The sequence below is a fragment of the Elaeis guineensis genome, chromosome 13, assembly GCF_000442705.2.
Source record: "Elaeis guineensis isolate ETL-2024a chromosome 13, EG11, whole genome shotgun sequence".
NCBI classification, from domain to species: Eukaryota; Viridiplantae; Streptophyta; class Magnoliopsida; order Arecales; family Arecaceae; genus Elaeis; species Elaeis guineensis.
Window position 1 is genome coordinate 13,321,898 of NC_026005.2, and position 71,607 is coordinate 13,393,504.

At 38.1% G+C, this 71,607-nt stretch overlaps 5 protein-coding genes and 1 long non-coding RNA gene across 14 annotated transcripts in view; 3 read left to right on the forward strand and 3 right to left on the reverse strand.

Annotated features, from left to right (window-relative positions):
* The window catches only part of LOC105056721 (subtilisin-like protease SBT1.8), a 5,595-nt gene extending 206 nt beyond the window's left edge, over window positions 1–5,389 (forward strand). Inside the window, exons 1-2 of the mRNA XM_010939028.4 lie at window positions 1–1,962; window positions 4,239–5,389. The exon at window positions 1–1,962 is cut by the window's left edge and continues 206 nt beyond it. Coding sequence (XP_010937330.2) covers window positions 306–1,962; window positions 4,239–4,903 — 2,322 coding nt within the window. The 5' untranslated portion in view covers window positions 1–305 and the 3' untranslated portion in view covers window positions 4,904–5,389. The remainder of the gene's footprint in view (window positions 1,963–4,238) is intronic.
* Window positions 5,390–6,873: 1,484 nt separating this feature from the next.
* LOC105056722 (guanine nucleotide-binding protein subunit gamma 3) lies at window positions 6,874–11,874 on the reverse strand. The gene is made up of 5 exons (XM_010939030.4): window positions 11,398–11,874; window positions 10,315–10,367; window positions 9,727–9,771; window positions 9,606–9,650; window positions 6,874–7,297 (listed from the first exon to the last, which is right to left on the reverse strand). The coding sequence occupies exons 1-5, from the start codon at window positions 11,536–11,538 to the stop codon at window positions 6,994–6,996; spliced, it is 588 nt and encodes a 195-aa protein (XP_010937332.1). The 5' UTR covers window positions 11,539–11,874; the 3' UTR covers window positions 6,874–6,993.
* A 6,974-nt stretch (window positions 11,875–18,848) lies between these two features.
* On the forward strand, window positions 18,849–20,158 carry LOC105056723 (protein LURP-one-related 6). The gene is made up of 3 exons (XM_010939033.4): window positions 18,849–19,214; window positions 19,281–19,523; window positions 19,608–20,158. Exons 1-3 carry the CDS (start codon window positions 18,981–18,983, stop codon window positions 19,737–19,739), a joined length of 609 nt encoding a protein of 202 aa, XP_010937335.1. The 5' UTR covers window positions 18,849–18,980; the 3' UTR covers window positions 19,740–20,158.
* A 1,960-nt stretch (window positions 20,159–22,118) lies between these two features.
* On the forward strand, window positions 22,119–25,929 carry LOC109506558 (uncharacterized). Of its 4 annotated transcripts, none has more exons than XR_012136254.1 (4): window positions 22,124–22,190; window positions 22,294–23,306; window positions 23,480–23,633; window positions 24,584–25,929. It is a non-coding gene; the product is annotated as an uncharacterized lncRNA (long non-coding RNA). The 4 variants fall into 4 exon arrangements; XR_012136255.1 differs by having other exon boundaries at window positions 22,294–22,381; XR_002165954.2 differs by lacking the exon at window positions 22,294–23,306 and having other exon boundaries at window positions 22,119–22,190.
* On the reverse strand, window positions 24,588–29,203 carry LOC105056724 (serine/threonine-protein kinase RIPK). Its single transcript, XM_010939034.3, has 5 exons — window positions 28,541–29,203; window positions 28,264–28,399; window positions 26,706–26,842; window positions 25,319–25,442; window positions 24,588–25,228 (listed from the first exon to the last, which is right to left on the reverse strand). The coding sequence occupies exons 1-5, from the start codon at window positions 28,934–28,936 to the stop codon at window positions 24,669–24,671; spliced, it is 1,353 nt and encodes a 450-aa protein (XP_010937336.1). The 5' UTR covers window positions 28,937–29,203; the 3' UTR covers window positions 24,588–24,668.
* A 7,193-nt stretch (window positions 29,204–36,396) lies between these two features.
* Window positions 36,397–57,161, reverse strand: LOC105056725 (exportin-T-like). Of its 6 annotated transcripts, none has more exons than XM_073247523.1 (15): window positions 55,055–57,161; window positions 54,867–54,962; window positions 54,667–54,756; window positions 54,439–54,510; window positions 53,926–53,985; window positions 53,598–53,660; window positions 53,393–53,488; window positions 49,018–49,182; window positions 43,670–43,843; window positions 43,480–43,545; window positions 43,271–43,369; window positions 39,738–39,884; window positions 39,175–39,370; window positions 39,031–39,079; window positions 36,397–36,882 (listed from the first exon to the last, which is right to left on the reverse strand). In XM_073247523.1, exons 1-13 carry the CDS (start codon window positions 56,732–56,734, stop codon window positions 39,269–39,271), a joined length of 2,910 nt encoding a protein of 969 aa, XP_073103624.1. In that variant the 5' UTR covers window positions 56,735–57,161; the 3' UTR covers window positions 36,397–36,882; window positions 39,031–39,079; window positions 39,175–39,268. The 6 variants fall into 6 exon arrangements, with proteins under 6 accessions (XP_073103624.1, XP_010937337.1, XP_073103623.1 ...); XM_010939035.4 differs by having other exon boundaries at window positions 39,175–39,358; window positions 54,439–54,543; window positions 55,055–57,160; XM_073247522.1 differs by having other exon boundaries at window positions 54,439–54,543; window positions 55,055–57,160.
* Window positions 57,162–71,607: the final 14,446 nt, after the last annotated feature.

Consider the following 71,607-nt stretch of genomic DNA (forward strand, 5'->3'; position numbering starts at 1 on the left):
ACCAGAATAAGTTTAATCTCATCTTTTACACACTACTCATCGTGCACCCTAAGGATCCCATGCTCTTCTTTTTTAAGTTCTAAAGACCCATCCTCACTCCAAGAAACACTCATTTCATCTCCACCTTCTCTCTCTCTCTCTCTCTTAACAAAAAGCCACCATCTCTCTCTTTAAAACCCATACCACTCCCTCTCATCTTCTTCTATTACTACTACCACTCAAGATCTCACAGCCTTTCCAGTGAGGACTATGGTTCTTCTTTAACTAGACCTTCTGATACTCTCTCTTCTCCTCCTCTTCCAACCATGGCCTTCTCTATTTTGAAGTCTGTTCTTCTGGATCTAATCCCACTAGTGTTGGTCTTGTTGTTGTTCTCTTCTTCGGCTGCACATGTGGAAGGTAACCAGACATACATCGTGTACATGGACCCGGCTCACAGGCCGGCGGTGCACCCGACCCACGCCCACTGGTATCGGGCCCACCTCCAGTCCCTCGCCATCGACCCCGACCGCCACCTCCTCTACTCCTACTCCGCTGCTGCCCACGGCTTCGCCGCCCATCTCCTACCCGACCACCTACCCCTCCTCCGCCACCACCCCGCCGTCCTCCACCTCCACCCCGACCCCCGCCTCCCCCTCACCACCACACGTTCCCCCCAGTTCCTCGGACTCGCACCCCCCGCCGCCCGCCCCATCCAGGACGTCGAGACCGCCTCCCAGGATGTCGTCGTCGGCGTCCTCGACACCGGCGTCTGGCCCGAGAGCCCCAGCTTCTCCTCCTCCGCCGTCGCTTCCCTCCCCCCCGTCCCCTCCCGCTGGCGCGGTGCCTGCGAGGCCGGCGTCGACTTCTCCCCTTCCGTCTGCAACCGCAAGCTTGTCGGCGCCCGGAGCTTCTCCAGGGGATTCCATGCCGGCGTCGCAGCAGAGGACGGCCGCTCCCGCGGGCGGCTTATAGAGTATGCCTCCGCCCGCGACCGCGACGGCCACGGGACCCACACGGCCTCCACCGCCGCCGGCTTCCCCGTGGCCAACGCCAGCCTCTTCGGCTACGCCGCCGGCACTGCTCGAGGGATGGCCACCGGCGCCCGCGTTGCCGCCTACAAGGTCTGCTGGGCCTCCGGGTGCTTCGGCTCCGACATCCTCGCCGGCATCGACGCCGCCCTTAATGATGGCGTCGACATCCTCTCCCTCTCCATCGGCGGAGGCGCCTCCCCCTACTTCCGCGACACCATCGCCGTCGGTGCCTTCGCCGCCGTCCAGCGCGGTGTCTTCGTCGCATGCTCCGCCGGCAACAGCGGCCCCGACGCCGCCACCCTGGCGAACGCCGCCCCCTGGATAGCCACCGTCGGCGCCGGAACCCTGGACCGCGACTTCCCGGCGTTCGCCCGCCTCGGCTCCGGGGCACGGTACACCGGCGTATCGCTGTACAGCGGCAAGGGCATGGGAAAGAGATTGACTCCTATAATCTACGGCGGGGGGAAGGACAACTCGAGCAAGCTCTGCCTAGCGGGCACACTGGACTCGTCGCACGTGCGAGGGAAGTTGGTCTTCTGTGACCGGGGGATAACCGCACGTGTGGAGAAGGGGGAGGTGGTGAAGGCGGCAGGAGGTGCGGGGATGATACTGGCCAACACGGCCGCGAACGGGGAGGAGTTGGTAGCGGACAGCCACCTACTGCCGGCGGTGGCGGTGGGGAAAACGGTGGGGGATAAGATAAGGGACTACGTGAAGAGTGATCCTCGGCCGAGAGGGGTGCTGAGCTTCGGCGGGACGGTGCTCGGGGTGCGGCCGTCACCGGTGGTGGCGGCATTCAGCTCCCGTGGCCCGAACACGGTGGTGCCGGAGATACTGAAGCCGGACTTCATTGGGCCAGGGGTCAACATCTTGGCCGGCTGGTCCGGGGCGGTTGGGCCGACCGGCTTGGGCAAGGATGGCCGTAGAACAGCCTTCAACATTATGTCTGGTATATTCACTCACTTTCAGAATCTGTGCTCTTTGATTTTGGACGTTATCAATTCGATTATTATTAAAAAAAAAAAAAAAAAAACTATCGATTAGCATACGTGATGTTTTCTCTTCAATCTTTGTTAATTTCATTATAATTTGTTTCAATTCAATATTTCTAGTTTTGATTGGTTCCAGTCTATTTTGTTCGGTCATATCAAATAAATTAGGCTTCTTGGCTACCAACCAATCTAAGGCTGATGACATGGTCTCTTTGTTATGGATGTAACTGTGGTTTAAAACTTAGCCATGATTGTATGGAGTGAATTTTGTCTTAGAAAATTGTCATAAGAATCTATGCTCAGTCCCTGATCATCTTCTCAACTTCTAGTTGTGTTTATAATCGACTCCATCTTAATGCAAAGTTCCGGTCAATCAATATATAAAGTAAGATTCTCCTGACCAACTTTACTCACGGTTATGGGTATCAAAGAAAGTTGTTTAAAAAGAGAGTTGTTTAATGTCAAAAAGAAAGTTGTTTAAAGTATGTAAATCTCATAATACCTTAACTTTAAAATATCAGAAAGCTAGAGCTTTTGGGATCTTGGGAAAATTTCTCATCTTTCTTCGAAGCCAGATTGAAGAACTAGTATGCACTTTCTTTGTGTATAAAAATATTCCAGTTACTTTTTTAGTATTGTCCAATGCTTTTGTTTGCCACTTTTACCTTCTGTCTATTTATTATTCTTGTACCATTCACCGATTTCACTGTGTCATACAATATGAGAAATGCTGCTTATATTGTGTGATTCAGAGAAGAAGAGATAATGGAAGAGTAGTAGGCAATGCTTCGAACGCAAGCAACTGTAAATATCAGAATCTTGTGGCTTTTGACCTGTTATCCTCAAAGTCCTCTCTTCATCGTCATCTGTAGAAAAATGTTATTGTCCTTTAGGTCTTCTAATAGATATGTCCATTGCTTGATGGAAATCTCCTCTTTACCTTTAAGTAACATCAACTGTGGCTTGGACATTTTTTTTTTTTTAAAAGCTTTGCTATTCCAGCCCATATAGGAATTTTTACAAGCCTATGATTTGGAAATGAGTGAAGCTATGACATTCCCACCTATATCGGAACGTCACAAGCCTATCACTTGTTAATTGGCTTTGCAGATAACTCTCGTCCCCTTACATTCTAGTATGAGCCAATCACTCTTTAAAGATCCTTCCAACATCTTATATTAGCAGGTTGCCATTCAGTTAAACTGTGAATGCTTCTTTCCTTAAATAGCAAGCAGTATTGCTCCTTATTGTTTTTATCCATCATAGATTGGGGATCATCAAGGTTGAGAGGTTTGAATTAAACCATCTGCTAGCCTGGTGTAAAGTTGTGCAAGGCTGAAAAATAGATGAGTAATGGTGTGGCAGAAATAAATGAATGAGTAGTTTGGATCCACAGCGGTATGCGTTCTGCACCGCAGAGGACCCTGGATGATTACCACGTCATCCATCTTGGAGATGGATGGCTGTCGTTCATCTGGAGAATCCAAACAGGGTCACATTTGATGCCAAACATAGCAAGTCTAGAGATTAATGACAGTCATCCCTCTCTGAGATGGATGATGTAGCAGCTATTCACAACCTTCTGTGGTGCAAAACGTGCATCACGGAATTTAACATCCGTTTCTGAAGTTTACTTGACTTTTTAATCTTATAATTGTTTCAAAATCTGTTACAATTAGTCTTGATTACTGTAATTGGCTAACAACTTCCTCCTGTATGCTAATCCTCAGAAAATGACTTCTGATATCCTTGACAGATTCAGTTCAAACTCTCTTCCTCCATATTCATCTTCATTGATCCCAACCTGCTATCTACTTAGATCATTACTGGTCTATATCCAAACTAGATCGAATAAAAAATCCTTAGCCTAAGATACGAACTCAAAATTTAAATGTGAATGAGAACAGGATGTATCAGGACCAGAGGACGGATAAGGGATAACCCTACTAAATTACAGATGTTATGAGACACTGCATATTCTATCAGTGCCTCACATAATGATGAAAGAAGCTACCTGTCAAGGGAGCTTCCAGCAGTAGACTAAGCAAGAAGAATACTGAAGCCCTCTCATGAAGAGAGGCACATTAAGCAAATATCAATTCAAGTTAGAAGCTATCGAGTCCGGTATGCAATGTACTTTTAAATATGAAATATACAATGCCATCCTGATAAATGCGACCCTTTTCAAACTTTTGTCTGTGTTATGACTTGTGATCAATTGTAATGCATATAGGGACTTCTATGTCATGCCCACACATTAGTGGGGTTGCTGCGCTGCTTAAAGGTAAACACCCTGAGTGGAGTCCGGCTGCCATCAGGTCTGCTCTCATGACTACTGCTTACAATATTGACGACACCAATTCCCCCCTCCGTGATTCTGCTGGAGGTTCAGTTGCCACCCCTTTCGCCTTTGGTGCCGGACATGTGGATCCCCGGAAGGCTCTCTCTCCAGGCCTTATCTATGACATCACAACTGAGGACTACATTGCTTTCCTTTGCTCCTTAGACTACACCATCCAACACATCCAAGTGATTGTGAAGAGACCCAACGTCACCTGCTCGAGGAGCTTCTCGAACCCAGGCGAGCTCAACTATCCATCTTTCTCAGTGGTCTTCAAGAAGAAATCAAGGAATGTTGTGAAGTACATCCGGGAGTTAACAAATGTTGGCTCCGCTGGGTCTGTGTACAATGTGAGGATAAGGGGCCCTGAAAATGTTAGTGTGACAGTGAAGCCTGCAAAACTAATATTCAAACACGTAGGCCAGAAGCTGAAGTACAGCATTATATTTGCATCGAAGAATGGAGGACACCTGAAGACTACAGCATTTGGCTGGATTACTTGGAGTAACAAGCAGCACGAAGTGCGGAGTCCTGTTGCCTATACTTGGAAGATGTGAAAAACGTTTGTTTTTTCGAATTTTCCTCACGCTTACTGTTCAAAGATTCTACCTAATCTCCGTTTGAAGAGTGTGATGCAGGAATAGACGTTATTCTGCTTCATTTGCTGTTAATCCTGGTTATAGGATGATGTTTTCTTTTAGTTGCTTCACAAAGAGAATCTTTCGAAGTATCAGGCATTGCTGGAAAGCATTAAAACTGATAGCCTAATGGAGTTGTATCCAACTGCAAACATAGGGGACCCATATTTGTTTTAAGCCATTTGGAAAGCCTTTTTCTCATGTAGACACAGAAGAGTGTATGCTTTTTAACAGGTACTGCTTAAAGAGTGGTGAACTGTGTTCATATGCAAGCATGCAAACATGCATTGATGAATGAAACTGATCATAAATGCCCTTTTCATTTGCATTACTGCTGGCTTGTCTCTAATGGACTTGCTTAAATTTGTATAGATCACGAAACGAAACAACCGTGATTATGAGTTGGAGTTTGCTACTAATTAAAATTCTCATCTAAAAGTTGGTGGACTGCATGTTAAGCATGAAAGCACTCTAGTGATTTGTTTATTACTATTGTTGTTGCTGTCATTGTTCATGGAATTTATTTTACATGATACACTAATCTACAGGGATGTATCTTTCTTTAGATTCTGTGATTTGAGTACGCATCTAATGATTTTGTGCTGTGTTTAAAGCTGTATTTCTGTATGAAGTGAGTCTCTTTTATTTGATTCTGAAACACTGAATTCACTTGCGGGGAAAACATTGGCCTGCAGGTCATGAACACCGTTTAGGACTGGTCAATGTGCATCCAAATTGATGAATCATGGCCAGGCGGTGCAGTGTACAGACTCCATGCATCGAAGTGATTTTTGGAATCCCAAAGTTCTTGGAGTTGATGGATCATAGCTTCGTCCTGTTCCTCCAGCTTCTTCGTCCCAGTCCCTAGCTGTGTGTGTCCAGAGTCCAACGATACAATATCCAAAGAAAGTCCTGTCCATACTGACATACCTTCGTTACTTCATGTCAGATGCTACTGTTTCAATGTAAGCTTGCGACCGGGGAATAGGATGCCTACAGGACATTGAAGCATGCAAATGGGCAATAAATAAATAAATAAATTTTGATATCTACCGGCAAAATCAGGAAAAAGTAAATCACCATTGATCATAGTACAAGGAATATGGGCTGCATATGGATTACTTTGGTTATTACAGATAAATCTGAATGCATCTGGATATGAAATCCACCATATTGGAAAATAGAATCACATGACTTTTGGAGGCACTGTCTTGCCTGCCTGATGACCACTGAGCTGCCTTTTTAATCAGGTAAATAGTGATTGGAGCTCTAAATGGTTCGGTGCATCTAGTGAGACCATGGTCAAATTCCATTATTTGGATTCTAAAATGGACCGTCAAAACAAAAATATTTTCTAGAAAATTTTTAGCCGGGCATATCTTTTAATTCGAGAAGAGTTAGATAATATAGTTGAAAATAAAGTGGACATAGTTATGCTTTTAGCTTCTAATTGTTGTTTTCACCAATTATATATATATATATATATCTTAGAAAAGCTGCCGTCTATTTTAATTAGATGCGGAATTCAATCAGCATCGTGCATGGACGAACCTTACTGGTATAAATAAAGGTCTAATAACTTAGATTTATCTTTTTAATATTTTTTCAAAAAATTCGAGTTGAGCAAGAAATTCCTTCTTTCTTCCTATCGAAACGGCTACTATACTGCCAAAATACCATTCCAGTGGCGCAGTGTCATTGTTTCTCGTGGCCAAATGAACATGCCCTTAGGAGTGGTATTGACCAGGCCCAAGTAGATGATCCAACGGTGGTTTCGCAAAAAGGAAGGTGAAACCTCCTTTCGCACGAAAGATACAATCCAAGTCCATCTCTCATACAAGTTCTGGAGTAGAAAAAACTCATCTAACTCTGGCAAAATGCGATGAGACTGGAGAATAGACGATATTTATGATTCCATATCATTATTCAGAATTCCAGTAGAACTATATTGTAAGTAGATAAATTAGTTGAGAAAGAAGTACAAGAAGGAGCCTCTATTCACATAGACATCAGCTCATGCAACACGTACTGCTGCATTTAGGGCAAAGGCATATCTCTGTGAATTTTGAGCAAGACCAAACACAGCCACAAGAACATTCAGGGCATGAGAGGTTTCGAAGCCTGCAACGTGGTCTGCAACAAGTGGCCTTCGAACAATTTCTGTTCGGGCATCCACATCGGCAGCAGTGGCAGCGGCAGCGGCGGCAGCAGCAGCAGTTTTTTAAATGCTTACAAGTGCAAATTGGTCTTCTCTGCCGGCATGGGCACCCACAGCAGCAGCAAATCCATGAAATGTTGAAACAAAGTTTTGCCCTGCTCATAATGAACCTTTGTTATTTAGATCTCAGCATATAAGAGACAACAAGGAACCTACAAACCCGAAAGATAATACTAAATAAAAAAGAATATGAAGGAAACCCAACTAAAATCAATGATATCATGTTGGCAGATTGGATAGCAATATTACTCAAAATTTTCAAATTAAACAAAAATAATTTAATAAGGTAGCAGTTCAGGGATCATCTGAGAAGAAAATGGTAACTATATGATCCAGCATCTGGTCCTTCAGTTCCGGTCAATACCTGATGTGCTTAGCTGAAACTAGATTTTTATCGAGTAGGAATGGAGATTACATCAACTGCTAATTATCAAAGCAAACGATTCAATAGTTCAACAACAAAAAAGAGCACCATGATGCATCAAAACAGACATATCATCAAGCTTTATGCTTGAACCTGATTATATAGTTCTTCCATATCCTTATTTCAGTCAGTAGGCACTAACTTTTCTTGGCTAACTATAGTTCTTAACATGTTCATCAAATTGAAACATTCAAAGATCATCCCCAAGTTAGAGAGACTGAATTTTTTGTTTGCAGATGTGGCAAATAACAATTAGAAGTCATGAATTTAATTAACTTACTATGCTAGCAGTTAGTCCATAACGAACTTTCTGCGAGTCTTACTGCAAGATTTCAAAAATAATATTTGATGATCCATCCTTCCAAACATATTCCTTGTTGTCTTAGATAACCATGGGGTGAAGTATAATTTTAATTTTAGTCAAGTTTGTTAAGAAACTTACTTAAAATCCCTTACAATGGAGAGAATAATTTATGGATTAAATATGTAGACTATAAATGTGCGACATAAGTGAACCAATACTCATTTATCAGCTGCATTCTGGCACAGAGTGAGGATGCATGCAGAGCAAAAATAAAAGCCAAAAATATTGGTAAAGACTTGGCTTTTTATTTTGTCTTTTTTTTCTTTTTTCTTTTTTTTTTTTGAGGGGAAGGTATTATTTTGTCAATAACAGACCCCAATGATGCTTTCTTTTGTTTTAACTAGTTTTTGCATTCCCATTGTTGTCTGGGGTCTATTATTGACAAAATAATGAACCAATTATTGGTTCATTATTTTGTCAACAATTATTGGTTCATTATTTTGTCGATAATAGGCCCCAGACAACCATGGGAATGCAAAAACTAGTTAAAACAAAAGACATATATGGGATCGAGTGGTACAGCAAGATTAGTAGGGCCAACACCACATAGAAAGAACAAGCCCTAAATGTAACTATTCTGGCTATTATTCTTATCACATAAGCACATATACGTGCATCACACATCTACACCCGGGCGCACACAAGTATGTTCTATTTCAATTTAATGGTTTAAATTAAATTCTTATTTGCGCAGGAACTATTATTGATTTGTTATGGTGTCAGAGCTCAACTTAAATCAACAAACTGATATTTCGTATTAGTTAACACACAAGAACACCAGCTGCGTATATTCTGAACTCTTGAAATGGTCAATGTAGATTAAATAAATGATTTTTTTGATAAATGACTGCGTATCCATACTAGACAGGTAAAAATTTGTTCTTGCATCTTTGCATAAAAAACCTAACTTCATCTTGACAATATTTCATTCCTAATGAAACGATAGCATGCTTGCATTTGATGTTCTGTCAGCCTGCTAGTCAGAGAGCACTTGCATATTATTTGAAGACACAATTTTCCATCTAGATTCTTAACAAAAAGTCTAGGTACGATCATTCATAAAATATAGAAAACTGAACCCAGACACTGAATAACATCTCTTATAACTATAATACCCTCTATACTTATAATCATTAAACCTACATCAATTACCACATACACTGAGTGTATGATCTAATTTTAACCACTATTAAATAACTTTGACAGGCCAAGAAAGCATGTGACCCACAAAAAAAATAATTTGAGCATAAATTTCATCCAATATGGTAGTAAAAAGCAGCAAGACACAACTTGCCTTTCCAGTCTGATGAGGATTACCATCCATGTTTAGGCAGGACAGGAACTACAGAAAGATACTGACACATAAATGTTACATGAGAATTTTAAAAATGCTAGAATTAGTTTTACTTCCAAGATTCCTTCATAATAGACTAAATGATATTCTTCATGTTTTCCTTAGTGGTTAAGCTGTGTTTGATCTCATACCATTGATGTTTGTTTTATACATTTTTATTTAGACACTAGGGAAATAATTATTTGACCGCATGAGATTAGTGAAGAATTTCAGAAGCCTAGACAGAAATAGAGCAAAAGCCCAAGAAGATCCAGAAAGTACCAGAGCCACCTCCAAATGCAGCAGGATTTGCGTCTCTTCTTAGTTCTGGTTAACAATAAAATAAATAAATATGATAACCATAAACCTTCAAAGATAAAAAGTGTGAGTTAGAGTACCATACAGGGGAATTAATGGATCCGGTTGAGAACCCACATATTCATTGACCCTGCCAAAATATCATAGCACATAATATGCCGATCAATAAACAATTTTTGCACTTTTTTATAGACAGAAAAATAGAAAGTCATATTGCCTAACAAAATTTGATTTCCATGGCAGACTTTTAGAGGCTGTCAGTTTAACTTTGTTTTGAGTTGATCCTTTGCCAGAAATTCCAAAATTGCTTTATCTTAAGAAATTTACTTTACAGATGTGGTGCATTCTTGTTTTATAAATTGACTTTGAGTTGTATAAATGTTTCATTAACAAAAAATTCAGAAAATGTTCAAATCATTCATTTGCAAGAGATAATAAGCCAACACAGACCCTGCACCAAAAAGCAAGCAAGAGATTAATGGTAGGTTGGCAGCTATTTTTCATTAAGGCCCATATATGTGCAGTAAGCTTGCCAAGGATAATACATTTATAATATTAGCTCATTAAGTATTGAATTGGAACTTAATTGGCTCATCAAATTGAGTTTTATATTTTTTTTGAATTACAAAATGCAGGAAACGACAATAGAAAGGAAACAAATTATAAAACATACTCTTTGCAGCATCCAGAGACAGACTGAAGTCCTTCAAGTGATTGCAACTCCTCCTGCTTATAACAAATTTTCTATGAGATGTTTTCTCTTGTTGCAAAGGATACAAAATATTATGCTGCATAAATAGACTTTGACTTTAGCTGAATGATCTAATTTGTGAAAAAAAGAAGAGCAAAGCACTTCTTTGTGTGTAATATGTATGAGACGCTTACTGCACCACGGTCACAAATAAGGCATCCTCCTCTGAAACAAGCCAATGATTTCCACAAAAGTTTGCTTGATCTTTTCCAAAAGAAAAAAGAAATATTATTTCAATTGCTACCAACAATCCAACACCTGCGTATGCAAATTATAAGGTGCAAAATTAAGTAAAAGGACCTCTATAGACATTAAGAATGATGATGGAATTTTTTTGCAAATTTCTTGATGCCTCACAATGTCACAGAAGCTAATTGTCTGCAATCTTCTAAACTATAAGCAAAGAACCTTATATCCTTTGAGTGAAATCACAACACATGACCTTAACAAGAATTAATCTACCAAAACAAATCAGCAATCCATATTATGAACCATTCTAGCAATCTTCATCACTCTATAGAAGACTAATACAGCCAAAACAGAATGCCTTTTCTCCTCCACCTTCCTTTCAATACCAAGCTGCTAAACAACTTCCATGCATCAAAACCCTTAAATTATAAAACTACAGATATGACTTTAATTGTCTGAAGCTTTTCAAGAACATTTAGAAGGAACAAAACCAATTTTTAGTAGATTACAAAGGTGAACCGCACAAAGGAAAATGAAAAATGAAATAAAAAACAAACTATTTACCTTCCTAAAGCTAATCTTGGTCAGTAATTTGTTTACAAAACCTACATTTTTAGGTTATAAATTGGAAATTTTCTTCAGACTCAACAATACGTATTGGGTGCTCCATTTAACTATAAGATATCAAAAGAACTTGAGAACAAGTACAAAAGGAGTATATCGGACAACAAGTGGAATCACATTTCCTCCCAGTAACAAATAAACAAAGAAACTAACAAGCTCACCACTACAACAATAATATCGGAGCCACATTACCTCCAGAAATCCGATCTCCCGGTTCAATATCTGGACCTCCACCTGCAACCGGTGCCGCCCGCACAGGTCCGGGTAACCCGGCGGCGACCGCGGAGCCGGTGGAGGCGGAGCATCCGTTACCACCACCGCCGCCGTCTCCATTGGCCAGTGCCGGGCCACCAAGAAACCCAGACCAAAAACGAGAAGGAGCGTGGATAATATAAGAGATGGGGTCTAAATATCAAGTCAAGAGAAGCGCTCGACGCCAGGGGCGGTGTCTCGGGCACCGGGGTAAGTCGCACCCGCGAGGCAGCGAACTGTGGCAGCGTCAGCAGGTACAGTATCGGAGCAGAGTGGCATGAGATGGAAGGCGAGGAAATGGTGTTGGAAATAAAAGCGGGGAGCTGCGGAGGACGGGAACCCTCGCGATAGGCTCACCTCCCGTTCCCCAGCCTTCCTCCCGTTCTCCTCCCTTTCACTCCCCTCGCCTCGAGGGCCTTTATTGCCTCGCTTCGGTCGCAGTAATAATAGCGTGGGAAGTAGAGGAAAATGGAGGGTGGGTGAGAATATCATGGTTTCTCAAAATGGGCCTGTTATTTCGTACAAAAAGCGTGACCGAGGAACAGAAGAGATGCAGAGCTCGGCGTCACTTTCACTTTCTCTCTCCAATCTAATAAGTTTGTGAGAGCGAGAGAGAGAGAGAGAGAGTGCGTGTTTTCTTTTTTTTTTTTTTTTTTTGTTTTTTTTGGTAAATGAGAGAGAGTGTGTTCAAAAAAGAGGTGGATGGAGGGAAGTGGGCCGCCGTACTGGCAGACCGCACGTGGATGTCGCGGAGGAGCTGTCGGTTGCGGTTGGCTGGCTGTTCCAATAGCGACCACGACGCCTGGGAGATTAACGCCCGGACCACCGTGCATAGGGGTTGTATGTTCCGCGTGCAAGAAGGATTCACCTACGCGAATCGCCATTGGATAGCTCAATATTCGCTTCGAGATCTGTGCAGACGTATGAATTAAAAATTCGGATCGCTTTGAGATATGTGTGGGATGCGATCGAATGTTCGGTTTGGGTTATCCCTGGTTCCATCCCATAGTTCCCTTGTTCTTCTCTTTCCTGCTCTTGTGAAGCACCTTTAGTCTTTACCTTGTTTTATCCATCCATTTCGAATTATGGTGAACGGAATAATTCACATCAATGGCCATTGGCTTGAATAAGAAAAGGGGGAGGTGACGAAGGAAGAGCTCAAAGCATGTTTTGAGACCATGAAGTGTTGCAAATGGTTTCATGGTTGAACAAGGTCAAGGGGAGATGAGAGGGGTTTAACCTGGTCATCATTGTCGCTCCCTCCCTCTCAGATCAAGTGAAAGTGTCAATGTGAGGATTAACATTGGATAGACTAAAACTTACCATCACTCTCGCAAGAGAAAGATATTCTAAATACTTCTTATCTATGACCGTGCCAAAGATATTCCAAGTAGTTCGTATCTATGGCAATGCTACTAGCATATTCATTATTTATTTTATGAGGGAAAGGGAGGGGAACTCATATGCACCGTAATTACGAGGACATTTGAGATGCATCATGGAAGAACTGAACATAGGACCTTTGATTGATTGCTAAGTAAAAAGATGACGACTGCTAGAGCAAATTCTACCTTTTCTAGTATATATTAATATTGTACTATCAAAAAACCCAACATCCACGACGTTCCATTATCCTTTTTACCACAGAGAATGGCAGATGAGTAGGAACTATTAGAGCACAGTTTGTGAATAGACCGCATGTAGTCTAAATGTCGTCCAAGAAGTCTAATAAAATTTATTCTTTATTTTATATAAAATCAAATAAATTAATTTATAAAATTAAAATAAAATTAAAAATAATTAAAAATAAATATAGTATTGTTCCAAGACGTATTTTCATTTCTCATGCATGAAACATCCGAAAATACCATCCAAGATATGATTGGTATCCTTCGTCTGCGAATACAGCCATAGAGAAGGTTAATGAAAACTCTTTCAATACTCAAAAAAATAAAAATAAAATTATAATAAAAAGGTGAAGAATGAGAGAAAGCTTAGAAAGAAAAAAAATAAAAGACTTTTAGATGGCTTGCTAAGTTAAAACCCATGAAGGGCTTTTTATAGTCAACAAATTCTGACCGTTTGGACTGATCCAGCATTCCAAAATTAAAAGCCTAACAATATTCAGAAAATTGAAAACCTAACGTTCCAAAAAAATTAAAATAATAATTAAAAATTTAAACAATCAAAGAAAAAATCAAAATTAAAGATTTCGGATTGATATGGATGCTAAGCCTACGTCCGTATTTTGTCCCGATCCATACATATTAAAATTTTTTCTTCAAATCTCCTCAAATACTCCTAAGAGTTTAGTCGAACTCTTTTCTGATATAAAAGGCTCAAAAAATCTTTTCACTTCTGATGTAAGGCCAAAAAATTCCAATCAAAGTGGCTATAAAAAAAATCTTTGAAGAAAAATTTATTTAAAAAATTTTAAGTTTTTAAATTTCAAATTTCTCTCAAATAAGAACATGACATAGATCATAAGAGGCAGAGACCAAGATTGAGGGCATTGCAGGACAAGAGAAGAGAACTAACAGCGCACAAAACGGAGTTCATGGAGAAGTCTACAAAGGTGTTGGTTTGCCAAGTTGGTTGGTATCTCATTTCGATTGCTCTGATTCTCCATGAAGACTACATGCACCAATATACCAACCAAGCTTCTTTTGAAGGTTATCTCGGGTACTGAGCTTATTCAGCAATGCAAGCCAAAAAAAGGCATTTAATTTTGGTGGGGACTGAGCTTCCACATACATGGTGCATTTTCCCATTGGATTTTTCTGTGGAACTCGGAATTCAGTAGAGGAAGGCGGTTGAGAAAGAGCCATCACTATTTTGTTTGCACAATACTTGATCTAGATCCGAGCAAGTAAGCTTGTGAGCTTTTGTAATTCACCAGGGCAGCAAAGGAAGTGAAGATAGCATACGCCTCCATCTGCGTGTAACCTGGTATTAGAGAAGCTAGCAACACAACACGATTTCCTTCGACATGCCTGATGAAGGTTGTACGAGAGAAAAAGTTAAAACTATAAGTTAACCTAACAAGTTTGACAAGCAAACCAAATTGTACTTATGAGCATACATATATTTAATTTTATATTAATTTTATATTCGATAGATCTTAGATATCGATACAGGATCAAAAAATTTAAATAATATCTTATGATTAATTTTTTTAAATAAAATTTTAAATTTTTATAAATGATATTAAAGTGAATACAATCTATGATCCTGTGAGCTAAGAAACCCTACAGCATAAACCTATTAGAATCGTGGATCAATTATGATGCTTGTGATTAGATTTGAACGGATTTGAATTTTTAGTCTAACAAAAATGTCAGGACTTAAGTGGAGTATGTGAGAATTCATGCTGATACGTTTTTAAGTCAATATCGATGATGCACTAAGTAGATATTGAGTGCTTATACAAAGCTAAAAAATTCAAACATTATTTTCTTACTAATTTTTTTTTATAGTCTATGTGGATTAGGAGATATTACAATATGAAACTATTAGAGTTGGCTATAAATATATTAAAATATTTATAATTAAATTTAAATAAATTTAAATTTTTAATTTAGTGAAGATATCAAAATTTAAATATAGTAAATATATGAGCGATGGTGTGGGCATATAATCAATCCCAAATCAATTATATACCGAATGGGTATATTTACACAGTACTTCAAAGCATAATCTTTTCTTTCTTATTATAACATTAACAACCCCATCCAAAAACTGTGCTATGAACAGGAGGATGGATGTTATTACAATAGCAATTCTATAAAAAATCGACTAGCCAGCGAAATCCTAAAATATTTCTATTAGATTTTTCACTCATGGTTCGTGGTTGATATGGTACAGACAGTCATAAATGCCATAAGTTACGTGAAAATTCTTTGTTGCTCCATCGCTTCTTTGTTTGATGCAAAATGCCAAGAGCTAGATGCCATACAACCAGGTCACCCCAATGTATAGGATTTTGATTGGGTACCTTCCCTGGCTATCCGTAGCAAAGTACCCCAAAGTCATTACCACCGCAGAAAATGACAAGTACCCCCAGGTCACAACGTGCGGACGCGGTTCTTTTCCACCCCCATCTGGCTTCCAAACGAGTCCTTAGGACGAGAACCCGCGGGTGTTTGGCCAGGGGCATCCATAGGGTACGGTAACCCACGAGATCTTTCGGACAGGATTCTTTGCCCTCCCCACCGCTCGTGGGTCCCACCAGCAAAGAAAAATTTGGGCGGTCAGGTTGGGACCCACGAGACTTCGACGGTTGCGACGGTTCGCCGAACAAATTCGACGCTGACGTGCCATCACGTCGGGCCAGGTGCGTGGTAGGAGAAAACAACGCATCCCGCAGCAACACGTGGCGCTCGCCCCCTGCTCCAATCGTTTCGACCTCTAGCATTTGCTCCGATAGAAAAACTCATGGGTATCTCTCTATAATAAATAATTTGTTAAATTTTTAGAGAAAGAAATAATTGTTTAACCATCAAGCATTGATCCCACGTTTCTAAGTTTTTAATTATGACTTGTTACGTCAGGTTCTGTGCGAGGGCTCGTTTTTCTGATCTTTCTTCAGGTGCCTGCTAAGATTCTTTAGTATCTCGACAAGCTTCGCTGATATGCTCCTTTATTAACTATCATAGATACCTATTTTTGTTACATTTATAATTTATTAAAATTCACAGACATTAAGGCATCATTCATCAATGTGGTGTCCTTTGGAGACTCTAGAATGGACATAGAAGATGTATGATGTATGGCCAAGCAAATAAAATATACTGCTGTTAAATGAACCTAGTCTAATCTTTTTTCATTGATCCAATTCTTGTCTCTAGCACTGCAAACACTTCATGTACAGCTATAAATTTTGTTGGAGACTGCACCATCAGCATATATATAAAATTCCAGCTAAATAATTTTTTAGAGCAATGTCCAGTTTTATTAATTATCTGGTGATAAGCTATGCACCCAAAAAGAAAAAGGGCTAAAAAAGTAGGTAGTTTACAAAGGATTTTACATTGAATTAGAGATCATTGAATTTGTATTCTTAAAATTTTGAGATAAGGTGTTTTTTAGTATAACACATTACCAAAATTAATGGATGCCAAACCTTATTTCTCCTACATGCTATCATTTTCCATTTAAGAATTCTAAGTGGAAAGTATGCTGTATCCAAGCATATCTTGTCACCTGATAAAGCAATCCAGTACTCAATCACATGGAGCGATCTATTATGTATATTTTCTGATCTGTTATGACTTGAAATGCCTCAATCATCATAGTTTTCAGTCTTACAATATAATAGATTTTTCTTTTTTCTTTTTTCAAAAGAAAAATCCCTGGGACTAAAAAAGACAACGGTGGTGCATATTTTTTTAACTTTATTTCTGGGGGTGGTGAATGATACCCATGTTGCATCAAATGAAACCCCTTGACAGCACCAATAAGTTTTGACAAGACCAAGCGATGGCTTTGTACCAGAAATTTCAGTGACCCATGAGTGATCTCTGTTTTCTTGTGCGGAAATCGGCTGAGCACCAATGTTTGTTCCACTGCCAAAAGCAAGAAAGCATGGCATTTGCTTATCGCTTGTGACAACAATGACCATCTTTTGGTTTTAAAGTCCATTGTAGTTGAGACAAGCCTCCTTAGAAAGACCAACAATTGTCCAACAATAAAGAGACCAACAATCATCGAAAAATAAAGAAATGATCAAATGTTTGGCCATTCAACACCCGTTGCCCTTGAACTTCCTTTTGGTCGGCAGATTAACATCATTTACCCTTGAAAAGAGGGATGGAATCCTTTTCTTTTAAGACCCTAAGCTCTTAAGTGGATTCTTGCACTGTGTAGAACTTTTACACTTTGGAAAGGAAATGTCATTAATATAAGACCTCTCTCTCTCAAAAAAAAAAAAAAAAAAAAAAAGAAAAGAAAAGAAAAGAAAAGAAAAGAAACCAATAGGATTAAATCTCTCATTATGTGAAGCTGGGGTTTCAAGCCCTTCTCTTCTATGCATCTTTTGGTGAACAAAGAAAGGGCGTATAACCAACGGGTTGTATAACAGTAAGTAGCCTTCTCTCAAATACCTCTAAACTTGGGTGAGAAGAGGGATTCAATCTCAAATCATTTAGTACAACCTCTAAAGGCTTTACCAGTTTGATAAACTTGCCCCTTTCTTATGCATTAATTAAAATGAGTGTGTTACGAAAGGTATTCTTTCAAGCAAACGCCTGTTATCAAGTGGTCTAATCTCATGCAATTGGGATTATTTGACTGTTAGGTGGAACACTCTTATTCTCTCTCTATCTCTCTCTAGGTTCCCCACTCCCTAGTGCATGCTAGGCAAATGCAAAGCTGTCCAATTACGTGTGTTAGTATGCTTGAACTTTTTGAACCAAAAAGCCCTTGGATGCAGATCCATTCGACTCATGTCTAAGATCTAAATTTGTGGGTTTGGGTTTAATTTAGCCGGAATAGATCTTCAACCAAGTCTGCATAGGTCTAGAAAGTGTGTGAATCCAATCCTGAATCTGGACCATATGCTTTATTCATTAATAACTAATCATCAAATCCAATCCTTCCTTAATTAGTAAGGAAACCAAAGGAATCTACCTATCGATCAAAGAAACATAAGAAAATCAGACCCAAAATGCTAATCCTTCATATCCTATAAGACTAGCTTTATTTTTGATTTTTTTTTTTATAAATAAAGAAGAAATAAACGTAGCTAGTTAAGATATTATTTGTCTGTAAATGGGATACTGGATGCGATATTCTGAGGATTTATACAAACCAGTCTTTTCAATGACGTTGTGATGTGGAATCTTTCCAAGTCTCCGTATTAAAATTGATGACTAATTGATGAATGTTTAGGCCTGCAATTAATTATGTTTAGAAATGATTGATGCATATCCAAGCTTGGTAACCGGAATAATTTCTCTGAGATTAACCAAAAAGAGCTAGAGAACAATCAAAGGTTGAAAAGTGAAGAAAGAAGCTTCATCTGAAGATAAGAACTTATGGATATATAATGGAAACCCAAAATGTTAAAGTTTGAAATGATAGGAGTGCTATCTAGATGCAATAATTGAATTAGGCTTCTTTCAAAGGGATTCTCCCAACATAATTGCTGGTTGGTACCTAAAAGCAACCTCATTCAAATTTCAAAGATGCTACTTTGGGCTGCACCCAGTCGCGAGTAGAAATATTCTCTTCAATAAGCCACGAATTTCCACAACATCTCTTCATAGAAACTTTCTCACTTGCGTGGAGAAAGGCACTGCCCACAGCCTTACCAACTTGGTAGCCTGGCACACGAGTTCTCCACACTCAAAAGGATTCTTCCACTGATATCACAGTCATTAGTATGGTCGAGGTACTCTTTTGCCACCTATAGGTACGTGCCAACCATTTGGACAATTGAGGAAGCCTTCTCCAAACCTCCCCTCAAAACTCTCAATATAAGCCTTGGCCTGTGTCATTTTTATCTCAATCTGAGGCAAGGAGACATGGGTGGAGTTACAAACATCACACCAGTTGTTAGCAAGATCTATTGCTGTTCCTCCCAGACTGCATTGATGGTGAGGCAGCGGCCTCGGATCGTGAACGGAGGCGGCTTGGCGGTCATGAATTCTAACCAGAATGTTGTTTTCTCGGTTGATGGTTGTGGGATCCTCGGCGTCAAGGGAGAGTTGGTTCTCAGAGATTGTAATGGAGCTCCAGTACTCTTCATTCGTAAAAAGGTGATCACTTTTACTCGTTCTACTTGTTACCATTGTTGCCTTCACTGAGCTCTTTGAAACTATCAGGGAGGCGTCGTGCAAGCACTAGGTGCTCACAACCGATGGAATAGTTACTTAATGGACTATGAAGGACCAGGCAAGTTAGTCTTTAGCTTGAAAGAGACGAAGTCGCGTCTTCTGACGAAAAGTGCCATAAAGATCTCAATTGATGCGAAGGAGAACGGCAAAGATTGGGACTTTGAAGTAAAGGGATCCTTCAGCGAGAGGGCTTGCACCATCAATGATCGAAGAGGGAACGTTGTTGCCCAGGTGAGCAAACCATGCAATATTGGTGTGCAGATACAAACCATGAGAGAGACAGTAATTTAAGTTGTTTATCTTCTTTTGAGTTAGGTGGGTCTGAAGGAAATGATGGCAAGCAAGGATTTCTACCATGTGGTGGTGCAACCAGGCTATGACCAGGCCTTCGTCGTTGGAGTGATAGCTATACTTGACAATATACATGGGGAGTCCACCAGGTGTTGAGGGGAATAGAAGGAAGAATAACTGGTGTTACTTCTTGCTATCAAACATGGGTACTGACCCATACAAAAGGAGTTGGAAGTAATGCAGTAGAAGCTGGGGTGGGAGCTGGAAAGGTCGATAGCCTCCAGTCCATGGGATTGCCTCTGAAGCATCGATTGCAATGTACTGTGGTTGTAAAGTTTCTTCACAGCCTGCAACTGATCCATGTAAATAAAATTACCAGTGTTTCCTCTACATGGTTAGCTAATTAGTGGCAGGTGGAGTGAAAAATTTGTATGTAGATAATGTGTACGTTAAAGCAGAGAGAGTTCTAGTTGCTCCTCTTTTGTTATGGAATTGCTTGTACGCAACCCTTTGTTATGCTAACCTTATGGAATTTCACAAAAAGTTTATCATTTGATGTTGAAATGGATCCACGTACCTTATCCAGTATATGAAAGAGAATGACTTCAAATCCTACCTACTTCTGTTGAGAGTTGTGCTTTTGTGAACTTTGGAAAAAGCTTGGAGTTTTAGTCTTTTGGGAACATGTGGTCGGTTCTGGCTCTTTCATGCATGGAGTCCAGGCTGAAGAATAAAGGTGGACGCTAAAGAAGGAACCTCCCACTCTTTTCTGCTGGCTCTGGCCTCTTTCTTGGTCGAGGCACCAAAGAAACCCTTAGTTTAGACCAAGACCAAAGGCGAAAAGGACTAACACCAACTGGAAGTTTGTTCTTGACGCCATAACTTCAGAGATGAAGAATCTCATGAGTGAAGTTTAGGACGTCAAGTCCAAGTATATGAAAAAAAGATAGAAAATTATGCAACTTAATAGGGCCACATGTAGCTTTCCATCAAATTAGATGCAAATGAACCAAGCTTTAGGGTTGCTCATTGGATTAGTACAATTAGGGCAAATACGTGTTCCATGCATGGGTGCAGGCGTGTGAACCATGTCCTCTAATCCTACAAGTAAATCTCATTTCTTTGACCCAGTAACATAACTCCAGATTCCAAAACATTAGACCTCGAGTTCAAGATACTGCTTATCCTTAAAAACCTATCCTTAAATTGCATAACAATAGATTAATTTTTAGTTCGAATTATTCTAGTAAAGATTTAAACTACTTTTACGGTCTTAATTAGATTTCTCTCTCAAAAGATCTAAAATGTGCTAGACCCTATAGAAGAAGGGATTTTAACATTGCTAAACATTGAGAGAATAAGAAAACGACTGGAAACAATATGTAGGAATAAATATGTAGGAATAAATCTGATCATGCTAACTCTTCCGAAAATCAACATGTAATAGAAAAATCTGATTCAGCAAGACAAAGAATTAGGAACTTTCGAAAACATATTTCACCATATCCACATTCTAAGAACTTGCAAGAAAAAGATTAATAATTTCTATAAAAAATTGATTAAAATTTATTATTTCAGATCTTTGTAGAATTCTAGATTTTAGTTAAATTTATTTTAAAGCAAAAATCTTTAGCAACCATGTGCATTATAACCTCATTTTGGTGAGTGTTCATTCGAGGTCGGCTACTTTTCTAGTTGGACATAGTGCAGAAGGACCTAATTATTCTTAAGAAAAAGGGAAATTCCTTTTTTTTGGATAAAAGAGGAAAAGGGAAATTCCTTAGAGCGCCCATTATGCGTACAAAGAAAATTCATATGGCCCATAACTGCTGATTTAGCATCTTTAGAATCAACCAACCCTCTTTTCTAGGGTTAGCGTCGCATCTTTAGTGCGAAAGAATGATTCACCTTCCTTTGCACAAATCCACTTGTGGATGGCATGAACGTCGCTTCAAGATCTATGTAGGCTAACAAATGAGGCAATAAGGATTGCTTTGAGAGATGTGTGGGGTGTGATCCAATGAGCGATGTTGCAGAAGAAGATCAATCATTCTTTTGCAGGAAAGGTATAAGCCAAATCTATTTTTTAAAAGCAAATCTTGTAAATTGCACCACTTCACTCTTGCCACATCACAAGTGGATTGTTTGTGGACAGGAGCTCGTAACATTACCCCACCAAAAAATTAAAAAAATAAAAATAAAGAACTTAACAAGGATACTTCATTTTTGGCCTTGTGAGTTGCGAGTGGCTTTGTGCAACTATGTGACACAAGCGACCCAAATATCTTTGGGCCTGATTTGCAAATTGTCAGAGTTTTCTGCCCCAGCCCATAATATCCTCAGTAAGCAACGATGTTCCGTTACCACCCGGTAACTTATTGGAACTCTTCTCTGCTTTGTACAACTATGTGAAACAAGTGGCCCAAATATGTTTGGGCCTTATTTTGAAAATGTGAAAGTTGTCTGGCCCAGCCCACAATGTCCTCAGCGGTGATGTTCCGTCACCAGCCGGTAACTGGTTGGAACTCTTTCTCTCACAGATTAAACGTAGGCCTTCCGAACATGGACTCGCCCTCCATGCCACCGGACCTCCCCTCTCCTTCTAAGGTCTGTATATTCTCTCTCTCCTTTTGTTTATATTTTTTTCGACATTTTATTTTTGGAAATCTAATTGTTATTTTAATTTAATTCTTAATATCTTGTGGGGCAGTAATGAGGAAGCGACGGTGGGATTTGTTTCTGGATACTTATCGCTTTGAGCACAACTTATTTGAGAATTTGCCTCACTAAAATTAGATGTAAGATTTGAACCTTTCTTCCTTGGTGATTGAGGGGGGAAAACCAACGTATAGAGTGGAAGCAGGCACATACAAAAAAAAATAAAGCACCAATAAAGGAACGAGATTAGCCTGTATACTTGCATTATTTCAGTGTGTCATTTATTTGACATATTATGTTCGAATTGCTACGATGAATCATTTGATGAATTGATTCTGGACAGGGGTGTATCGATTGTTGGTATGTTAGTGTAAGTCACTTGGTGAGGTTTGTTTGTGAATTATGTGAGTTATTTTATGATGCTGGAGATAGAAGGATTTGCTTTAAAACAGTGCATAAAATTAAATTCTGTCGGTGTGCTCAAAAAAAAAAAAAAGAATTGTATCAAGCACCTTTCTTGCCTATATAGGTAAAGACCGTACATAAAAATGTCTTTAAAGTCCAAACACCAGTAAATGCTAAGTGATCCCTTGAAGCAATACATTTTCTGTCATGTCATTATGATGCAAAAATTGATAGGTTTAAAGTAGTATATAGGCTGGAAAAAACTGGTGAAGGTTACTTCTAGAGCCTTATGCAATATGGTCGTTGCTTATCAATAGTATTTGATGGGAAGTTTTGTCTGATAGATTTTAGCTAGGTTGTATCAGTTGGACAATTGGATATAGTGGGGTGTATTGAGAAAATAGTTGAAGATAATATAAGAAGGATTTGCCGAAGGTCACTTTGAGATGAACAGACAACCATGCATGTCTCACCAGAAGAAGATGATGTGGTTAAAATCAGAAAGATGTTTGGGCATCAGTTATGGCCGAGAGCAGTTTGTTTGAAAGTTTCTCAAGGCGGTCTTAGAAATGATGAGAAGGAGCTTAAGGAAGCTGAGACACAAAGCATCGCTAAATAAATTTAATTGAGAACCATGATGAGGTTTGATGCCTTCAAAAGGTACTCATAGAGATGATTTAAGGTCACAATGCGGCACTTTTATTCTTCTTATGCTTGGCAGTCTTATGTTGGCTCTTCATTTTGAGTTGCTTATGAGTGCACTTACCGAGTTACAGTCGTGTGGTGCAAATATTTGTGGCTTAATGGACACACTTTCTTTGTGTGTGTTGCAGTTGGACTCTGCCAAGGTCTTAAATTGTTGTTTGTTGCTTGGCACCATGCCAGATGGATAATTTCTGCTGCTTTGGATGGGTAATTGCATTCTTCCATCATCTCCCAAAACTTCATCTGTACTACCCAATTATCTTCCAATAGCCATAAAATAAGGTGAGTACTTCCACATTTCTGACATGAAGAAAATATCAAGTATGACCACACCTAGATTGATGACTTTGTTGTTTATACACTGATCCATATTAAGGCTCTCCAAAATATTGAAAATGCTATATAATCTTGTGATGAAGACATCAAGAATTTATTCGTAAAGGAGCTTTTGGAATGTTCTTGTGGGTATAACTGCCAAAAGTCCTCGCTTTTGAGTCTTAAGAGAAAATTTACTTTATAAATCCTATTATTGGAAGGATTGTGCAAAATGCTAACCACTAGAAGACATTGAACAGTATTGCAGTTATATTTTGTCGGCTTTATGTGAAAGGTCCAACTTAAGTAAACTCTCGCTGATTCTTTCTCCCAAATTTCTCTTAGATTTTTGTTTGTTTTAGATAAAATTGTCTAGAGAATTTGATGGTTATGCCGTGCATCTATCATATGTAGTCATACCCAGACTCAAGTATCCTTGATATGAAAGTCATCAACTTCCCTCCTTCATCAATGCAATCAAGTACATAGTGCTCTTATACTGGTTGGAACAAATTCTGTTGAAGTGGCAAAAATAGCCACATCCTTTTACCAGTCCTATTCTGTTCTGTTTGACTCTACATTAGAAGTGCTTTTGTGATAAAGCAAGGAAAGAACAAACGAAAAGCATGGGCTATAGAAGATGGAAAGATATGAATGATTAAATAAATTATTATTATGTCAGATTTAAGAAGCATGTGGATCGGGGTACTTCTCATTAGGTTTTAAAGTTATAATCACTGTAGGACTGAATTATGTCCTGCTATTAGTTTGTCAGAGTAAGCACAAAGGCATCTAGTGGAAAATATCATCAGATCATGTTGGTCACCACTAGATTATCATTTCCTAATGTTAGGCATTCTTGTTCTTCTTGACTGGTTGTTCAAGAGCTTTACTAATTCCACTTTTACATTTAGCAGAGTCTTACACTCCAATCAAACCTTATCTCTCATTTCAAAATATCAGAAAGAATGACAGATGTTGAGCAAGAGGATCTAAAGTTCTCTATTTACAACACAGTTCCTTTGTCGTGATTTGTGCTCTACTCTCTCGAAGGTGTCTTGGTGAGTTTCTGTGCAGTCCATTGCCTACATCCCGGCTGAGGGTCTCAGAGCGGCTCCCAGACCTGGGGGACCTTCGCTTGTGCCTGTGACCATGGTGGTGCTGTCCATTCTCTGTTGCTTTTGTCTTCCCTGAGCCCTCTTCATTACCATTCTCTGCTGATACTGTGTAGACAAAGGGCCCAGTTGGTATGTCATCCATTTCCAAGATAGGCTCGAGGATCTCGACAATGGTTGACATGTGAGGCCTGGATTTTGGATTCTGGCTCAAGCACTGGTAGGCCACAGCAGCTGCCTTCAGGGCGCCCTTGGTGGAGTACTGGCCCTCAAGACTGGGGTCCATGATCCGGTTTAGCTTCCGTGCATCATTTAGACATGGCCTTGCCCATTCCACAAGGTTTTGCTCTCTGCTTGGCCGGCTCTTGTCGACGGACCGCCTCCCAGTCAGCAGCTCAAGCAACACAACTCCGAAGCTATAGACATCACTCTTTGCTGTGAGATGGCCTAATAACAAAGCAAGTTGATCAAGAACTCATGCAAAGGTAAACCAAGAAGAGAACTAGATCATGTTGAAGGCTGCATCTTGTGGCAAACCTGTCATGATGTACTCTGGTGCAGCATAGCCCTGCGTGCCCATGACTCGGGTCGAAACATGGGTGTCATCTCCTTCTGGACCATCCTTTGCAAGTCCAAAATCTGAGAGCTTTGCTTTGTAGTCCTGAGAATTATTGGAGAATGTCCTTGTTCAGCATATTTCCATTCTAATGGTGAGATCTTAACCTTCACCGAATTCGGGTGAGGCTTTATAAAGTATCTAGAGGACTTCAAAAGGATATGTGGACTGCAAAACAGTCGAAGATTTCTAAGCTTTACAATGGAGATGAAGAGAATCATGAAGCACAGCCTGACCAAACATAGACATATTCACACGGAAGTTTTTAGCCATGACCTACAGGAGACTTTTTGTTGTGGAAGGTTAGCTCATGTTTTGGTGATTGTATCCAGGTGCCAATTAATGCTCCAGGGATGAGGCTTGGAAGGTCAAGTTCGATGTCTATGTTTCCTTTTGGTCGAGGGAAGGTAGTTAATTTGTCAGTCAAACATCAAGCCAGCGTTTTGGCAAATCCTTTCAGATTGGATCCGGCTAAAAGCATGGCATGTTTAACTATAACATTATAACATCAAAATTGTACTAGCTTCCTGCATCTGGGCATTATAACATCTTTTTCTACTTCCTTCCATCAAAAAAAAAAAAAAAAAAAAAAACCTCTTTTTCTACGTTGGTTCATATTTTGATTCTTGCATCAGTTTTCAAATTTTGTCGTCATACCTGATAAAAATCTCTTGGACAAGAATGGTCAAGGCAGTGGAAAGCATAGAAGTATTTTGATAGCAACACGATGTCCGTATATTATGTTTATAAATGCAAAGCTTGTTTGTTTCAAAACATAAGTTGACAAAATGCGAAACTAGTTGCATGATACCTCAAGGTGCAAATAAGCTAGATAAGGAAAATTCACAAAAATTCAATGTGGTGAACATATTTTGGACCTGTCAAGCCTTATTATTTGACCTGAAAAACAAAACATTTAAATGATGTTGCTAATTTAATTGATTTATACAATTTTTTCAGTATTTCCAACGATTTCATGGTGTGATGATTGTTTTCAAATGCTAATAGTTTAAAATAGTATAATATATTGTTATCTGTCATTGTTAATTAGTTAAATAGAGATAAGACTAAGTACTCGAGTGGGTCTTCATCGTTCTCATTATAGTCTAAGGTTCTTTGTTTGCAGAATTTTCTAATATATATATGCAGTCAGACCCTGCCAACCAGACTCGGCCAAGTTGACTTTTCTGACCACTAGGGTTATCAAGCTGTCCTTTGGAAAGACAAAACCTTAATTTTCTAAATATCATTATAACTTAGATGCTGTGATTTTTGAGAGGAGAGAGGAGAATACTGAAAGGGAATTACCGAGTCCAATAAGATGTTTGAAGCTTTGAAATCTCGGTAGATCACTGGCTTTTCTGCCTCATGGAGAAAGACGAGGCCTTTGGCTGCTCCAACGGCGATCTTTAGCCGTGTTAACCATGGTAAAGGAGCAAAAAACCCTGCACATTTGAGGTAGTAAACTCAGACCAAACAAATGAAACTTAAGCTATGATTAATTCTCAAGAAAGATATAGAAGCTTTTTCCCCCTCATAAAGACATAAAAGCTTTGTTAGCTCCATTTTTTTATTTTCCAAGTGATGTAGGTAAGGTGGCATACCATGCCTTAGTCTTAATATCCATGATGACATGGACTGATTATTAGGTGTTGATCAACTTTAGACTTCAATCCATCATGATGGGAAAGAGTTAGATGCTATTTTTTTACTGGCAGCACATCTGTGGAGCCAAATGTCAGTGTCCCACTTTGGGTTTTCCCACTAACATAGCATACGTCCAATTTGGAAGTGGACTCTTGACCAGAGGCTATAAGGTTAGACCGTCGACTGGGTCTGGTTTTGGTGGTAACAAGAAATGATCAAAAGAAACTTCCTGTTAGATAATGGAGTACAAGGTCATAGCTTAGCAATTGCACCCCTCCCACTAAGTTTTTCAAAATCTACAATGTTTTCTCCTGTATTTTTGACTGGATATTTTTCACTATTTCAAAACAAAAAGACATGGATATTTCTAACATTATTTCTTGCAAACTGTACTAAGAACATGATAATATAGTGAATCGATGAAGTCCCTAGTACGAATTCAAAGGCAGGAAGAAAGAAAATAAATTAGGAGAAAGAAATGAAATGAACAATGATACGGAAGCCTAAAGCTTGACATGTTGTTCTTAAATACCATGAAGAAATGCGGCCCTACTCAATGCACACGCAAGATAGTGGGAATAACGTGGCCAGTCCGTTGGTATTTCTTTGTCAACAAACCATGTCAATGTCCATATCTCTCTGACCTTTTCAATTCCACAATTTTTTTTAAGAAAGTTTTGTTTTTTCTTTTTTTTTTTAAATTCCAGAATGTTGGAGCCTTGGATGAAATCAAAGAGAAAATCCAGAATTCATGCAGCCGGTCAGAAAACTGATGGAATAATTAAAAGCCCACAAAAAAATTATATCTATTTACACATTATCACTAGTTAAAACTCTGTCTAAAAACATATAAAAATAAGAAAAAGGACTTCGCTAAACTCTCAAAAGCACTATGACTCCACCACAGGCACGATAATTGGCACAACTTTCAATCCATGCACTGTAGAGAGGCCCTGGATTCAAACGCATGATAGGGTGCCTTTCCCACCATATTTCTCCAAATAACAATAAAAAATAAAATCATTACAAATCCCAAGAGAATGGACAAAAGAACAATTGGGTCTGGCCTACTAATAGCTTAATTGTGTCATACTTTTCCCTTGAACTTAAAATGATATATATTGACATCTCATTCGAGCACTAAAACATCTCATCAAGAGTTCCACCAAACCTAGATGGCGACTGAAATAAAGAACGTTCAAAGCGTTTGTTGGCTTACTTTTAAAGAGATGGTTCTCCAAGCTTCCCCTAGCCATGAATTCGTAGACCAGCAGCCTGTGCTCCTCCTCGTAGCAGTAACCAATCAACTTCACAAGGTGGGGATGCCTCAGTTGCCCAAGAAATATAACTTCGGCCTAATCAATCATATAAGATATACTGAGAGGTAGTTTTTTTCAATGCATGGAAACCATAATTTTTGTGCATCAAGATCCACAGATAATAATATGGTTTGAGAAGCCAAAGCCATGTAAAAAATATATACATATATTTCTCACCTGCCATTCCATGTGGCCTTGCACCCCCTCCAAGTCCAGGAGCTTCACTGCGACCGACTGGGCCTTCAACCCGGGTTTCACCTTGTCGTCGACGAACCCCTTGTAGACGGGGCCGAACCCGCCCTCGCCAATGAAGTTGCTCGTGGAGAAGCTCTGCGTCGCCACCTTCAGCTCTGCAAGTGTGAAGACATAGAGATTGGATCCAACCAGAGATATTGATAGGTCCTCAGGAGATAGCATGCCAGTGGAATGGCTGACATCGGAGAAGGACAGCCTCTGGAGGGACTTCTGCTTCATTGCAAGCTTCTTGGACCGGATTTGTGAGACTTTGTCTCCCCTCCCGAAGCATGAAGCCAGGGGAGACCACCATGAAGCTTTCGACTTCTTTCGAGACATGTTGAAGCTGCCGATCGTCCCTGCCGGCTCAATCCATGCAGGGCCGATCGATCACGGTGATCAAATTGGTGTAAGAGAGAAAGGAATGGCCACTGCAGCTATGGAAATGCTTTCTTGGCTTAGTTTTGGGGAGATTTTAGTTGTTAGTTTCTTTGATCAATGGTCACCTCAAAATAGGCGAGGGGGTTGGAGGGATGGAGTTGAAGTGTCTTTGGGTAGAGGAGGAGGTGATGGAAGACTAAGGAAGTGGGAGGCAATTATTCAGAGCTCACCAACTACTCTACCAAATATATAAGGCTTGCTTTTTCATGGGTTTAAGGGAAATGTCTTTGCTGCCCCTTGCCTTTCATTCTTTGGCAATCACAATACAATTTGGAGAGTATAAAAGATAAGGATGAGATTTTGGTCTTCAAGGGCGGTATACCAAACAGGGCTTTGTTTATACGCTTTGTGCGTAGTTTCCACACTACCAAAATAGTATGCAATAGTTCAAAATTTTTTTGACAATAATTGAATATTTAACAGTAAATGTGGTTGGATACTAACAATTTGGGTCTCATACTATATATATATATAGGTAAGTAGACTGTCTTTTTCAACAATATATATCTTACAACATTATCATTTAATTTAAAGTATATTTGACGATAGAGTATTATTTATATTATATAGTCATACTTATGTTTGCAAGGTAAAAAGACATGTTGTTATCTTAGCATGATGCACCTCATTGATGCACTAATTTGCATAATATTAATATCAAGATACTGTACATTTTTTTAAAAAAAAAATTTAAATTAGGAGTGGCTAAATTCATATTTTCTGCCATATATTCATCCCATCCTTGGAAACTACTCCAACCAAAATTTAGCCCCCTCACGTTCTACTCCAGTGGCAAGAAATAATACCATTTGAGGAAGTGCTCAGTTTTACCCTAGATATTATACTTAATATTTTACACTAAAATCAACATTACCATTGACATCTTAAAAAAAAAAAAAAAAAAGAAACTAAAGACTATACTGACATGGCAAGGAATTTTTTTCTCCTTGAATTATTCTCATACGGACATGACAACAAACAAGTCTGAATTGATAGCAAGTACTATTCAAATTTAAGTGGTTGAAAATGCTATAATCTCCAACTAATTTAAGCAAATATGATTTTTCTTCTGATGGACAGGCCACCAAGATTAGAACCTTCTTTGAATTGGTGCTGTTGTGCAACGGATGACACATCCATCCATGGGACGTGACGGGGGGAAAGAGACGGCTTAAATCATTTTAGTGTATAGACAAAGGAATTAGGTGCTTCAAAGAAAGGAACTTGGACGAAATTTTGGCTTATTTGTCTTTCAGCCCCTAAATCTTAAACATGTTTAATATGCCTCTTTCTAAGGATTCGCTGCAGCTTGAAGAATATAGCCACAATAAAATATAGATGAGCCAGCTTCTAGATCTCGTCCTTGCTCTCATGGGGTGCATCATCTATGTTGAAGGACTCAAATCTCTGTTCACTAAAAAAAATGACTCAAATTGATAAGAGAAGGATCAATTATTTGCACTACGAGGATTTTTAAGAGAGAGAAACTTCTATAGGAATTATAATTTTATATGCTTCGCAAAATGGAAGAGCACCAAGCACCAACCAATGTCTTTTTGAACTTTTCTTTCTATGTTTTGTTAGCTTCGAGGGCTGCATCACCTGCCTCTTGGTATTCTTTATAGCTCATGATCTGCGTGTCTTTCCTTGGTGTGGGCTTTGTAACAAGTCGATATATATTTGTCTTCTTATTCGAATGAATGAGGTAGCCGAGTTTGTATCTTCTCCTACCAAATTGACGCCGTCAACTCTTTTTTTGTTTTTGGCTTCGTATAAAATCTATGACTTATTTTGGAGGCTAGAGCAGCAGGTGGGGTAGAGTGAATCAGATTTCGGTTTGATGTATGTTTCATTGAATTAGCTTTGAGGTCCAAAATTTTATGATGAATTGATTGGTGGATTTGAGTGGGCTAATCTTCTTTTAAATCCAGATTCTTGAATTAATTTTTGCAAGCTCAAAACTGGTCCACTTTTGGCTGATCATGTCAAGTCCAATTTTTTTGAGAAAATATTTGCAACTTGTTTAAAGATTATGTGAACAATGAATCCATGAGTCTTAACTTCGGGTTTGATCGAGTTCGGACAGATGAGGATCTGTTTGGCCTAATTTGCACCTCAGGAGTGAAGCTAGTTTTGTGAAGTCGAAGATCAGTAGTACTTTTTGTTGCTTGATCCAAACATCATCTTTATTTGAATCCAAAATGAATACAGTTCGTTCCTTGAACAAGAAACTGTTCAATTGGCAAGCAATTTGCTTATTCAAAATCCAATCGGTCAGCATATGGTAATAGGATCAGAAACACAAGGTGGGGATTCAAAATCAAAGCCCCTTATCTACCAAGAGGTTTAATTAGCAAGTTAAATTGGCACTTCTATATAGACAAGAGTCTTCGAAAACCAAGCAGTATATAACAAAATACTACAGCCCTTGAGAATTAGATGCGGTCTTCTTTGTGTTATTGAGTCAAATAATCCAAATCAATTCCCAGACGCATGGCTAAAAAATGTCCTAAAGCAAGTCGAATTTGTAGGATTCGGCCTGGCCTGTGTCTGTTCCCTGCATGAATCCGGCTCTTTTGCGAACCCTGATTGCACCATTTTGCAGAACTAGCCTAGGATTTACATGCATAAAGATCTTTTATAATCCTCAGTTGCTTCACCATTATAATTTATTTAGCCATAAGTAGTATAAAATAGACTATATTTCCATCAAGGTTTGTTATTTTGCTTTAACATGACTCTAATATGTTTTTCAGTTTTATACTACTATGGATAATTAAATATTATAAGCTGCTTCATTGTCTTAGGAAATTGTAGTTTGTAAGTGGGTCAAAAAGGAAGCATATCTGAAAGAAGATAAGCAAACTGAGCTCTGATACAGAATGCCCTCAGCCACAAGGATGATTATGAACTATCATCAGTTGCCATCCCAAGAGATATTAGTACAAGGTGTGTAAAGCAAGAAACTGTATTTTGAATAAAAAATTATTAAAAAAAAAGATCAACCTGTTATCAGCATCAACCATAATACCCTAATTCCAGTATTCAAATGTTTTGAAAAATGAGACCCTCTTAAAATATATATATATGCTTAATTAAGTTGGGTGAAGTTTGTATTACTATATCGGTCTGCTGAAAAAAATTACTTCCATATGTTGTCAACATAATGGTAAGCAACCGAGTTGATTTCTAAAGCTGCAGTTGGCCTGCCATCTGATTTTGTCATAGAAAATAGTCATACCAAATGCAATAAACTTGCATGATCCTATTTTTGCGAGTATTAAACCTTGGCAGGTGAAATCATAACCCATATGTTTGACTAATAGACCTCTTTCTAGACCTTTTAATCCCTCATGTATATAAACATGACTCAAGGATCCCACAGGATGCAACAGTTTTAAGGTTTCTTCATTTTCGTAGGCTAATAATCTTAACAATGACAAACACTGGATCTAGTTATAAGAAATTCTTATTTTGAGTAGATTCGATTCTTGGAAATTCATGAAATTCAGAAATTGGCACTAGAAAGGTGCAAATATTTGTATAGATTCTGCATCGAAATCTAATTAATTGTTGCAAATTCTGAATGCAGCCAATTCTTTCCACAGGGTCACGAAAGCTAAAGCTCTTCTATGGCTTAACTTGAGGCATATAGGAACAAGGATGTTTTTGAGAGGAATATAGTATAAAAGATGCTGCCCAATGCATAGGCACAATATAGGTACTAAATTAGGTTAATATGTTCGCAGCCAAATTCTTTCATATTACTCTTTCCTATGTGCTGTATATTAGCATGTAAGTATGACCTACAGGTTGGATGAAATGATTTACTTAGTGCTACCTTTCCTTTAAAAGTTATTTATGTGTTTGGCTTTGGTCAATATGCGTGCAACTAAAATGGTGGTCATAAAAAATTCTAATCTACTTCTTGTACCCAATTCATACACATGGACAAGATTTGCAAGGGATTTTAAGCACATTCAAAGAATCTTTCAGATTTCATTTTACTGTCAATATATCGATGAAAGATTTGCCAACTTACCTAAGTCTGAAAGCATAGCAATTGAAAGAAGAAATCTATTGACAGTAAGCCCACACATGCCAAGTGATGTAACTTTCCAGCAGTCATTATTCTTTATATAAAACGAGGGAAGATTTTTTCTGAATCTCCTCTTCTTAGTCTCTTTCCAAAAAAAAATTTTCCAACCCTTTCACATTCTTCTCCCCACTTTAAATCAATATCGGTTGATGTAATGAAGGGACAAGGTCCACATCAATGGGTAGGTGCAGAAATTTAAACCCCAAAATGAAGCAACAACTGCAGTATCTCCACGACATTTAGATCTTCTCTGAGGACCTACTTTGTAAAAACTTTAACAGTCCAACAAAAACCCAAAAATAAGGTTACAAATTAAGTTGTAATAATAAAATAGATGATCATCAATGATATAGCATTTATTTGGATGGGTAGCTGGACAACCAGTCTTCTCATGGATATGATTGCATAACCATCGATCTTTTCGCTAGCATTTAAAAAGACAAACCATTTTTCTGGACCTCAGCTTTAAATCCACTTGTCAACGGTGCACACGTTTGGGCATGGAATAGAGTAATATCTACAAGGTCAAGAGTGCACAGCATGTCTTATTTGCCGGTTTCAACAGGCACATGAGATGAAACAAGGTGAGCCAACATCTCCATCTCTCTCTCATGCACACATACACACCACACGTGCGTGCACACGCATGCATACATGCTTGCATGCATGCCGTAGAGATCCAATGCCTGGACATATCAGCTGATTTAATTCAGTTCAAGTAGTTCACTCTGGAACACAAATCAAGTGCAGTTTGGCATGGCTTCAAGCCTTCAGCCAAGTATGACCAGTATATATTATGGAATAATTTTTATCTTTTTTTTTTTTTATAATAAGAACAGAAGGTATCTAGTAATTTCTGGGCAAGCAACTCTACACATCTGTGCTTCTAGTCCAAACACCCAATTCCTAGAGTAAAGATCATCCACCTAAGTTGCACTAAATTTTAAATTTTGTGCGGTTACAATCCAGGACTTTAAAAACAGCAGAGGTGTGGCTTGGTTATAGGATGAATCATTCTTTCAAATTAGACCCTCTTATTGACATTTAGGCCATTGAGAAGTCTGTAGATTCTACTTTCCATTGCATATGGCAGGAAAATAACATCTTGTAGGCAGCAAATCTGCTGCTTGCTTTGCAATGCATGATATCATCCGTTCTCCCCACCTGTTCTTGTTTGACCTGTTAAACCATGGCAAGACATTATTGGTTAGAATAATTTTATTATGTATACCTTGCACCATCCAATAACAAATCAACACATCATCTATTATCGAAAAAAAGTACATTATTATCCATGCTTGATGAAAAATTTTAAATAAAAAAATTTCACTATTAATTATGATCAACCAACTGATAATTTTTATTATTTTGAATGAAAAAATATTTACTTTCTTAAACAATATGCTGATTCATTATTGAATGGTGCCAGATAAATATGATAGAACTATTCTAACTAATAATTTCTCAAACATAGTATCTAAAAAAAATATGACCGCCAAAGTGGCACTTTATGTGCGTACAGAATGGCTCCACAGGAGCCAGCCAATACGTACAAAAGATCTTTCGTGTTAGAAAATTTTATCTGCATGCAGGAAGGACAGCATCGTTCCACAATGCCTTTGGTGTTTAAGGTAGGTCATACATGTTTTGGCCGCATATTGCACTCGGTGCTGGCCGTGTTTGCACCAAAATTTTGATTGCATTAGTAATGTCCCATTAAAATTTCGATGCTTTCATTAGTAGAAACATCAATGTTTCCAGATTGAAGTTTCCACCTGTACATACACCAAAAAAAAACAGCATTGTTCGATATCTAGCATGGCAAATCCCAAATAGTGGACCACTTTCCTTTCCATATCGATCATGATAGACTTGATTTGCCCAATTCAGGGAACCGATGTTCCAATAACTCCAACATTCCTGGATAAAGGACCTCTGGACATCTTTCCTTTGCCGTGATTGACCATTATAACAGAAATAGTGACCATTATTCTGTCGGACTGGTAACTGCTCTCTACAACACCCACACCCCAACCACAAAAACCACCAAAAAAATAAAATAAAATAAAACAAAAATAAAACGACCACAATAAAGATGTCTTGACAGGTCTATTTGCTTAAATAACCGTTCACAAGATTCTTTTAAAAATAAAAAAATTGCAAGCTAGGATGAGGATATGAACTTAAAATTAAAATATATTATTTAAGGAAGCATCTTAAACCATTATAACAACGAGGTTTAAAATAACGGTTGTTATGATACCATAATTGCTGGTATTTGAAACCCCAACAGATGGGATAAGGTAATTTTTCTAAACAGATAGGCCTAGCCCAACATTCAAGCTGGAGATCAAGACTCTTCGACCTTGGTCCAACCCATTGAAATGTTGTCAAAGCAACCTACAAGGAATTCAAATTAATCACCTGTTTGGACTTGGTGGGCACTAGCGTATTCCTTTTGTTAATCAAATTTCCCATGAGTGGGCAATATCAATCTTCAAAATCTTATCAACTAGACCAAATAACTCTTCATAAGCCGGATTAAGATAATTTTTGAACAGCAACCATTCCTTTCAACTTAACTTTTTGCTGGTCACAATTCAATTGCTCCAGTGATTGCTTACTTTTCTACAATAAGGAATATTTCTTGCCGCCACACCCACCCACATACAATCACATCCCAGACCATATCATCTATAGTCAACCACATCAATCAGATTACACCCACCTGGTAACTACTAATTCTAAAAACAGCTGTCAAAGACCTCAAAAGTATAGGAAAAAGATTCTCAAAGGTGGTTCAAAGTCTCAGAAAGGGAGAGAGAAAAAGTTCTGATGTTCTCAGAATATTTCTTTGCATGCTGTATATATTCGAAATATATGTATAATATAGAACGGAATTCTTTGAACTCCCGACAGCCATACGGTCATTCAACCAGAAATATAAGGCTGAGAGTTCGTTAGGCAACGAATCTTTAGAAATCTTCGCCTATTTCTGAGTGCCCTGGGGGGAGAAGAAAACGTTAACGTACCTTTCTTGCCACGGGCAAATAATTTCCACCTGCCTGGCCTCCAGGTCCACCTATTTACATCTTTGGCATAAACACCTTCCCACTTGATTTACCAAGAGTATGAAACCATCCATACATAAACATGGAAGGTATGGTTTGTAAAAGTCCACAACAACAAAATCCTGATCCTGCAAATATCAGCATGACATGATTATTGCATCATTCGAAAAATTTCAGACGTTTATGGGTTAGAAAATAGATCCATGCCTTGAAATCCATTCATTGGATGTCCATCCAATATAGTCTCTGATAGAAAAGTTATATTATAAAATAAAATAAAATAAAAATCTCCACCATTTCACTCATATGATACACATCATGGAACTCTTGGAAATTCACCAAACCATTTCATTTGAGCAGAGAATGATCCTTGTCGGCCAAAAGGGGGATAAAATTATCTCCCCTTTTTTTTTTCTTCCTTATTGTCTTCACAGACAACCAGGTTCTGGTAACTAATATTTCTGGCTTTCTGAAACTCTGAATTTGTGAGACAGAACTGACTTGAAACCCGCAAAATCAAAGAGATAAATAAATCTACAAAATCAAATGGTTCCTCATGGAGGTGAAAGGAATATACAGCAATGCTCATTGCAGCACAAATTTATACTCCCATAGAAAATCAACCCGATGGAAAGCTCTGCCTGCTGAAAGAAAGCACTCCCGCAAATATACATCTGCAAGTACAAAACGGGAAGAATGTCTAAGGCAACAACACAAGAAAGTCATATGACCAACAAAAATAATACAAATAGATTAAGGATGCACAATGTTCTGAGGGGGAAAAAAAAAGATATCTTAATAAAAGGAATGAAAAAATAGAATGAAAAATAATTCATAATTCATATGCTCGTTAAAAATGCTTTGAAACCAAATAGGACATCAATTTTCAATTCAATAGAACATGAATTCTAAATTGATTCCAATAAGCTTTAAGCAACCTGGAAGTGTATATTAAATAATCTTATGACTTAAAAAACTTTGAGATATATAACATTTAATAACTTTAAACAACAAGTCCTATCATCTAAAGATGATGATGCTTGTATTTATTAAGGTAAATTCCATGAAATGTTAGAATGTTATTCCAGCATATAGACTAGCTGAATTCCAAACTAGGCAACTTTGGGCAAGAGTATGGCCTATATGAAACCTTGGATACCGAATAATGGGTACAAAGACCAATCATATTGGTTATGCAAACGACAGTCAAGCAGTGGGTAGGCAACCATCAAAGATTATCCAAGAATTTCAAAGAGTCAGATGATATGGAGAGCACCAAATGAAATTTGAAAGTGTTTAGATGACACAGTGAGTAACTTGGCTGACTAATTTGTTTAATAAAATTTTAAAGACTAAGAATATACATGATGAATGAAGAAAGAGCACTATAGTACTCATTTATAAGAATAAAAGGTGAAATTCAAAATTGTTCTATCATGGTATCAAACTCATTAGCCACATTATGCAACTTTGGGAGAGAGTGATTGAACATAAACTGAGGTGTGATACAAAAATATCAAACAACCAATTTGGTTTTATGCAAGGTTATCGACTATGGACTATATTTTTTTTCATTTGGAGGTCAATTGGAGAAATATAAAGAAAAAAGACAATCTTCATATGGTTTTTGCTATTTTAGAGAAAGCATCTAACAAAGTTCCCAAAGATCTTATCATGGGTGTTAGAAAAGAAAGGAATTCCTATTAGATAATTAATATGATTAAGAATATGTACAATGGAGCAATTGATAGTGTGAAAGATAATACTAGTGAATTTTCAATCACAGCATGTTTACACTAAAGATCGGCTCTAAGTCCTTACCTTTTTGCGTTAGCTATGGATGAGCTTACGATCCACGTTTAGGATGGTTTTTTAGTGCATTCTATTTGTGGATGATATAGTTTTAATAGATCAAGCTAAGATTAGAGTCAATCATAAGTTGGGTTATAGAGTACAATAGCATGTACGGGTTTTAGGTTAAATAGGACCAAGATGGAATATATAGAAAGTAGTTTAAGCAAAATTAGAAATAAAAAAATGAAGGTATAGTGAAAATTGAGTACAATAAAGTTTCCAAGAGTGATCATTTTCAATATTTAGGATCCATTATTCATAAAGAATAAGAGATTTAAAAGGAAGTTATCCATAGGATTAAGGCAGATTGGATAAAATAGAGAAGTGCAACTGGAATATTAAATGATCATAAGATACCTGCCAAATTCAAGAAAATTCTTGGGTTAATTATGCTTTTGGTCCTCCAAGTTTAGGTTGAGTTTTTAATAGAAGAAATGATGTGACCTAACAGATAATTTTTATTTAGCTGATGCAGCATATGAGTGATGATGTGGCACATAGACAATAACGTAGCATATGGTGATAATATGGTATGTGCTGTGTAATTTTCTACATAAAGGTGACCAACCGCCGAGTGCCACATCGTTATTCTCTCTTATTAGTTGTGGCTATTTAGAAAAGAAAATACGGAAAGACGTAGGATAGTTTTTTAAATCCAACCTAGTGAAAAGGCAAACTCCTTCCAAATCAAACCATATTCAACCATAACTACTTTTTAAACCCTAAACCATGGAAACAAAAACTAATAAAAATAAGAAGATATTTCTTCTAAGCAAATCCTATTTGATAATAATTAGTTAAAACTTTATTTTATTTAAATAATTTTTTTAGAGTTTTATAAGACTACCATGAAATTTTCTTTACATTTTTTCCTTCAAATGGCAATTTCACATACCTGGTTGTTAGTATATAAAAAAGGACTGACATATATTTATAGGTATGAGTAAAAATGTTGAGGCCAAGGTTACCTTCTCAACTCAAAGAATATCGCAGCATCATGTACATAGAAAAACTGCCCTGCAAGGATCAGTAATATGAGAACCAACCAAAAAAAATCATCTCCTTAACGATAATTCAGGCTCTATTAAGATAAAAAGAACCAAAAGAATTACCTGCACTTGAAAAACAAGGTGCTCCCTGGAAAAACTTAGAGAACCAGTCTAATATCATAATTCCATCTAAGGGATACAAAGATATAATATGATGCTATCTGAAAACAAAACTTCCATTCTGGTGCTGCTTCAAATTCTCAATTAGAGATTGATAGAAGGATTTCAGAGTCTTGATGTCATTTCCCTGTTGAAAAATCTAGAACAGTGTACCATAAATCCAGCAAAATCAGTTACAGTACAGCTAGTTCTGCTAGACTGCTACAATATGATAGGTCAACACATGAACAGTCAGGAATCCAAATGTTTCGGCAAGATTTAAGGGGAATAAGAACTACTTAAAGAGAAGATATAGAGACTTCTTATAGCCCAATATCGAAAAATGAGTTGCATTTAAATAACAAAGAATTGTAAATCGAAGTCTCAATTTAAAATTCTTTGGTCATTTTCGGATTATGCAGTGCATTCCCTCCATGCTTAAATAGCTTGCACATCTTAACTGTGCATGGTAGAAATATTATGTTCCCGCATGACCAAGAATAGCACACTAGTGCAAGTTCTCATACCTGCAGCTTTTGATAGTATTGTTCTGCTAAATCTTGTGGACAATGAGCTGCTGGGAGACCTTTCGACAAAAAATGAATAATAAAAGCATCCCCAAACTTCTCATACATAACCTTTTGAGCCAAGACAATTTCTCCAAAAAGGAGAAGCTGTTAAAAAGAATAAGTGTACCGTCAAATCAGTCTGAATGCAACAGATACCAAGGAAACCACATTAACAAGTAGCCATCCAAACACTGATTTTATTGTAGGAAAACAAGAGATCAGGAAAGACAACAGCAATAACTGGTTCTATACTTTTTCTTTCAACTATTCAAAATATAAACTTTACAACTTGTGTGCAAAATGGATATTACTCTAGAAAATGCAGCGTCATGTTGAAACTCAAATAAGTTTAAATTAATGTACCATTTAGAAGATAACCCTAACCCAAGTGCAAAAATAAATGATGTTTGAGGACTCCAGAACATGCATCCATTTTCTTACTTATTACCCCCAAAAGAACTAAAATCCAGATCAGAATAAATCTCCTACCTACTCACGAGCTGAAGCCAAGTGAAGTAATAGCTTTTGATCTTTATCCAGTAGAAAGGAAGGACTAGTCCTCTGGCAGTTCTACATTTCAAGCTAACCATCTTACCTGGAATGCTAATGTTCATGCAAAGGTTGATAGGCTAACCTACAATTGGGCCGAGGCTACTTGTGGAACAACAAGAGGCTTGTTTTTTCTTGGTTCAGTAGCAAACCAGCCACAACCTAGTTGAATCTAACCCAACACACCTCAGCATTGCCTATTTTGCAAGCCACGAGCATCTTATCCTTTAATGACATTATCCTCCATGTTACAACCGTAGGGTAATGGAAACATGCTACTCTAACAAGAATCTAAGAAAGATGATTCATGCTGTTATAGGGGCTAACTGGGCTTTGCAGAGCCCTTCCCAGGCAAAAACCATGACTAACAGAGCTGGGAATCAAGGACAACCAGGATCAACATATTAACCCATCAAAAGATTAGAAAAGTGATAGTATGGATTCAGGATTCAGGTAATCCTCGAATTCCCTTCACCCTTGCCACATCCAAATTGTTCTACATTAAACAAGTTATCTGACTTGTTTTCTTCATATCTAATTGCCGCCATCTGATTCTAATCAGACTCTTAATTATCCACATTAGATACAAGTTTGTCCTCTTATGGCTCATAAAAACCATATAATATTTGAAGCAACGCCTAACTTAGACTGCCATGGAACACCTATAAGTGTACCCATGATATCTAGGAAGTTGCCCTAACCAAATGTAGTGAAAGTAGGTTTTCAAGAAGTGAAGTCTTGTTCCTTACTATGCGTGAAGAAAATAGGTCTACCATTAGTCACACTTCTAAAAGCAGTTCACTTTTATGATCTGCTTCTCTGATGCTAACAAAGAAAAATCCTCCATTGCTTGTAATCACTCCATAATGTTGATGGATCAGAAGGTCCATATCCATATCCACCAATAGTTGTAGGAAGCCTTGAGATGGACCTAGATTCCACTAACTTCTTTTGTATGAGTAGTAAATTGATTACCTATTTACCTATTTTCCAAGGGATAAATTAACTAAGAATAATATCTAAGATAAAAGGACATCCAGCACCATTTCTTTGTATATCTTGCCACCCTTCACATCACAAGGAAGAGTATTTCGCAAGATGAAGTACTTAGATACTACGGAGTTCTATTATTGTACAAGCAGTAGATCAATTACCTACTTTCCATGCAATAGATTTGCTAATCATTTAATGTCCACTATATAAAGATGCTCATTGTAACCCTTTCTCAAAATTCTGCATGCTTCACTTTGTAAGAAGAGTTTCTTTATGCTATCCTAAATGTCGCAGAATTATAGAACCCACACTCACCAAACAAAGTGTTCCAGAACATAAAAGCTCTCCAATAAGCTGAATAAATATAACCTTTCTTAGAGCAGCATATCCTGCTTTGTCCCAAGTGGGATTTTCTTAAAAACATTCATAGACAAAAATTACATGTCGCTTCTTCACCTTGATAAGGCGATTCATGCAATAAGCTATAACAATGAGCCTCCAAGTCACCAATTATTCGATACCCTGTCCAATATGCAGATGTTTCCTCACTGAAGTGACATTAATATTTTCAGCATGGACCATTTTTTTTTTTTTTGATGGGGGATGTGAGCGCGCAGGTTGGACCACCATGACCATGAGCTTTCAACTATATAAACCTTATGCAGTAACCAAAATTTATGCTTGGCACCAAATAATTAGTAAGACGATCTAAAACAACCACATAGTATAGGAAAAGAAAGTGGTTGCTCTTTGCATATGCTACCCCATTCTCACAAATGACAATGTGTGTGTGTGTATCCAGGTACATATTATGAATATATGTGTATATAAACTAAAAAACACTTCAAAACAAGTATATGCACATGCCTAAGGTGTATTCGAGCCACAAACCAAGCCTCAGAAGTTGGTCTATTTTATGATATAGTTGAATCCAACATTATATATAATGCTCCTAGAACACTTCTAACAATAAGAACTAAAATGAACCATCACATTTTTCATATTTGATCTTCAGTTGTAATGTTATTTTATTCCTCCAATTTAATGGTTACATCAATGTCCCAAGAAAACACCTCTCGAGAATATCAATGAAAATCTGCTTCTACTTGCCCCTTTTACCACCATTCAATAATTAAAAGCTGACCTAATATCGGCGTATTTGGACTCGGTCAAAATATGACTTCTCAATATGAAGAATGCTACCATATCTAACTTCATAAAAAGCATCCCAATGTCATTTCATGTCATACCAACAGCCCCTATGGCATTAATCTGCACACACACACACACATATTATACACACATATATCCTATGGCATTAATCTGTACACACACACATACACACACACACACATATTATACATGCATATACACACACACACATATATATAGAGTGAAGCTAGAATCAGGTCGATCGGATTTAGACTTAGATCCGATCAGGTCAAAACTCTATAATAGAGGTCCCTACATCAATGATCCAAGTCATTGAATGTGATACTACCTCAAAACTACTTGCACACAAGAAATCATATGATTTGGAGACTCCTAACCTATGCATCATGGAGTCAAAAATTATACAACCTAAATAAAATTGAATGAGATGTATTTTTTGATTATTTGATACATAGGTTAGGGATATTCAAATCATATGATTTTTTGTGTGTAAGTAGTTTTGAGGTAGTAGATCACATCCAATGATTTGGATCATCGATGTAAGACCCTCCATTATCTAGTTTTGATCAGACCGGATCTGAAACCAAATCCGATTGACCTTACCCAAGTCTACCTGCCCCCCCCCCCCCCCCGCCCTCCCCAACACACACACATACATATATATAGATAGATATTACATAATCCATTACAGACAATCAAGAAAACCAGCATATGTGCAGTATCTATAGGCTTGAAAAATCTTAAGGGTTTCAAGAGTAAATAGATTAAGGATTTACAGTGTTTGCATCACGGAACTCAAATGACTTGTCCAAAACACTATATAAGCAGCATTCAGTTGCAAATTTCTCAATTATATAGCTTCGGAAACCAGGAACCTGAGAAAATAGTAAAAAATCCTCAATGTAAACAATCATGTAGTCCATAAACAAGCACATTTATGCATCACGTTCATAATGCTCAGAAAGATAGATATAATACAAGGTACCTTATCTTCACCATTATTATTGGTGCACCAGTCCTTAATAAGTTTTACAAAAATTTGCACACACAGCTGAAAAGTTAGCATGAAACAGAAATGAGGTTAGAACATGTGGAAACAGAAAGGAATGGCAAACAATTAAAGCAGAAAATGTAATGGAAAAAATTAATGTGGAAAATGTAACTGCAGCTCTCACCTTCCTAAGAAGCATATCCTTATGAGTGCAAGAAGTTAACAAGAGCAGACGCATTATAGCATCCAAATAGCCTTTACAATTTGGTGCAAGAAAAACTGAAGAAAGATCATGGGTTGCCATAACATGAAGAAATGTATATAACATTCGCTGCAGCTCTTGCAGTTCGCGTATTTCCTATAAAAGTCCAAAAGCCATGTAAGAAGGTATATAATCGATGCCCTTTATAAATTTTAAAGTTTAAAAGAAAAAAAGAAAGAAAAATGACTTCGAGTTTGTCAATTGGTTGTTTACAAAAAAATAATGTTAATAACTCACCAAGCACAAGGATTTCAACATGCGGCTCAGATACAATACTTACATTCTCGGAAAATTTTGTCAAGCAATATCCAAATTTCCAGTTTTCATTTTGCCAAAAAATGCAGAAGCAAAAGTAAAAAGTAAGAACAACAAATATTTCAGTTTTCATTTGGTCAAAAAATGTAGAAGCAAAAAAAAAAGTAAGAACAACAAAAAAAGTTTTAGATTTATAAAGATATAGTTATATTAACACTCTATTACACTCTTCAGGCCTCAGCATGACTAAGAATTCATGAAAACAGGAAGTGAAATTCTAGGAAAAAATGTCACCAAAGGTATGCGATAGTGACTAGCCATAAAATCCAACTTACTGTAAGTCTCGATCACCACCCATTTATTACATCAGGGATCCACTTGTATTTGCTAATCTTAGGATGATGGGAAGATGGATTTAGTATTTACTCAAGCAAGTTGCTCCCCACATTTTGTTTTTGCAGAACTTTGAGATTAACCTATTATAATTCCACCTAAAACTGATTATACATTAATCTACAGTTAGATGTTCTGAATTCAACAAATTTAGCAAGTATAGGAGATTTTACCAAAAAATTCTGATGATGATTACTACTAACACCACTGTGTTATCAAAAAAGTGACAAATAAGGCTTAGGACAAGGTAAACTTGTTCTATAGAGTCATGCCCATTTTTATTAGAATGAACACAAGGAAAATTTCGAGACATGCTTCTATCAGCTCTCCCAAACAGGATTACAAGGATGACAAAGTAAACAGAAGCAATCAGATTAACTAAACCAAATAAATTAATATTCTGGATTTCCCTGTTATGTAATGCATGTAGTTGCACGCCAAACAATGCAACATATCAACAAGAAAAGGCACAAAGATATCCATGTGGGCAATGTTTATTGTCTGTTGTCTTCTTTTTTATCTGGATAGCGAGGTCCATGAATCAAGGCTACATATAAGGTCATATAGGCTGACCCAAGCTAAGCATAGAGGCCCAAATTCACACCATTCTCGCCAGCCCATGCCATATTGTCACGAGATGAGCGTTTTCGTGATGCAAACACCTGTGCAGCCTCTCGATATGCCACACGCCAAGGCCAGCCCTCCTGAGTCCTTCCCTCTGACATACCAACCACATAGTCAAGCATGCACCACTATGCCCCTACCCAGCAACTCTGCTGCACTGAATACCTACGACACCTTCAAGTGCCTGCGAGCAATCCGACCCCTCGGGTTAACGGCAACGATCATGTGCACCTCCGTGCTATAAGATAGACTCATCCCAAGAGTACTCCACAGCTCGACACCTCTGTGCCAACTTTAAGGCTTTGCCCTTTAAGCCAAGTACTGCTCATCCAAGATATCTCGATCCTTAGAGTACTTCCAAGCTATGACATAACCATTATGCCATTAATCTACAAGTCACCAAGTTGTCCTTCAAGAATGCACAAACCAAATCAACACGACACAACCATGCAACGCCACTACCACGCATGAGGCTTAGGCAAACCCATCTCTAGTGCCGCCCGTTCGAACCGCCAAGTCAACACGCCCCATAGCCTCTTGAAGCCACGATCGATCGGGCACATTCGAGCCCTCCCCAGTTTCGCTATCCAAGCTCCCCCACAAGCTCTTGTACTACAATCCTATTCTTGCATTCTTAACATACCTTTCCATCAATGGCCATACGCTCAACAATGTTCATGGCCTACTCGTACATCACTGTGCACTGCCACAATCTTGAAGGTCCATGGCCATACCACCCAACATCCTACGTTCACGACGTACTCGCACTTCATGCACTGCCATGATATCGACATCCAATTCTGCCCATTAAATAAATATATTCGACCGGTTGATCCTAGCATCCAGCTGTCCTCTCCTCGACACGACCCCCTCAACAGGCCCTGATCATTGGCCAAGCTTCAAGGCATATATCCCAACCAATATTCCATAAGCCATACTTGTACTCCACAACCAACCGGCTCCTATAGATCTCCACAAAATATCACCGTACTATGCTCACGAGACTTGCCTGTTTGGGTAGGCTAAATCTTTGCCCAACTAGTCCTCTATCGCCTCTTCACTCCACTATAGAGATCAAGAATGCATAGAGTAGCCCGAATAATTTCTTTGGGTTCAATCTCTCGAAGATCCCCTCCCCACACAATGTGGCCAGCTCGTCCAACCAGCATTGCCCCGAACGTCTCCATGCAAAACCATCTGGACATCGCACTGCCTTTGCCCTGCAACCATGCGATAGCAGGCCCATGTCCTATGGGCCTAAAGGGAGTCGGGAACACAGCTAAAGCTCCATGCCCCTCCTCAAACCAAGAGGAATCCTCGAGTTTCTACACGTCTTGATAGTCCGTCGCCATGCCAAATATCAAACTTACCGAAACCTCTGATATCATGCCATACAGTGATGTCAAAGGCGCCAAAAGGCGCACCTCAGGCGCTCAGACGAGACGCCACAAGGGGTCATTGTCTCTTGATGCTTCAGGTGATACCCCTTCACTCAGACGCACACCTTTGGCGCCTTTTAGGATCTTTCTCAGTGAGACGAGGCGCTTGCCTTTGGCATCTTAATGAACTCTACGATAATTTTTTTTAATGATTGAAAAGTGTAAAAAAGCCTAAAAGGTCACCCATTTAACTTCTTAGCTCTATTACTAACATGGGGTAAAGTGGTCAATTTAGTATGGAATTAGTTTTGACTTTAGTGACTTGAGATTTTGTAAACAAAAAAAAATTGAGAGGAAAGGGAGACTGTTAAGGACCATAAGAGATTGTCGAGGAAAAGAAGGCAGAAGAGGACTACTTTAGGGCAGTTTATGTTTTCTATTTTATTTATGAGATTCCATTGATGAACTTTAGGGCTTGTTATGTTTTCTATTTCATTCATGAATTTAGAGCTGTCTATGGCTTGTTATCGTATACTTTATCTTGAACTAGTTGGACATTTACTATTTTATATATGTTTTATTCTGAAATTATTAATTATATGGTAATTCATGTTACAATAGTTATCTCTAGTTGTTATTTATTTATATATCATATTTTCTGCTGTTTCTCCAATTTTAGTGCCTTACTTCACTCGGGCGAGCACTTTTCTAGCACCTCTCGCCTTAAGGCACTAGACCCCTCCAAGCGCCTTAAGGGTGCCTTTTGCCTTTGACTACCTTGATGCCACAGCTATGTCGCTCATTGGCTAATTATTGCTCCTCTCAGTACTCCAACAAGGCATTCGTCTAAACTTCACCCATGGGATTCCAAAGTACCGAGGAGAATTTCAAATTTTGGCCTATGCCAAACCCTTCACAACACCATGCCACCCCCATGCCGGCACCCCCTACGACGTGCTGGTGGCTAAGTCCATGACAATATGCCACCATACCCATGGTCAACAAACGCCAATTTGCATGCATGATGTGCCTACCCATGCCCAACGAAGACAGGAGATCAAACACAGCACTACAAATAGGATAGTTAGATGCAAACCAAGTTAACAAGTTATTGCCCCCAAAAGTCAACAAATCATCATGACCTGCCTGAAAACTATGAACAATCATAATATGTCAAGCAATCAGATGCAAGGATGGATACGCCAGGCAAAAGGAGGTTTAGAGAATTACTTGTATTCTTTTGAACACAAATCAAGAGGTGATTAACTGATTATAGTTATGAGAAAATAAACTAGGTAGTTGTGTCCTCTTACAACAGTGATGAGCAGGTGAATAGGCAGTTGTCATAGATATCTCAGAAAATAAAGGCACATAAGGATTAAAACACTTGACAAGATGGGGCATAAGCCTACCATGGTATATGGTTAATAAACTAAAGAAAAGAGTGTGTTGCATAACAGACCACCTGCACTGCTACCGCTTAGGAGCCTAAAAAATCTTAAACAGCAGCCAAGGCATTCAGACAAATAGCAATGGTTAATACATTGGCAATGTGTATCATGGGATCAAGGATTCTCGTTTCATATTAGTTGGGAAGGAAATTGAGATGAGGATTTCGTTTATGATAGTGTATGGATGCAAGACACTAAAATTATAGTTTAAGCATCAAATACAAGCATGTATACTTTATATTTGCAACAGAATGGTTTTACCTTAACCATAATTATTTTATTGATTTGCTTAATTCTTCACTTACTGGCGCATCTTTCACTTGTTTATTTGTTAATTCAGTTTATACATGCCATTTGAGTCTTATGCATTTCCTTATTGCCTTAGTTGATTTTCGTTTCAGCAATCCATAGTCAGGAAAAAAAAATGGATACATTAACTTCTATTTATTCCAACGACATGGTTCTTTAATGAAACATTATTGCTGTTGTAATTAATGCAGTTATATTATCTTATGTTATTATTATCATAATCATCACATGAGTAGACATGGGACAAACAAACTCCATATAAATCATAAGAAACATAAATGCATCCTCATGATTAGATTTCCAACAACTGCCAATTAGAATGGTTACTTCTAAAGTATAGTATTATTTTTAAAGCCATGCCTACACATGTAAATGTGCATAGCACTTCTGAAGCAATCAGATATTGATGTGCATGAGTTCAATTCATGATCCCTAAACACCATAATTTTGGGGAAAGTTCACATAATTAGTATAACCAACCAAGTAATTTCAGCATATTCATCTCTATACAAAGGTTTTACATTCGAGTTAGATTCTTCAAAGGACATGATGAAAACTCTCAATCTCCAGAGGTGTAAGCATATCATGTAACAGATTTTTTTCATGCTATTCATATTTTGACCTGACAGAGGTGGTGCCCTGCAAGACGTTATGAAACATGACTGTTTACTTTGCAATTCATCAAAAGGATATAAATAAAGCCCATCTCTGATAAGTTCCAACAATCCCCAAATATACTTTTTCTTTTTTTCTTTTTTTTCTTTTTTTTTTGTCTATGTGTGCACATTCTGGTAGGTGATTTGTTTTTCCCCTTATGTTGGTAAATAATTCATCATATAGTATGTTTAAACATCCATACCTCAGTATTGGCTCCAGACCCTGAAGAAAATGCATCACTTGAAAGAAAAACAAACAATCTACTTGCAATGGCTGGAAATATCTCCTCTAACAAGCTCCCCACAGAGGTATCAAATTTGCATATCAACTGATTGATTAATAGAAGAAAATCCACCATATCTTTTGGCTGCAAGATAGGGATTTCAAGATAAGTGACATCAACTCAAAATACAAATAGCTCATAATAATATGCATCTTTCACATGACAAAAGCATCACACCAAGGATATAACTTAAGTGTCATAATAGAGATAATGCTCCACACAATAAATTACCAAATGATTGCCCCCTCCCCAGTTTCTCTCTCTCATTATCTCTAAAAGAAGGCAGGCTCAAAAATCAATATTTGTACTTGAGATGTTTTTAGCAACCAATAACAAAGTACAGTTACTACAGCACCAAAGACCAGGTCAATAAAGACTCCAGGAGAGATATGCTAAGCAATAAATAGCATGCATTCCATAATTACATTACATGCAACATCATTACACATGATGAATTGGAAAAAAAGAACTTGATGAGCATCATACGGTTCACTAACCCTATAAAAGTCTGCTTTCCATTTTAATATTGAAAGATTTAGGCGAGGAAGATAAAAGGCCAGTACAAACTGGAGAAGAAGATTATGCCCAAGAGAAATCATAAAATAAAACCCTCAGGAATAGTTGCTCACAATAAAAACTAATTGAACAAATTAGATTATAGGTAGCCAATGCAAAGATGAAAATCTTCACAATAAATTAGGTATGGCTTCATAATGTGTTGAAGAATAGAAAGACCGACAATTGGCTGATTAAAACCTTTCATTCCCTGAACAAGGAAAGCTTCTCAAGTATTACCATGTAGTTTCTGACTTAAACTTCCAAAAAGTACTTAAATGATGATTAAAATTTAAAATTTGGCTTGTACACCAGAAAAACAGGTTGTGTAATTTTAACAAATTATGAGGAATATTATAACGCCGCCGCCACCGCTGTGCACACGCACGCGCGCACGCACGCACGCACAGAGAGCAGTAAAACAATGTCCAAATTATAGTTCCTCCTTTCCAAGATAGAGGTCATGAGAAATGGAGGGATGATCCATAATGAAATGCAAGAATAATTTGCATCACTACTTAACCTGATCAAACTTTTAGAGTTGGCACTAACTTTTCAATCAGAGCAACTTTCACCAAGAGCAACGCCTGATACAAATCTAGAACACCAATGGATGAGGAAAGAGACATATCGGTTGAGAGGTTGGAGCTCATGCAACTAAAGAAAGGTCCAAAAGAACACATACTGGCTCCATATCAACCAAGGATGGGTAAATACATGCCATGCTCTGGGCAGGGAAAGGGTACTGACTAGTATATTTTGAAACCGCCAGTATACCACTAGTATAGCCTATTCTGATCTCCTAAAGTATTCATTTTTCCTACATTCTATTCTCTTAATAATATGTTTTTGCAAGAATTTAGGTATTAGGTAGGAGTATTTCTTTAAGTGCCCCCGTCATGGTTTTTTATGTATCCTCAAGCTCTTGTGTCACTTGTTTCTTATGTAACTTGAAATTAAAAATATATTGTGAACCTGTGAGTGTTAAAATAACAGTTTAAACACAATTAGGACGCTAGAAATCATTGAAATAATAAATGTTATGTTTCCAATTTGATAAGCCATGGACTTTTCAAAAAAACACATAAAAAGTTCACTGACTTAATGAATGTTTGGTTTTCAATCTAATGAACCACGCTCCTTTATGTTTACCTAACCTAATAAATGACAAAGCCCAGAATATGCTTCCAAAAAGCAGCTGAACTAGAAAAAAAAAATAAATCAAAAGAAACAGAACGGTATGAGACATATGCTCACCCAATGGCTTTAAGGAGACTGTCTCTACCTCTTGATCCCTTTTCTCTCATGTTTTATGATTTTCCACTAATCAGCCCTTAAATAAGGGCACCACATGTTACTTAATGCTGAGGTGCACTTTCAAGTTAATTTTCCATTTTGTGGACTCATCCAAGCCCTCAAAATATGAGATCAGATATCCTAATCTCAGCTTTACACTAATATAAAGACACTGAGAAACAGCAAAATGATGATTAAAAACTGAAAATAAAGTCTAATAAACTGTAAATAAAATAAATCCCAGCAAATCATAGCATCTAAAACCAAGTCGCATCATAGAAATTTTGACTGGATATTTGGAGGGCCTCACAAGGTAAACTAAAATTGTCTTCTTAGAGCTATTTCTGATTAGAAACCTTCCAAATAAAGAAAAAATAGCTATTACAAGTAGGGCTCTTTGCTGGTTAATTTTATTGTAATCCAATGTCAGGAAAGGCAGTTCATTATATATGTTTTAAGAGTTTTCCTTGATAAGTGTTCTGTTTACTTCAGAACCTTGAAGAACATGGTATTAATGTGACATTTAGAAAATGTTACTTAAAATGCATGATTGAAATATAATGGAGAGAAAAGCTAGACAACAATTTTCACCCTTTTAAGGTGGTCAAGTGCTATAACCAACAAAGAAATTTTTGGTAGTATAAGATCTATTGTATTTGGTTGGATATATAATCATCTTGGTTTCCTTTCTCCTTATTCTTTATTTTCTTTCCTTCTATGAATTGAAAGCATACAAAACATGCCATCAGTAACCCTTTATTTTGCCGATTTTAACAACCACAAATATATTTCATGCAACTTGATTGAAGACTTTCCTTGTGTGGATGGAAAGTTGGATTCCTTCTAGATATATTTTCATCAATTGCCCAAGCAGTGAAATAGCACCCATAACTCATTATGCTGTGCCCAACTATTTCAAACAAAAGAGTACTAACTTTCAAAATCACAAAGATAACAAATTCCATGACACATTATATTTTTAATATTATCACAAGCTTTCTTAGAGAATCATCTCTTTCTATGATTTGCATTATTTGCAAAAAAGCCCTCCACAATACTTGGTGCAACATAGTCATTCAACAGAATTAGTTCTCTGCAATTGTTATCTTTTGTTATCAACATTTGTTGTCAAGTTTTACCAATCTTAGTGACTCCGAAATACGTTTCATATGTCCATAGTAGTTGGAATGGTACAACAATTCATCCTTAAACATAAGAATTAGTATAGAGATGATTATTCATGCATTTGGCCTTTAATTTGTTTCAAAATCCCATCTAATGTCAAACAAAAACTTTGGAGTAAAAGGTAGGAATTCCATCAAGCCCAATTCATGGTTCCATGGCTTTTTAACTATTATAGGCCCCGTAATTTTAGTAACGGACCAACTATAACTTGTGCAACAATTGGGTCAAGCATTTTCCATTTTGATTCTCTCATAACATTCAAATATGTAAGAAATGAATTAAAATATAACAAGTCAGTTTAAATGAAATAAAATTGTCTAAATTATGACAAAGATGAACACATCCAAAAATATACAAACACCAAGGTTGCATTTGGTAGCTGCAAATCTATCCAGATTACTGGCAATTTAATGTGAAAATTTGGATTACTGCATTTGATATGCTTTTTAAGTGGTAATCCAAATTGTCTTGGCAGTCCAGATTGCCTTGCGGAAGGGTGGCTATCCAAATTACCACTTCTTTGGTAATATTGCAATAAAAATTTTGGACAAAATTATCCCTCAAAAAAAATCACACAAAACCCATTGCCCAACCCTCCCCCCTCCCCCCACCACCCTCCGCATGCGCCCCCGGCCCGCGGCTCCTCTATCTCCCTTTGTCTGTCCGCGATTCCTCCGTCTTTGTCCCACATCACCCCCTCATGGCTCCTCCACGCCCATTTCCACCACCCCCATGGCTCCACATACACCCGCCCCCTCCCCAACCCCCTAGTACCCGTGGTTCCCCACATCCCTTGACCCGCCACTTCTTCGCGCCACCACCACACCTGCATCATTCCCGTTACTTCTCACAAGAAAAAAATAAGAGCATCAGGACAAAATTATTGGGGGTATTTTGAAAATTTGATTTCATATTACTGATAATCTAATTGTTATACCAAACATGTCAATCAAGATTTTGTAATTTTACGGCAACATTACCTGTGTGTACTGTGTACCAAACACAGTAATCAACATTACTGATAATTTAATGGTGACAATCTATCCTGAAGGCAATCCACATTACCTTCCAAGATTGCCTGACGATGCACCAAATGCAACCCAAAGAATAAGCTTCACCGTGGCAAGCCAAATCAAGAAGATAATTATGCTTTGAAATTTGAATAAGAAAGATACACCATGATGGAAAGACATTCAAACACCCCAATCTTTCATCTAGCAGTACCAACACTGGGGAGATAAAAGAAATAAAGAAGCACCTCATTCTCCACAAGCAACTGCTTCAATGCCACATGAAGACATGGAAATATAGATGTTCCTAAAATGTCAACCATGCGATGAAGAAAGGAGGTAATCTGCATTTACACATATTATACATTTTAGGTAGCATAGTTACCTAAAGTAAGAAAAAAGAAAAAAGAAAAAAGAAAAAAGTGGAAAGACATATCACAATCAAATGGTCACCTTATTCCGTAAAGGTTTGATATTTGGAAACATGACAAGGATCTGCAATACCACATCCAAGGTCTGCAAATCAAATAAGGGGAGAGAGAAATATTTAGACATGTTATGCATGAAAAATAATTAAGAAGGATACAAACTTTCTCATTTAGCTTCCATGGTACATAAGCATGCTGGTTCAATACAATCACTTTAGTGTAATATAAATGTAGTGGATGAAATGAGCAGCCAGGTAATATTACATACTATGAATATTAATAAATTACTCAACATATACTCATATTACATCTATGCAGTCAAAGGAAATAATCAATGGACAGCCTCAACTTACCTGCTTAAACATAATGCCGACCATTGGACGACTACCAATAACTAGCCGCTCATTAAAACCCTACATAAACCAACACATGGTAAACATTAGGCATTAAAAAAAAAAAAGGAATGTTTTCAAGGTTTGCAACTCAATAAAAGTCCACATGCTGATACCATCTTGGTACAATGTCACTGCACCTGGCACAAGAATCAATTCAGTGTACCAATACTCAGTACGCCCTCACATTGCATACTTCCGTACCACTATTGTATGGTACAACCTAAACGCAATGGTATGGACCGATACAGCATACCATGAATGTAATATTCATTCTAACAGGATAATGCTGCCTAAGCTGATTAAAATGTTAAACATTAAGTGGGAGTAAAAGGGACAGTTTGAAGTCCAAAACTCTTCCCACACATACATCAGTAACTCATACACAATCAAATTGGCTTTTGAAGTCAATGAAGGAGAATTTTCTAATGGATCCAATCAAAATTGCATCATACTTAAAGATGGCAACCAGACCTTGCTAAGAGCATTCAAGGCCATGATAATCTGCTGGAGTGCCACAACTTTTGCCGAAGATTCTTCTAGTTCCTGTACTTTGGAATCCAAAAGCAATGCCTTAACCTGGATTTCTCAGGCACATGTTGTAACTGAATATGTTATCCATTACAAATCACAATAAGGAATCATAAGAAGCACCAGAGCAACTAGATGGAGGGAAGAGAGACACTGGATTTCCAACTTCACCTGTTGACAAAGAGGATTGAGAAATGCGGCCAGGTACTCAGATTGCTTTTCAGGTAGCACATCTTCCATGCCAAGCAATAATCCAATTGCCTGTCAACCAAGTCCAAAATTTATCTGGGTCAAAGATAGGACTTGACATAACAAAAACTAGCTCAATGAAAGCAGAATGACAGCCTCCTTCAAACTCAGCAAAGTTATACCTCAAATGTCTGACTACCATCTTCAGAACCAGAGCACTTCAGTTCCTTGGACATCCAATCCACACTTGTAAAATGCGCTACTGTATCTTGCAGGCTCTGCACACTCAAAAAATACACAGCATGAAGTAACTTAAAAGCAGCAGCAATTCATGGACACAGTGTATTACTTTGAAAAGGAAGAATCATGCCTGCAAAATGGTATCTAAAAATGGCACAAGCTTTGCCTTCAGTAACTTCACCGCTCTCATGAATAGATAACTAGCCCGTCGGCTAACGTTGAGGTTTGGATGGTGTATTCCCCTCTCATCCAGAAAAGCAGCCAGCACATGAGGTATGTACTGAACATTCTCCTGCACAAACTTGATGTACCTCGAGACTGTCTCCAAATAAACAAGTGCCACCACCCGATGCAAATGGCATGAGAACCGCGCCAATAGAAGCATTGGAATCAACTCCCCCAGCAACCCACCACCCGTCCTTATTGCTTCTTCACTCACTGTCTCACCATACCGGTAGAATAAGGTCAGCGCAGCTTCTACTTCCTCTACACTCATTTCTGAAGAGGAGAGAGCATTAGCTAACAGAGTCCGGATAAACAACTGCGTGACATCAGGCACCACTCTGCAGACACTACGGAAGAGAGTGAAGAGCTCCTTCCGGCGCTCGCTCATCTGGTCCTCCTCCTCCCTCCCAATCTTATCAGGGATATTAAGATTGCTTCTATAGGCTGGATCGTAGCATATCTGCACTCGAATCACTTCTAATATCTGTCCGAGGTAGGCTACCTGTTGCTGCGAGGGTGACTTCATGGTAGACACATAGTCCGATAAGAAATCTACCACATTGCCAGAATCCACTTCCTCGCAGTTCTGCATCACATAGAATACTGACGGCAAGGCCTCCTCGAGGAGCTCCAACGAGAAGGGCCCCTCGATTTCCTCTGAACCCAACTTTTTGTAGCATTCCAGAGCCTCAGAGGCATACCCAGTTATCAAAGTCACGAGCTTTAGAACGAGATCAGCGTCTGCAAACACCTGGTTCACACGGAGTCTGCGGAGCAGGGCGAACTTCGAGCGGGGGTCCATTCTCTTCAAGACAATGGCAAGGACGCAGCCGGCGGCCGCAGACCTCAGCTGCTCCGGCGAGCCCGGGGCGAGAATGAGATCGAAGAGAAGCGGGATGAATGCGTCATTAGCGACGAGGGTGATGTCGATCCAGGAGACGTACCGCTTCATGGTGTCGAGGGCGGCGGCGGCGAGGGCGGCGGCGGAGGAGCGGTAGAGGGAGACGGCGTCGAACCAGTGGCGGGCGATCTGGGGGACACACTGATGGCGCATGGAGTCCTTGACGCGGGAGGCAGCGGCGACCTCCTCGGGGGAGCGGGGGTAGTCCTGGCTGAGGAGGTCGTCATCGAGGGCGACGAGAAGACGGGCGAACATGTCGACGGCTAGTGGCTCAGCAGAGGGGAGGCGGGGGAGGAGGTGGAGGAAGGGGGAGGGCCAGAGGGTGGGGTATTCAAGGCGGATGAGCGTGGCGAGGACCTGGGCGAGCTTGTTGCGGAGGAAGGGAGGGGATGAGTGGGGGAGGGGGCGGTCGGAGGCGAGGCAGATGAGGGAGGAGCGGAGGAGGGGGAGGTCGGCAGGGGGAATGGAGGAGTATCGGAGGACGAGGACGTCGTGGAGGGCTTGAAGGCACCAGAACTGGACGGGCACGAGGGGGGAGCGGTGGAGGCGGTCCAAGCAAAGGCGGAAGAGGGCGGAAGGGTCAGCCTTGGCCTGCTCGCAGAACGCCATGGCCTGGGCGCGGAGGCCTGGGTCTGCGGCGCTGGGCTCGTAGACGAGGAGGATCGCCTTCTCGAGGTCGTCCATGGTGGGCCTCGCCCCTCCCAAAACCCTAGAAGCACAATAGTAAAAACCCGAACGGTAGATCAATTCGAATTATAAACAGAAAGTGTTTGATCAGGATTCTCATCAGAGAGGTGATAATAAAAGTTGGAAGACTGAGTTATTCCACGGCGGGCGTCGCCCCTCCCCAAAACCGTAGAAGCAAAACCCTCAAAACCCTATCGGCCGATCGATTTATAAAAACCCTATCGGCCGATCGATTTATTAATAGAAAGAGATGGATCGGTTTCTCATAGAGGGATATCGGTTGTAATATAAATCTATTCTTCGAAGCAGAGAAGTGAAGGATTTTTTTTAGTAATTATTAGGTATTTTTTTTATTGAATGGTTATTAGTTTGATGGAGTTAATGCAGGGGAGAAAGAAGTAGAGGGTGGCGAAAGGGGAAGAGGGTAGTGGAAGGCGAAGAGCTTATATAGGAGAAAGGAAAACTATGGGGGTTAACATAAGATCGAGGTTAAAATTGTTTATTGGTCCGGAAAATAGGGGCAAGGAGGGGAAGGGATGGGGGAGTGGTTGGGTTGGAAGTGGGTTTGAGGGTGGGGGGACGCGTGGCCACATGTTTTGGGACCTCAAGGGGAGGGTTTTGGATGGTCTGGGGCAATGAGGGAGAGATTTTTGCTGCTGATTTTGATTGGGCAATTGAATTCTGTGGGCTTGGATTCGGATTTAGGTTTGGATTTGAATTTATTTATAAAGTGATTGTAGATTAAAGATATGGTATTGGTTAGCCCCTTTCAAGAATAAAGAGAAAATTAACATGACAACCAAATTGTGACGATTGAGGGTGTATTATGATTCTGTTTTTGCTAATCTAAATATCCAATATGAGAATTAGGTTGATAGATGGGAATGAAACAATAGATATAGTATAGAAAATAAAAATAAAGTTTGTCAAATAAAGTACGATGTGGAAGACATGATTATGGGGGGGAGTCTTCCGTGACAATGGATTTAAGATAAATGATATTGGAGATCATAAAAGATTCATGTTTGAGTCCACAACCTCTAACAAAAAAAGATAAAAATAAAAATTGATGAGATTGCCTTGTAGAGACATGGATCACATGGTGGTAACCAACACATCAATAGTCAATATTTAAAATAGAAAGGGATTGATTATTCAATGAAATGAAATGCATGCTTTAATTGAAACCTTGACATATGCTCGAGCACAAGTTTTATAGCATGAAATGATCTAAGCCCGACATACATGCTAAGATTCTTTCCAATACTTGTGTTATGACCTGACCCAATTATGCAGTCCACAAAAGCCCAACAAAAAAAAAATGAGAAAGATTCCCATAGGGAGTCATCTTCTCCCGACCCGCTCCTAATCAGAATAGAAAACTTCATCGGGGAGGTGTCAAACTCTTCTCCTTCGGTTCTATTTTAAGGGGGAGACCCCTTCTCCCTTTCTCCCACGAAGAAAATCAGAGCCAAACGGTGAGGATCGTCGAAAATCACTCGCAGAAGATTAAATCTGTGCCCATCTAATTTTCTCGTCGGAAAGCCTCACCGGCTTCGAAGGTGAGCCTCCTCCCCTTCTTCTCTTCTCCTCCTTTCTTTCCGTGTCGATGTGCACACTCGCCGGCGACTGGAGTCGTCGGATTTCTTTGAGAAAGGGATTTCAATTTTCTTTGGGTTTGGATGCCGGTGGTCGCCGCCGGCCACTGGATTTGTGTTTCCTTGGGCGGTGGGTTGCCGCCCTCCTGCCAATGGTCGCCTCCATGCCGGCTGCACCATCGGTCGGCCAGCTAAGGAAGGGATTTAAGATCCTTTGTTTCGGCCCAAGGCAAGCCGCGGGAAGAAGAAAAAGAAAAACAAAGAAAAAGAAAAGACAAAGAAAAAGAAAAAAAAGATGAAGAAGAAAGAAGAAAGAAAAGAAAAAGAAGAAGAAGGAAGAAAAGAAAAAAAAAAAGAAGAAAAAAAAATAAAATAATAAATAGACTCTCTCTCCCTCTTTTTTTCTCTCCAATTTATTTTTCTCTCTCTAATCTCTCTCTACTTTCTCTTTCTATTTTTTCTCTCTAGATATTTTTCTCCTAAGATTTTCTAAAATTTTGAAAAGAATGGTAATGAATTTAAATGATCCTAGTGATGGATTTTGATCTGTGATCACCGGACGGTATACCAGTACCCACTTTGATCAAATCAGATATTTTTAGATTTTATTTCTCATGATTTTATTGAATTATCTACATGATAATTTTAACATGATTTGATCTGATCGATCGGATTTATTGAATCATATCATCTGAAGAGTCCAAGATGAATTTCTCAATTTGATCATCTATGATTTCGATTTAACCATGACTTGATTAGATTATTTTGATCATACCAATCGAGATGTTGGACTATGACATCTTATTAATTTGGATTATACCTCATGAATTCTCTTTCCTCTATTTTTTTCTCTCTACTTGATTTATGAAATCAATGAAAGATTTTCAATCCTATCACTTCGAATCTGATTTGATCCGATAATCAAATTTTAGATCGTTTATGTCCTAATTAAATTTTGATCAGATGAAATTAGACGATCGGACCAATCTAGATGATAGGATATGGGTGTCCATCAATTCTATTTTTCTTAATTCTTTCGATCCTTTTTAATTATTGAAATTGATCCTGTATAGGATTGTGGATGTTTGATTATGGGATATCGCGATATGATCTATGAATAAAATTTTTGAAAGAAAATTTATAAAATTATGTGGATTTATTGAAATACGTTCGAGATAAGTAATATTTTATTTTTTCTAGATTTATCGATAAATTATAATATATTTTTCTGACATAATTTGTGAAACGATACATGAATTGGATGAATGATATTTTGTTATGAAAATATCTTATTTGAAATATTATGATGAAGCATAATCGAACATATTGATTTTATGATGCATTATATTGATTGATTTCGATACTACATAATTATATATTTTTTTATCGAAATTAGAATATGAAACATGATTTATGAAGAATTCTGATATAAGAACAATATGAATTGACAACCTGACTATGTGAAGGACTCTGCCAATAGAGATATATACGTTGACAATTGATTTATCCTGAAGATTTATATCGCCAGCGAGACCAGCAATATGTCGTCAGAAAGACCAGCGACAAACCGTCAGAGAGACCAGCAGTTCTGAAGAACTTTGCTGCCAGATGATTCGCAGCTCACCGCAAGAAGATACGCAGTATTATGACTGTTGCCCAGCTATGCAACCCAAGAGGGGGGGTGAATTGGGTTTCTAAAAATTTTAAGCCCAACAGATAACTCATGAAGAACAAAACAATGGCTTTAAATCAATATTAATTAACTAAAGCAGTATTGCAAGGATATAATAAAGAAATAAGATAAAGCGATAAAGCACACCACAAACACAAGGATTTATAGTGGTTCGGTGCTAACCTTGCACCTACGTCCACTCCCCAAGATCCCACTTGGGAATTTTAATCCACTATCCTTTGTATTCAACCCGAATACAAAACGTCGGAAACTCCGACACTAGCTATCCCAAGCTAGAATACAAGACGTCGGAAACTCCGACCCTAGCTATCCCAAGCTAGAACACTTGTTTCCCGGGTACAAGCAAACCCAAAACACTCCGATTTCAGGTTCGGATCAACCTTTCCTTGTTTTGGAAATCCTCCAAAAACAAGAGCAAAAACTCACAAAGAGTAAGAATATTTAGAGCACAGATGAATACAAAAACAGCTCCTTAAATGAGCAAATATAACAATAAAAGCTTTACTCAAATGAAGAACCCCTTTTTCAGATTTTTTCAAGATGAATGAACGGTTGAACGCTTGAGAAGAGGTTGATTGTTGATTGAAGATCTCTTGAAAGCTTTGAACGATCTCTAGATCAAGGTTGAAACGATAGGCGTGAAGAATTCTCTCCTTGAAAGATCTTCCTTTTCTCTTTCACAATCTCTCTGGTATATTGTGGATCCTCTCTCTTTTTCTATGGATATTTCGTTGATCTCAGGCTTTTTCTTGCAAATTTCGGATCCTCTCTTCTGTTCTTCTCTTTTTCTTCTTTTTCTCTTCACATTTGATTTCACGTTTGATCCGCTATTTAATCTGCAATTTCTTTCATCATTTAAAGCATTTTGTAGCATTAGAAGCAAGAGAAAATAATTTAGGCAGATAAAGAGCCGTTAGAGGATTTTTAGGAAGCATAAATGGCAATTAAAACGGGCAAAAAAATAGCCGTTGCTGACATTTCCCGTCGCAGGGGTCGACTCATGAGTCGACTCATGCTTCAGGAGTCGACTCATGAGTCGACTTCTGTTGCAACAGACCAGAAGATCTGATTTCTGGATTTTTCGGCTCAAATCAGCAGAGGTCGACTCATGAGTCGACTCATGCCTTGTGGGTCGACTCATGAGTCGACTCACAGGTCATGCCAAGCCAAAAATCCAGCGTGCCATGGGAATTTTTTTCGTGCCATTCAGCTCATAGTGCCATGAGTTGACTCATGAGTCGACTCATGCACTTCAAACCTTCATAACTTCAAAAATATTAGTCCAAACACAATGAAATTTTCACCAATAGATTTCAAATCATTTGTTCTACCAAATGGTACTATCAAATCAGGATTTTAGTGAAATTATGATTTTGCCCTTGAAGAGCATAAGGACTTTTTCAATTGTTTGTATCCCTTCAATCTGCTTTGTAATCATCAAAATCAATCTAGGAGCAACAATCTCCCCCTTTTTGATGATGACAAAATATATGAACAAAAATATTTATGTTAATGCATTAATTTCAAAAGAATCCATTATAGGTGTATATGCTTGAAAAGAGTATGATTCTTTTGGCATGTAATATAAATGCAAAAATAGTTTGTCCATTTTCTTAAAGATTTGAAAAGGGTATTAGATCATTTTGAGTTCAAGATATTTCAGAGCAAGAGAAGATAAATAACTTTTTCTATGTATCAGAGCAAAAATAATTTTTACAATGATATCAGAAAAGATTTTATAATGTATCAGAGCAAGAAAAAAATTTTTTTAATGTATCAGAGAAAATTTCATACAGTATTAGAGCAAATGTTATAATATTTTAGAGAAACCTTCACACTGTATCGGATCAAATGTTATCATGTATCAGATCAAGTTGAAAGAAATTGTAGGATGTATCAGAGTAAAACAAATTTCTTATTGATGTCTCAAGGTGAGTAAAATTTCAAAAGCAAGTTTGAATATCAGAGCATATATATAAAAAATACTTATTTGCATTGTACTCATGATTTTGCTTTTGATGGATTAAAGTTCTGTCTGATACCAAATTTCTCTGTCTGATACCAAATTTCGATACCAAAATTTCTCAAATTTTGTTTAATCTTTCAATCCTTGTTTTTGTCTAATTTCTCCAATATTTGTTTAATTTCTTCAATATTTGTTTTAATTTAATTTCTCCCCCTTTTTCTCATAATTTAGGGTTTTGCTTTTTGTCTAATTTCAATTTTTGTTTAATTTTAATTTCTCCCCCTTTTTGACATCATCAAACATAGTTAACTCTTTCTTTTCCTTTTCTGAAAATATTCTTTAATTTCTTCCTCTTTAGAGTTTTTCACAGATGTTTGCTCCCCCTTAATATAGCAATTATCAATAGCAAACAACAATAAGGAGAAGATAATATTTCAACAGATGTATCAGAGATTGAAATATAACCAAAATATAATCATTACAAAGAGGTAGAAATATAGGTAAAAGATGATTCCATTAAAATCATAATTGTTTCAATACATAAAATTCAACCAGCTAAATGTCAATACATGGCCCCAAGGTATAGATCCTAGAACAAGATACTAACTCCTAAGATCTAGATAAGTCAATGATCAGAGTCATCAGATATAGGGTGAGGAGATGATGGATCAGAAGTGCGTCCTCTACCCCGTCTGCCTCTGCCACGAGTGGAGGTGATGGCACGAGCAGGAGAACGAGATGAACTAGGTGGCTGAGAATGCTGAGATACTAGGGCTGATATCATGAGTCTGATAGAATCAAGTACGTTCAGTGCTCTGGAAACAGATTGAAGTAGAGCAGTGAACTGGGTGGTAGCATGCTCACTCGATCCTCTGATCTCTTTCCTCAGTAGCTCATATCCTCCTTCTAGTGCTCCTCTGAGCCTGCCAGCCTCTGCAGTGAGGTCTGTGACCTCAATGGTAGACTCCTGTGGCTGGGGATGGGCCAATGCAAGGACTTGCCCCTGCAAGTCAAGAACTCTGCCAGTAAGTCTCCAGACTGTATCCTCAAGCTGCTGTATCCTGACGGACTGATCTGAAATCATCTGAAATATAGTGGAGATGTGGGGAGTAATGGTCTGATCAGAAGAAGTAGCTCCAGGTGCAAAAGAAGTACTACTCCACTGGCTAGACAACAAAGAAGCCACACGCTGAGATATATACTCGATCTGATCATCAGCCAGTCTGAACTCTGATGGAGGTGCTCTGCTCTCTGGCTGATACACTGGTGTGGGCATCATAGTAAACTCAGAAGGGCCAGCCTCAGTATCATGAATGAACTGGGTATCTGGTGAAGCTGCCCTGAAATCATGTACAGGAGAAGATGGACCTTCTTCTTCTACTCTGCCTTCAGTTCTGTCTTCAGCTCTTTCCTCAGCTCTCTCCTCAGCTCTTTCTTCAGAGCCCTTGATCCAACCATCAACAGTCTTTGTAATTCCCATTCGGTGCAGGCTGTGTTGGTTGAAAGTGTCCACATGTGAGAGCTTGGTAGGTGTCTCCCCCTCACAGCTAACTCCAAACCTCCTAAAAACTCTAGTAAGGGCCATACCATAAGGCAAATGTGCCTTGGATCTGTTCAAAGTTTCTCTCATGGCCTCTATCATAAGTGTAGGGAGGTTTAGGGGGGTCTGAGTGATGATATGAAACATGACACATACATCTCTGCCAGATAGTAAGTCATGTCTACCACTCCTAGGAAAGAATAGTTTTGTCACAATCTGATGCAGGACCCTCATCTCAATGGACAGTAGCTTTGCTTCCAATTTGTTTAAACTTCCTGAAAAATCTTCTCCTAAGATAATTCTGATCCCTTCATCTTTAATTGGGAGTTCCATATATGAGTATCCTTCACTAGGCAACTGAAGTATCTCTCCCAATATCCTAGAATCCAAACAGATGTCAATCTCCTTTACAGTTGAAGTCACAGACCCGTTTCCATAATTTAGGTTCTGGTAGAACTCTCTGACTAGATCAACATAGGTGACTTCCTTAAGAGAGCAATAAAGTTCCCATCCTTGATTTTTGATCTTGGTAGCAAAAGTAAAGCCTTCTTTCTCAAAGAACCGAAAATCTATATTTTTCCCGGTTTCTACTTTTCTATCAGAAAGAAGATTTACACTAGGGCTTATGGAGGGTTGAGAGGGACCTTGAGCAGGTACTGAAACTAGATTGGGAACAGTGGAAGACTGAGCATGCCTTTTCTTTCGGACAATTTCCTCAGGCTCTCGGATTGATTTCTTCTTTGGGAAAGTTTCATCTTTGGAGCCATATCCAATAAGGTAGCAGACAAGAAGACTTGAATTCAGTGGAGGAGGGATCACAAAAGAGTAAAAAGAATTTTGGTGGAGAAAAGAAGTGGATTTTGAATGAACGGTGAAGTTCTAGGGCATGTTCCACCCGCGCCTAACACTGCGAGAAAGCACAGAAAAATCCTTTTCAAGGAGACGATTTTTGGTGGAGAGGAGGAGGGAGAATTGCCTCAGAATTGATCCTTGGATTTGGAGCAAAAAGAGTTGGAGAGGACGGCTTTCGGAAGGAAGACGACGAGAAGATGAGTCGTCTCATAAACAAGGTTTCCCGTTTTAAAAACAATGAACCCGATGGAAGTTGGTGGGATTTACAAGTTTGCCATTGAGTCGACTCATGGGGGTCGACTCATGAAGTTCAGAAAATCAGGAAAAATGCAAATAAATTCAGAAAAATTCAAAATTTTGGGAGAAAGAATTTTGCTCAATGATAAATTTTTAGAGTGATAAAACTGAGCTTTTGGAACCAGGATAATTGTTGGAAATTGAGCTCTAAAATATTTGATAATAATTAAGAGAAGTTTAGGCAAATGGATCTAGAATTCCTAGATTTCTCCTAATTTCACAGAATCTATCCTCACTAAGGGCCTTTGTAAAGATATCGGCTAATTGATTTTCAGTGCAAACATATTCAAGAATTATATTTTTGTTTTGAACATGTTCTCTTATGAAATGATGTCTTATCTCAATATGTTTAGATCTTGAGTGTTGTATTGGATTTTTAGATAGATTTATAGCACTTGTATTATCACATTTTATTGGTGTTTCATTAAGTTTGATTCCAAAATCTTCGAGTTGTTGCTTAATCCACAAGATTTGAGCACAACAACTTCCGGCTGCAATGTATTCGGCCTCAGCCGTAGACAGTGCCACCGAATTTTGTTTCTTGCTAAACCATGAGATTAGGTTAACTCCAAGAAATTGGCAAGTTCCACTTGTGCTTTTTCTATCTAATTTACATCCAGCAAAATCAGCATCAGAATATCCTAACACATTAATTTGTGAGTCCTTAGAGTACCATAACCCTATAGTTTGTGTACTATTTAAGTATCTAAGGATTCTTTTAACAGCATTCAAATGAGATTCCTTAGGATTAGATTGATATCTTGCACATAAGCAAACACTAAACATGATATCAGACCTACTTGCAGTTAGATATAATAATGAGCCAATCATACCTCTGTAGTATTTTAAGTCTACGTTTTTACCTTCATCATCCTTGTCAAGCTTACTTGAGGGACTCATTGGTGTGCCAATAGGTTTGCAGTTCTCCATTCCAAATCTTTTGAGTAGTTCCTTGGTGTACTTGCTTTGGGTGATGGAGATTCCCTCTTTTGATTGTTTGATTTGGAGTCCGAGAAAGAAAGTGAGTTCTCCCATCATGCTCATCTCGAACTCTCCCTGCATAAGCTTAGCAAAGTCTTGACAAAGGGATTCATTAGTAGACCCAAAAATTATGTCATCAACATAAATTTGTATAATTAGCATATCATTTTGGTTTCTTCTAATAAATAGGGTTGTGTCTACATTGCCTCTTGAGAAACCATTATTTAGTAGAAATTTGCTTAACCTTTCATACCATGCTCTAGGTGCTTGTTTTAGACCATATAAAGCTTTATTTAATCTAAAGACATGATTGGGAAAAGCATGATTTTCAAATCCAGGGGGTTGTTCTACATATACTTCTTCAGAAATATATCCATTTAAAAATGCACTTTTAACATCCATTTGAAATAGTTTGAATTTCATAAAGCAAGCATAGGCAAGTAGAAGTCTAATGGCTTCTAATCTAGCAACAGGTGCAAAGGTTTCATCAAAATCAATTCCTTCTTCTTGATTATATCCCTTAGCAACCAGTCTTGCTTTATTTCTAATTACATTTCCATGCTCATCTAATTTGTTTCTAAAGACCCATTTTGTGCCAATTATTGAATAATCTTTAGGTCTTTTCACTAAGGTCCAAACATTATTTCTTTCAAATTGACTGAGTTCTTCTTGCATAGCATTAATCCAGTTATGATCATTTTCAGCTTCTTCAAAAGTTTTAGGTTCAAGTTGAGATACAAAAGCACAATGATTAAGTACATCTCTAAGTGAAGAACGTATTTTTACCCCATGCATAGGATCACCGATAATTAATTCCTTAGGGTGGTTGTGAACATACCTCCATTCCTTGGGTAAGTCATTTGTACCTTGAGGTTGTTCTTGAATTTCTTCACCTTTCTCATTTTGTTCATCTTCTTGATCCTTGTCTTCTGGAGTTGCTGAATCTTTTAGAGTGATCTCCTTCATACCTTCTATTAGTGGATCTGCATCATCAACACCCTCATTCTTCCTTGAAGGAAGATCGTTAGATTCATCAAAGACAACATGTATGGACTCCTCAACTACTAAGGTTCTTTTGTTGAACACTCTAAATGCTTTACTAGTGGAGGAGTAACCTAGAAGGATTGCTTCATCTGATTTTGCATCAAATTTACCAAGTTTTTCTTTGCCATTATTTAATACAAAACATCGGCAACCAAAAACATGAAAATATGCAATATTTGATTTTCTTTCTTTCCAAAGTTCATAGGGGGTTTTCTTTAAAAATTATCTAATTTAGTTAAATCATTCAAGTCTTTCATATAAATATTGCCATGCCTATGTCCTATAAATTTAATGCCATCGTTGATAGGACTAGTCACAATGCAAACAGATGATTCATATATCAAATATATGTAGTTTCAGATCTAAATAAAAATGCATCACATATACATCAAATTTCAGATCTAAAACTAAATTTACACATATCAAATATATATCTAAAAAATAATTAAAATATTTTAAAAATATCTTTTCAAAAATCGATTCACATCAAACTAGGACAACCTTTACAGTATAGGGGGTAAACCCTATATCAGGACAACCTTATATCAGTTTGATGTAAATTTTTAATCATTCTAATTTTAGAACATGCTAATTTTTAGATTTAAAAGGATTTGATTTAATTATGAAGATTCAAAAATGACTTTGTTTCCTTTATCACAAAATTGACTGATGCTAAGTAAGTTATGCTTTAAACCTTTAACTAGTAAAACATTCTCAATGTATTTGGAGGGAGTGATACCAATGTTACCTATCCCGATGATCTTTCCTTTGCCATTATCTCCAAAGGTGACCATCCCTCCATCCTTAGCATCAAGCGTGATGAATTGTGATTCATCACCAGTCATGTGTCTCGAGCATCCGCTGTCAAGATACCATTTCCTGTTTCCTTCTTGGGATGCTAGACACACCTGCAAGCACAGATCAAGTTTCTGTCTTAGGTACCCAAGCTTTCTGGGTCCTTTCAGGTTAGTCAGAATGGTTCCTTTTGGAACCCATATTTTCTTTGTGTTTGCATATTTGTTAATAAGACATGTGTATGATTTATGTCCTATTCTTCCACATTTAAAACAAGTAATATTTGTAGGCTTTTTGCTTGAATAATTTGCATAAATATCCTTCAAAAATTTTTGTTTCTTCAGGGGTTTATAACCAAGTCCAGCCTTATCATATATAGCTTTCTGATTATCAAGGATCATATTTAGCTTGTTTGAACTTAAGGTGAACTTATCTACTATAGATTTCAGCCTGTTAATTTCATCCTTAAAGTTTTGATTTTCTTGAATCAATATGAATTTTTCAATTGAAAGAATTTCAGCTTGTTTCACTAAGGACTGATTTTCCAATTTCAGCTCTTTGTTTTTCTTCCCTAGTTTCTTTAATTCATCAATTGAATCATAGAAAGCTTCATGCAATTCTTCAAAAGTAAATTCACTAGTGGATTCAGAAGTTACCTCATTTTCATGTGCCATCAGGCACAGATTGGCTTGTTCGGTTGAGGTTTCCTCGTCGGAGCTTGAGTCATCACTCGCACTCCAGGTCGCCATCATTGCCTTCTTTTTGAATTTCTTTGGACCTTTCTTCAATTGAGGACATTCGGATCTGAAATGTCCTGGCTTCTTGCACTCGTAGCATATAAGGGTTTGATCTTTCTCCTTTTCTATGCTTTGATCCCCTTTTGTGAATTTCTTTCTCATCCCCTGTTTCCTTTTTCTTAGAAACTCCTTGAATTTTCGGGTGATGAGAGCCATCTCCTCATCCTGATCTTCATCTTCAGAGTCATCTGTTTCATAATCAGGTGAAGTTGTGGATTTGAGGGCAATGGTTCTTTTCTTTTTGATTTCATCCTCTTGATGTTGCATCATGCTAAGTTCATGAGTCATCAAGGATCCAAGAAGCTCTTCTAGAGGTAGAGTGTTCAAGTCCTTTGCTTCTTGGATGGCAGTCACCTTGGCTTCCCAAGTTCTTGGCAGTGACCTGAGAATCTTCCTTACAAGTTCACTGTTAGTATAAGATTTGCCAAGACTCTTTAAACCATTGATTATATCAGTAAAATGAGTAAACATAGCAGTTATGGACTCATCATGCTCTATTTTGAACAATTCATTTTATGTATAAGCATGTTTATTTTAGACTCTTTTACTTGATTTGTTCCCTCATGGGTGACTTCTAACCTATTCCATATTTCTTTAGCAGATGCACAAGTAGAAATGCGATTAAATTCACTAGCATCTAGTGCACAATAAAGAACATTCATAGCTTTGGCATTTAATTGTGCTAATTTCTTGTCAACCTCATCCCATTCTTTCTCGGGTTTGGTTGACTCCTCACCATCTATAATCTTGATGGGTGTGTGAGGACCATTCACTATGATACTCCACATATCATAGTCGAGTGCTTGTATGAAAATCTTTATCCGAGCTTTCCAATAGGTGTAATTAGACCCATTGAAAAGTGGAGGTCGGTTTGTTGATTGCCCCTCGGCTAGAGAAGTTCCAACATGGGTTGCCATAGATCTTTGGCTCTTTGATTGTTAGATCAAAGAAGGGCTAGAGCACTGGCTCTGATACCACTTGTTGCCCAGCTATGCAACCCAAGAGGGGGGGTGAATTGGGTTTCTAAAAATTTTAAGCCCAACAGATAACTCATGAAGAACAAAACAATGGCTTTAAATCAATATTAATTAACTAAAGCAGTATTGCAAGGATATAATAAAGAAATAAGATAAAGCGATAAAGCACACCACAAACACAAGGATTTATAGTGGTTCGGTGCTAACCTTGCACCTACGTCCACTCCCCAAGATCCCACTTGGGAATTTTAATCCACTATCCTTTGTATTCAACCCGAATACAAAACGTCGGAAACTCCGACACTAGCTATCCCAAGCTAGAATACAAGACGTCGGAAACTCCGACCCTAGCTATCCCAAGCTAGAACACTTGTTTCCCGGGTACAAGCAAATCCAAAACACTCCGATTTCAGGTTCGGATCAACCTTTCCTTGTTTTGGAAATCCTCCAAAAACAAGAGCAAAAACTCACAAAGAGTAAGAATATTTAGAGCACAGATGAATACAAAAACAGCTCCTTAAATGAGCAAATATAACAATAAAAGCTTTACTCAAATGAAGAACCCCTTTTTCAGATTTTCTCAAGATGAATGAACGGTTGAACGCTTGAGAAGAGGTTGATTGTTGATTGAAGATCTCTTGAAAGCTTTGAACGATCTCTAGATCAAGGTTGAAACGATAGGCGTGAAGAATTCTCTCCTTGAAAGATCTTCCTTTTCTCTTTCACAATCTCTCTGGTATATTGTGGATCCTCTCTCTTTTTCTATGGATATTTCGTTGATCTCAGGCTTTTTCTTGCAAATTTCGGATCCTCTCTTCTGTTCTTCTCTTTTTCTTCTTTTTCTCTTCACATTTGATTTCACGTTTGATCCGCTATTTAATCTGCAATTTCTTTCATCATTTAAAGCATTTTGTAGCATTAGAAGCAAGAGAAAACAATTTAGGCAGATAAAGAGCCGTTAGAGGATTTTTAGGAAGCATAAATGGCAATTAAAACGGGCAAAAAAATAGCCGTTGCTGACATTTCCCGTCGCAGGGGTCGACTCATGAGTCGACTCATGCTTCAGGAGTCGACTCATGAGTCGACTTCTGTTGCAACAGACCAGAAGATCTGATTTTTGGATTTTTCGGCTCAAATCAGCAGAGGTCGACTCATGAGTCGACTCATGCCTTGTGGGTCGACTCATGAGTCGACTCACAGGTCGTGCCAAGCCAAAAATCCAGCGTGCCATGGGAATTTTTTTCGTGCCATTCAGCTCATAGTGCCATGAGTTGACTCATGAGTCGACTCATGCACTTCAAACCTTCATAACTTCAAAAATATTAGTCCAAACACAATAAAATTTTCACCAATAGATTTCAAATCATTTGTTCTACCAAATGGTACTATCAAATCAGGATTTTAGTGAAATTACGATTTTGCCCTTGAAGAGCATAAGGACTTTTTCAATTGTTTGTATCCCTTCAATCTGCTTTGTAATCATCAAAATCAATCTAGGAGCAACAATGACCATGCCACAGAAAAAATATGGTCATAGCTCATGATTGATGAAAAAAACTTAAGAATGAAAAAAATTAAAATCTCGAAAAAAATTTGAATTTTTGAAAAAGAAATGAATTTGGCATGAACTATGTTGCATAATCGAAATTGATTTTGAATTGATAAACTCTATATGCTTATTTTTTATAAATAATTATTTACTTAAATATCTGATGAAATATGTTGAAAGTGATCATTGCTTACTGGGCTGTCTAGCTCATTACCTCCTATTTTACTATTTTTACAGATGTTGAAGAATTAAGATGATACAAGATAGGAACGGAATAATGATTAGAAGCAGAACTTTCATACTTTTATTTAGACTGAAAGTCTTATTGAATTTAATGTAAGGCTTATTGAACATTGTAAAAGTTATTGAGATATTAAAGTTAAAATTTGAATTATTATCTTTTTGATTTAAATTATTGACTAATTATTTTGCTGTGAAGTATTGGTATCGTGATAAAATACCTTGCATGCTTATGGGAAGAGTTTCCTATGAGTATGCGGCGGTTGCCGCGACCTTCGGCTTGCGATCTTGGGTTGATGACGTGATAATTAAAATGGTATTAGAGCATTAGTGGATGAACTAAGATGTGTATAAAATGAGTGTCAGTGGATAGACACTAGGAACATTATGGTGTAGATCTTTGATGATTGTAGTGGAAAAATTTTTTATAATTTTTTGTTAAACATTGAGATTATGTATAAAAGGATCATAAGAGATTATGACATATAGAATTTGAAATATGATGGATGATCTATAGATCATGATATGATTAGTTAAATTT

Bases quoted from the DNA above. Each gene is read 5' to 3' on its own strand.
- LOC105056722 (XM_010939030.4), bottom strand. From the start codon at position 11,538: ATGGAGACGGCGGCGGTGGTGGTAACGGATGCTCCGCCTCCACCGGCT. The intron at 9,651-9,726 runs GTATGGTACTCT...ATTGTTAACCAG, and splicing joins CCGGATCCATTAATTCCCCT to AACTAAGAAGAGACGCAAAT. The intron at 7,298-9,605 runs GTACTTTCTGGA...CATTATGAGCAG, and splicing joins TGCATTTGGAGGTGGCTCTG to GGCAAAACTTTGTTTCAACA.
- LOC105056723 (XM_010939033.4), top strand. From the start codon at position 18,981: ATGGGTGGAGTTACAAACATCACACCAGTTGTTAGCAAGATCTATTGC. The intron at 19,215-19,280 runs GTGATCACTTTT...TGAAACTATCAG, and splicing joins TACTCTTCATTCGTAAAAAG to GGAGGCGTCGTGCAAGCACT. The intron at 19,524-19,607 runs GTGAGCAAACCA...CTTTTGAGTTAG, and splicing joins GAGGGAACGTTGTTGCCCAG to GTGGGTCTGAAGGAAATGAT.
- LOC105056724 (XM_010939034.3), bottom strand. From the start codon at position 28,936: ATGTCTCGAAAGAAGTCGAAAGCTTCATGGTGGTCTCCCCTGGCTTCA. The intron at 26,843-28,263 runs GTAAGCCAACAA...TCAAATGTGCAG, and splicing joins GGAGAACCATCTCTTTAAAA to GGTTTTTTGCTCCTTTACCA. The intron at 25,229-25,318 runs GTTTGCCACAAG...CTTTGTTATTAG, and splicing joins ACCAGAGTACATCATGACAG to GCCATCTCACAGCAAAGAGT.
- LOC105056725 (XM_073247522.1), bottom strand. From the start codon at position 56,734: ATGGACGACCTCGAGAAGGCGATCCTCCTCGTCTACGAGCCCAGCGCC. The intron at 54,544-54,666 runs GTGAAGTTGGAA...TGAGAAATCCAG, and splicing joins TCAATCCTCTTTGTCAACAG to GTTAAGGCATTGCTTTTGGA. The intron at 39,885-43,270 runs GTAAATCCTTAA...TCTTTTTAACAG, and splicing joins AGTTCCGTGATGCAAACACT to CTTCTCCTTTTTGGAGAAAT.